Below are 72,089 nucleotides of genomic sequence, written 5' to 3'. Positions count from 1 at the left end.
TGAACATGAATGATTGAGTTCATCATCTGTCTGAAATACACTTTAGTTTCTATTTTTTTCTTTTCTACAAAAGTGTTTGAATTACTTCATGCAGCCTTAAAGGATGAAGAGAGTGGTGAGTTATATTTGTTGTTACTGTCACCGTATTCCACGAAAGACCAAAACCAGCAAATGTTAATTGTTCAGATGTGGCGAATTGTTTTTTTTGGTTTTTTTTGTTGTTGTTAATGAAGATTGAAATCATGCTTGAGTGCTATAGCAAGTTAATGTTGGTTGGTCATTTCCTGGGATTCCTTAACAGTATATAAATATAAACTTTCACCAAATGTATCTTTTTTTTCCTTTAGCCACAAAAAAAATGCAAAATGATCTTTGTTGTAAATTAGATTTAATACCAGAAGTTACTGTGGCGACTGTAACTCAGACATGTTTACTGTCGATATGTTTCGAGTACATTTCTCTGTCCATCAGGATTGAACATCCACCATGTCTCATATTACAAGACACTGAGCTGTTATCACTGTGTGGGAGCTGGCTGACGTCTTCTCAGTCAGCTGTTTTGTGACAGGAAAATCAGGAGTGCCATTTGCAATTTGGTGTTAAGTTGTGTATACCACGGGTGATCAAACAAGGCTGTTTACTGACTCTGGATCAGTATTTGAAAATTAATGGCTCCATATGGAAGTTGGGTATATGCAGGTCAGCCTCAGTATTAAGTTCCTTAGATCCTCATTCCCACCGCCCCACCCCCCGCCCCCCATCAGATCACCAGTGTTGTTCTTGTCCAAGCACCCATCCAGCCTAAGGTTTGGAACACACTACACAGATACTGAGGGGGAAAACAAACTGATGGATGCTCCCCTTCTCTTTTGCTTACTATGTAGGCTTCTAGCTGTGAAGTTTGTCTTGTTTTTAATTGAAAAAAAAAAACATTTGCAGATGGAGTATTTTAAATAAACACTAATCATGTAACAAATGTGGTTTATTGTCTTTTATATTGTGTCTTTATGATCAGCTAAGTTCTAAACATTGTTGAGAATATTGAGCCTGACTTCCCAGAGTTCAGTTTAAACACTGTGTTATAGCCGAATATTAGAAAAACACAACATGCGCCATTCATTAACCTTAGCTGGCATTATGATATCTAAATCAAAAACAGCCCACAGTTGTGAGGGAATCAGAGAATCGCTCCTATTGTAATTCCTTGGTTTTTACAGACATGCAGCTGCACGTCTCTTAACAGGTACTAGAAGCTATGAACACATCACTCCAATTTTAGCCAACTTACATTGGCTCCCTGTTAAATATGTAGATTTTAAAATTCTTTTGTTCACTTTTAAAATTATAAATAATTTGGCGCCCAGCTATCTTTCCGAACTCCTCCATTTGTACAATCCCAATAGAGCACTTAAGATCATCCAATCAGATGCTCCTAGCACAACCTAGGTGTGACCGAGCCTTTGCAACGGTAGCACCCAGACTCTGGAATAACCTCCCTGTTCATATTCGTACTGCTGAGTCTATCCAGTCTTTTAAATCATGTCTTAAAACATATCTTTGTACTTTGGTTTTTGATTCTAACTAGTTGGCTGTTATCTGGCTTGTTCTGCTGTCACCTATGGTTTCCTGCCCTGTTTTCTTATTGTTTTGTTTTAATTGTCTCATGCTTTCACTGACTGTGAAGCACTATGGTCAACTTTGTTGTTTTTAATATGTGCTATATAAATACATTTTGATTTGATTCTAACCGTTACACAGAACGCAAGCAGTCCAAAGTAGAGCTGATACTTCGCACTAGGAGTACACTGAGAAACAGGTGTGGCTACATGGTTGAATTGTAAACCAGTTTAAGCAGTTTATCTACTTTTTTTTTTTAAGGAAGCAGTTCAAATTGTAAACATATATATGAGGCTCTTTTTGTCAGTGGTGAAATTGAAACAAGTTTTTCTTAGTTGAGTTAGATAAATCATTCTGATTGCATAAATATCTAAAGATCATATGAAAGCACTTGTTTTCTGCAAATTTCTGTTAACTGTACTGCAAGTATAGGCAAAAGTTTGTTAAATGCATCTTTTGAATCTATCCTTTGTTGCTTTCAGTGGCATAACAATATACACTCACTTGACACTAAAGAGTACTTTAGTGTCAAGTGTTGGACCCTTTTGTCTTTAGAACTGTCTGAATTCCACATAGCAAAGATTCAACAAGGTGCTGGAAACATTCTTCAGAAATTTTGGTCCATGTTGACATGACAGCATCACAGGGTTGCTGTAGATGTCAGCTGAACATCCATGATGTGAATCTCCTGTACCACCGCATCCCAAAGGTGCTCTGTTGGACTGACATCCAGTGACTGTGGAGGCCATTTGATTACCGTGATGTGATGTTCAACAAACCAGTTCTGAGATTTGATTTTTGTGATGTGGTGTGGGATAAGATGGATTTGCTCATCAGCAATACTCAGATAGGCTGCAGCATTTAAACAATGCTCAGTTGACAGTAAAGGACCCAAAGTGTGCCAAGAAAATACATTTCTCACACTATTACACCACCAGCAGCCTGAACCTCTTATACAAGGCAGGACTGATCCATGCTTTCATGTTTATGTTCTGACCCTACTATCCTAATTTTGCAATTGTCCAATTTTGGTAATCCATATAAATCATAACCTCAGTTTCCTGTTCTTAGCTGACAGCAGTGATACCTGGTGTGGTCTTCTGCCAGTGTAGCCCATCTCCTACAAGGTTGAAAGCTGCTCTTCTGCACACCTTGGCTGTAATGAGCAGTTATGGAAGTTACTGTTGCTTTAAACTGTAGGTGGTCTTGACCATGTCTACATGCCTAAATGCTTTCAGTGTGTGTAACAGGACTGTGTGCATATTGAAAGTGAACAGATAGAATTCATACAATAGTAGATTTATTTATACAATAGCAAGTATCTTGCTTTTAGTCAGCTGATAGCTTCCTGGATTATTTAAAGACAGACATTCCCGTCAACTGTATTGTCTCTAAAGTTATTTTCACCCCCCAAAAAGTACCTGATTATACGTTGAATACTGTTGTAACACTGTATCTAAGCCACATCAAACCACACATGGTTTACTTCCAACACATTGGACTTCATTATTTTTCTGTTAAATTCTAATGTCCCTCAGGTCAAGTGCTGCATTTTCAGCTTGCTATCAGTAACAATTACTCACATACATCTGATATTTACATATGTCTGGCTGAAGGAATGAATGAAGAATGAATAGGTGTCTTGTTGTGACGTTTAACGATGTAGGGTGGTGCTACAATGTGACAACACATTCCAAGAGATCAGCAATCTATTCAAGGAAACCCTCTTGCAAGAAGTAGGTGAGACTTCGTAGAATAGTTGTGTATTTCCACAAATTTGTCATAAACAGGGCAGCAAATGGTTACACATCCACTATACTGCCATTATTAGTGAATGCAAGAACTTCCAAATCAGGTTACTGAACAACTAATTTCTTCCTAGTTGAACTTTGCGCTCTCGTGCGCACTCTTCAGCAGTCAGTTAATGTTTTAGGGCTTCATACACAGTCAAAAAGCAGTGCACAACGTTCAAGATCCAACACTTTTAATTCCACAACATGAATCAAAATCTACAGTATTTTATCAACGTCCTTTGAGGAGGTCTGTCAATGTAAAAACTGAAAAAACCCCAACATGTACTCTTTAATCTACACATCAGTTTTAGGAGCATTTCTTTTTTTTGGCATTCATCATCACTCATACAATCATTTCCTTCACACACATCAGACTAATAAATTAGAGCTATCTAGCATGTGGGACACACGGTAATCTAAACAACACAAATGACCATCAACAATGAATGGAAATATTACAGAACGTCACAGGTCCAGTCAGTTCTGCATTAGCGCTGCAGCACTGCACTGAGACGGATTTCATGTTGTACTCGTCCACCGTCATTCATTTTGTTGTCTTTAGCACTCTCTGTCTCTCTTTCCCATCCCCACCCTCCACACACGCACACTTTTCTGGGTAAACTGTACACCGTGCAGTGAGTGTGACTTCTGAAAGTCAGTTTTTATCAAGTTGTCAAACAGATAACTTACATTAGACCACAGATCCATTCAACATAGGAGGGTTTGGTTCTTACTTACATGAGAAAAACTCAAAATACAGGTACATTCTAAGTTCCTCAGTTAATTAACTATTAAGCAAAAGAGCTTTTAAATTGTGACATTGTTCAAAAAGAAGATTTTTCAAAGTGCTTGTTTTCTTCATCCAGCAGTCCAAATCCCAAACAGAACAAGATAAATAACAACCTGGGAAAATTTAAATTGTTACTTTTTACTTCTATAGATTTAAACTATGGATTAAACTATGTCTTGGTTATTTGTTAAACGTGGCTAGTTCAGTTTTCCAGAGTCTAAGGTGACCTTTACTGTACAGAGTCTAACCCTAACATCTGTTTGTTCTGGCAAAATACTGCTATAAAAATCACTTTGTGGTTCTCAAAGTGAGGTCCAAGGACCTCTAGAGGTCACTGAGCTGAGGTCAGGGCACCACAGAATAATCATTAATTGGTCATTTATGCTATTAATGTTTTTCAACAGCTACGAACAAAATTCAGATGGGTCTGTGGTCTAATGTTCATCTGTTGGGGGTGATGTGGGGGGTGAGCAGGTCCCCTTTGAACCAGCAGATGGGGCTGAAGTTTCATCCTGTATCTTTAACATAAACATTGTGCATTGGTTCACAATACATGAACAAAACTAGATTCCCCCCCACAGAAACTTTAGTGATTTAACGAGACAGTTAAAATGAGAAAAAGACTTTCAAAGAATTTCATCTCTGGTTTTGGGAAAAAGCAACATAATAAGGACCTTTTCCCACCTTCAGTTTGTAACCATACAAAACAATTCACTCAGACACTGACATACTACAGCACATTTATACACGAGTGTATACAGCTCAAATCTGATTTGTTTTTCTGGCGTCTTACACTTACGATTGTGGCAGTGGCATCAGCTGGTTAGAAACTAAATATATGGCATGTTATCTTTTTTTTTTTAAACACCAAATATTTGTACAATATATACATAAATAAATATGTGTTTTTTTCTCTCTCTCTGTCAGTGCTCAGGATGAGGAGAAGCATGTGGGACTCCATTATGGATCCATTTAACTCAAAGGTTAGTTCCCCAGTGACAGTCAAGTTCAGTCAAAGGTTTGAGCTCTACGTCCAAGGAAAGCAGTTCTAGCTCACAGTTCTGATATATGTCCACAATCCCAGTCTGTGTTTGGATACTGGGAGATGTGGCTGTACACGAGTCCTCTTAAAAGCTCATATATGAGGCGGAACAGCTTTATGGTAGATCCCTGATGTCAGCCCAGTTCCAGTATGTCCAGTTAAAGCAGTACTGGCCTCACTGTACATGGAGGGTGGAGCGGTGGCTTTCTGTGGCCAACAGGGACAGCATCGAGCCACAAACCTCCTCCAGGACTCTAAAGTTTTTCCCGACCAAATCCAGACTCCTGAGGTGATGCCCACCACTAAGCACATGAAATATTTGAGCATGAAGACGGCGTAGTCCGGGCCTAGTCCCAAGCGCTGGCGTTCGGACGGGCAGAGGCAGGCCAAAGCTCGCTCCCAGCCAGGCCGGTAGTGCTGCTCATACACCAGGCAGGCCACCACAATAGTGGCGGGGACAGTGTACAGCACCGTAAAGAGCCCGATGCGAATCATCAGCCGCTCCAGTTTGTCCGTCTTGGTGCCACCTTGCTTGATGATGCTCCTGATGCGGAACAGAGAAACAAAGCCGGCGAGTAAGAAAAGCGATCCGGTGAAGAGGTAAACCACAAGAGGTGCGAGCACAAATCCCCTCAGATTCTCCAGACTCTGGTTCCCCACATAGCAGATTCCAGCCACAGGGTCCCCGTCCACAGAGCTGAGAGCCAGCACCACGATGGTCTTGACGCTGGGGATGAGCCAAGCGGCGAGGTGGAAATACTGTGAGTATCCCGCGATGGCCTCGCTGCCCCACTTCATCCCTGCGGCCAGAAACCAGGTGAAGGACAGCACCACCCACCAGATGGAGCTGGCCATGCCGAAGAAGTACACCAGCAAGAAGACGAGGGTGCAGAGAGCGGGGCCGTTGGTGTCATAGAGGATGTGCAGGTGGTCGCCGCTGGCGCCACACGCTACTCGCTCGTGACCTGCCACCAGCCGGATGATGTAACCCAAGGAGACAAAGAGGTAGCAGGCAGCCAGGAAGATGATGGGCCTCTCTGGGTACTTGAAGCGTTCCATGTCAATGAGAAAGGTGGCAACGGTTGTCAAGGTGGAGATGAAGCACAGCACCGACCACAGTCCCACCCAGAAGCTAGTAAAGGCGTGCTCATCTGGCGAGAAGAAAGGCAGGTGGCAGGGCTGGGCGCAGTTGAGCTGTGGGCCAGTCTGGACCCGGCCATACAGGCTGTGAGACTCCCTCATGATGGGGATCAGCGGCTCTCTGCAGCGGCACTCCCTGTCGCACTGCGGGGGGCTCGGCGGTCTAGTCCTGCCCTTAGGGGTGGGCTTGGGGAACGGGGGAGCCAGGGTGGTGGTCTCGCTGCTGTTCTGGTCCATGCACAGGGTCTCGTCCCCTAGCTGTGGCAGCTGCTCACAGCTCATCCTCTCGGGCCACTCAAAGCCATACTGACTCATGAGAGGCGAGCAGCCCCGTTTGGCTCGTTCACACACCGAGCGGCAGGGTGGGAGCGGCTTGCGGTAGTCTGGCAGGCAGATTGGTGTGTACATGCTGCACAGGAAGAAGAGTAAGTCCGGGGAGCAGCGGATCCGGACCAGGGGCCAGAACTGGTGGACCTCCAGGCCCACCTCTTCCTGGGTGTCGTGGTTAAACTGATTGGGCATGTGGGTCAGGTTGTAACCAATGCCCCGACACATGGGCACAGTTATGGGCTCACACACCAGATCCTTAGAAGCACCTAATGTGAAGCCAGGGGAGTGGAGGAGCAGCAGCAGCAGCATTATGAGGGGCCACGGCATGTGTCTCACTGTAGATGCCATAAATAAATATTAAAATTCACAACGATTCATTTGGAGTCATTTAACGAAGAAATCTAATACAAGAGTCCTTTTACTGCATGGTCATCTCAGAAACCTGACTGAGAACTTTCTTCTTCTGGTGAATAAATCTGGACATAAACAGCCTCTTAATGGTTAAAGCATAAGCTGAAGTCTGACGGTAAATCCAGTTGATCCTGCGAGCAGCTGTCAATCATTCACCAGAGCTCCTGCAATCATTACGGAGAAAGTTCATCTCCGGCTGTCACGTTCCACTAAATTTAACATTTTGTTGTTGTTGTCGTTGTTGTTTTTTTGTTTTTGTTTTTACACCGTTTCCTTCCGATAATTCACAGACGCCAGAAAAAGTGGCATCATGAAGTAGAAAATGTCCGTGACAACGTGAACAAACACAGAGCAAAGAGCGGTTCTCCGGTGTACGACAAACGTGTGGCTGTCTCCAGCGCACGAAGCTCGGTGCGTAAAATCCACTTGTCGTGTCCTCTCGGGCTGGTTTATTCCGTCAGCAGCATTATTTTCAAACTTTTAAAAGTGTCCCCTCTGCCGCACCTGTTGCACTTCTCTAGGAGGGAAAACGAAATAAAACACGAGAATAATCCGCAAATGTTCTTCAGGGTAAAAACTTATTAGTGCAGCAGCGCGTGTCAGCCTCGCGCACTGAGCCCGAGGACGGAATAAAGTCCGTTTGAAACTGCTGCACCTCCTCACCGCGCCGAGGGTCTGCTGCATTCAAGGCTGTCGGAAATGTCACAATTTCTCTTTGAACACACCTTTCGAGTTTCTTCTTACTTGAAATGAAACAAAATCGGGTATTTCTGCCAAGCAAAGTCAGTACGGTGTCCGATTTTTATTACAGAAATGTGTTTTCAATTTTTAGACATTTTTATGTGTATAAAGTACTCCATTTAATAAAAACAAATACAAAATGAAAGAAGAAAAATAAAATTAGGTTACAAGGTTACAATTTTTGTGAAGTAGCTGCTACACACTGATTCTCGATATTGAATGGACTATTTTTAAGGGTATTTTTGTCGCCTGTCTATTATTATGCAGTTAAAAAACGTTCTTCTTGGCCAGGTTTTTATAATGAGGCAAAAACCTGTATTTCAGTGCTTTGTTTGGTCTCTAGTAAAACCCTAAAAGCACTCAGTTTTTCTTTTACAAATGAAAACGTTCTTTATATAAAGAAAACGCACACGTTGGCTTTATTTACGTATTTATTTATTAGTAAAATGTGAACTCCTTTATTTGTGTTTCCTTTTGTAGCGCAGCTCAACAAAGCGCCTGTGCGGTTAGAGCGCATGTTTGGGATTGTCCCCAGTATCGAGCAGCACATGAACGCATCAGTGAGTCATATTTATGACTTCCTGCATTAGGGGCTGGAGTTTACCGGGAGAGCTTGAAGGTATCAGATGATGGATAAGGTCTCTCCACCCACTCACACCTCCACCACAGGACCACACACACACACGCACTAAACGGACTTCTCCATTCATTTTCAGTGAAGCAGACACGTGCATTATAATCCACGAGGTTCATGCTTTATTATTATTATTATTATTATTATTATTATTATTATTATTATTATTATTATTATTATTATTGAATGCTCCTCCGTTTTGTTGACTTTGTTGTCATTCATTGCTTGTTTTTTCCTGACAAAACTGTAATTCTTGATATGTTTTTAATAAATATAAGTAAACTTTATATTTATTGTTGCTGTCAGTCACTTCTGTTTAGTCATTCTGTTTCCATTTATCAGAACTCACAGTTACACATATAATGTATTTAATATCATATGGCAATAAGAAAAACAAAACAGACACCAGGTTATAGTCAATAAATGATGAAATTCTCATTAATAGTTTGGCTTTTTGATGGTTTAGCATCCATTAAACTGTTTACACATTTAACTGTTATTGTTTGGAGTTGAGCATGTCATTTTTTTATTTTCATTTTTTGTCTTGTCCTTTGTTACATATAATTATTTTTTGTTGTTCAGGTGTAATAACAGGTCTTTTGTTTACGGCCTGTTGTTCACTCCTTGCTTGGTCTACTTATGCTGAACATGCCATTAACTGTAAATGATGCACCGAAACAAGAACAACAAGAATTTACTGATCATTATTATTATTCATTTATTTTACCATGTTACAATGGACCCATATTTACCTTCCTCCCTGCCGCCATACTAAGGTGAAATTTACCCTAAAAGGACTTTTCAGTCTGCACAGCTTACAATACCCGGCAACAGTGTTTAGTGTAGCAGTGTGTTTCAGTATTTCTTCATTTCTTTCCATTAATCAAAGAACAAAAATCAGTGTATGAGACAGTTTTCAAGGTGTATCTAGGGATGGATGCTTTAATTGCCTCCATACAAAGCTAAAGAAGGTTAGGAGAGTGGAGGTGTCCTCTGCCGTGTGAGTTAAACAAAGTCTGCTTTATTTGGAGTTAATGAAATTAGAAGCCTTTTCTTGTCAAATAGACCAAATTGAATCACTGACCTGTTTAAACTCCAACGCCGACTGATGTTCAGGTCTCCTCACATGGCAGCACTGGGCCTTGATTAGATCTCAGAAATCATGTTGACGGAGATTTGCATGAACCTTGCATCCACGATGCACTGATCAGAGCAGACACATGAAGAATGATGTAAATGGTGCAAGTATAAAGGACACTGTTTGGAAGGAAGAAAAAATAAACACTATTAAAGTTTTTTTTTAAGCTGTTATATTGTTACAGAGTTGTTACAGTATGTTTGGATCTTTTTCAGTCTTTTAATATAAATAACAATTTAATCTATATTTGCTTTATTAAATTAAATATCCTTTTTTAAATTGCCATCAGTTTCACACATGATGCAGTGTATCCACATCATCGCCTCAAGGTCACAATAGTAACATAAAAAATAATAATAATTTTTTAGTGAACCTATTGAAAGAATTTTTGTTCATTCTGCCGCGAAGTAAAATCAGTTCCTCATATTTGAAAGTTAAAACAAAGCAGAGCAGTTTTACTGAAGCTGATAGCAACAATGTAAGTTCTACTTTAAAAGGGGAAAACTCTGTGCGCCTGCTTAAGCAAGATAGTAATTCTAAACTGGGATCGTGGAGTACTGGACAGTTTTTTTGAAACCTGGAGTTATGGACAGGTTTCCTTGGTTATCAGAGCAGCATGCACGTGGGTGTGTAAGGGAGTGTAGGTTGCCAGCTAAGGTCTGAGAAATGCTCGCAATGAACGCACTGATATCTAAATGAAGTGGTAAAAAAAATCAGTTGTGCTCGATAGCAGATCTCCTAACGCTGCTCTCTCTCTGTAGCCACACTGTACAAAGGTCACAGCTCTGGCTGGGGGACAAAGGTTTCCAAAGGTGCGTTTGTGTGTTTTTGTGTGTGTGTGTGTGTGTGTGTGTGTGTGTGTGTGTGTTCAGCATATCAGCTGAGACGAGTCTTTCTGATTTACCCCTCCTCGGCTCACACTGATAGATTAAAGCAAACAATGAGGAGTTCATATGTAAAGCTGGCAAGGCATCAATCTGTCACGTATACCAAAGCACACACACAGACACACAAACATATGCAATGTGATTACTTGTGCCAGTTGTGTTTGCCTAAGATTTAAGGGAGAACACACGGAGACGTGACCTGCATCACTAGATGTTCAGGTAACCACAACACACACACATCTGTACTTGTTTCACCCGCGAGGACTCTCAGTGCTTCCCACAGCCTGCTGAAGAATTTCTGTCCACAAGACAAAATTAATGTCTATTTAAGTGACTGCAATGAGGATCTCTAAGGTTGCTGTTCGATGCCATGCATCCAAAGCAGTACTTCATATGTTGCTTAGCTTGGCTTTGTATTCCTTAACCACAGTTTTCAAAGTAACCAGTGTTTTCCAAAAACATATCTGTATGATGAACAGCTAAAGTGAGGGAAACAATTCTTTGATCATCTGCTTAAAGTTTGCTCCCTTATAAAGAAATTCTCTAATAATCCTCTAATAATAAGTATTTGATTGGCTATGTGCACATGTGGCACACAGATTACAATCAGTCAGTCAGTTGATCAATTGCACATACTCCAGATCAAAATTCTTTTGTGTATAAAACACACCTGTCCACAGAGCCAACTTCTTCCACTGAAGAATCTCTCCACCACCATTGGCAAGATCAGAGAGCTGTCAAAGGATGTCGGGGACAAGATCGTAGACCTGTACAAGGCTGGCATGAGCTACGAGACCATCAGCAAGAAGCTTGATGAGAAAGTGACAACTGTCAGTGGGATTATCGGAAATGGAAGAAATGTAAAATGACCATCAATGCAAGATCTTGGCCCATGGGGTGAGGATGATCATGAGAAAGGTGGTGGTACCACAGTCACCAAGAACACCACCGGTAACACTCTCATTAATGGCACCATCAACTACTAATTCATGTTTTGCTTGGGAATCAAGCAAACATGTAAATCAATTTATATTTTTTATGTAATGAGTTCTTTATGGATGTTTGGTTGATGTTCTCCATTAAAATGAAACAAGCATAAAAACAGGGGGTTCATTTCTTTCTAAGTGTACAAACTTCAGCAGGGGATCAAATTATGATTTTCCCAACTGTATGATCTATACTTGGTGCAGGGACCGAGCCTCAGGTCCCAGGAAATGTGTAATGACAGTGGGTGGGTTAGTGGATGCGAGGTGTGTTCAAGGAAGTATAAAAGGTGTTAAAGCCTTTACACATGTTCTCACTTTCTTCGTCTTCTTTTGTTTAACAACAACTGGATCAGCTGATCATCGCTTGATGTCAACTTTTTTTCTCAATGTGATTTTTCTGAAAACTATCGTTTTTTGTTGCATAAATGCAATGCTTTTGATATATATATATATGTGTGTGTGTGTGTGTGTGTGTGTGTAGATATAGATATATGACAAGTTTCCATCAGAAAAATATGGAATTTCGTGACATTTTTTTTGTAACACAGTTGGCGTGTAAAGGCCTTTAAGCTAAAAACCTATGATAGCTAATCTGTTTTGTTTTTTTTGCTAATTCTTGTCTACAAATGTCACTTGCCAAGGACTGTAGCCATTGTGCATTTAATGATTAATTGTCTGTCTGCCTGTCCATGAATATAACCAACAATCAGTCCAATGTTTTTGTATGAACAGCAACAAGAACAAAATAACACAATCACCAGATTCATGGCGAGCCAGCAAGCAAACTGCTGTTATGTCTCTGTTACACAAGATGCAGATGCATTTTTGACATAATCTTTAATATGTCGACCGTTAATTTGGTTTATATTTGGTTTATTATCTTTAAAGAAAGACAGTCTATTGTTCTGTAAAATCTGCAAGGAGCTTGCACTTCATACCTCATAGACACAATTTTTAAGCTATTTTATCCAACTCGTTGTTTCCCCAAATCTTTAGAATTAGTTGGAAATTGCAAAGCTAGCGAATAATCCACATAACAGACCTTATAGAATAAGTTGCAATCAGCTGGAATTGTCTTTCAAAACCAATTCCCCAACAGTTTGGCAGCTCATGAAACCTCTTCTGCCTGGCTTGTTACTGGTTTGTTGAAGGCGTTCAATAAAAAAAACAACAACAAAAAAACATCTCATTAAGGATTTAAGTAGAAAACAGTGGATCTACCCTTTAACCTTGGTAAAAGCACACTGACAATCAGAGGCCTGCTGAAAGCGTCGATGTGGCCAAACGAGCGTCTGAACAACCAGGTCACTGGGAACACTGGGGCCCTGCCAGCTTTTGTGTAGCGGCTCGATAAATGTCGAGGGGGGGTACTGTGTATGTGTGCGTGTCAAAGCCATGCACTCTCCACTCATGTTGGGAGAGCAGAGGCCCGGTCCTTCCTCCTCTGTGACCGTTGTCCACATTCCCCCTCCTCCTCCTCTCTTTTTCTTTCCTCGTCCTCTTTTCCTCCTTAAACTGTCTTTTGTTTTCATTTTCGTTGGCATTTCTGCTCCGTCGTTGTTCAGTCCACTAAATGAGTCTTGACTGGCTCGCAGGCCACTGGAGAAGCACAAAGGACTTCGTTCTACTCGCTACAGTTGATCCATTGTGGGCGTCCTACAATGCACTAATTGGCGATGACAATTAAGCACGGTCGACACTCAGCTTCAATTTGCCCACTGCTCGACATACATCAGAGGCAAATGAGTCAGCCTCTGAGCTCCCAGCTCTCTCACACAATATCCATGTTCACTCTAGCAGGTTTACATGCACCTTTATTCACATGGATCTTGTTTTCTCTCAGCTCAGCTTGAGGCTGAGCTCATAATCTGATCATCGGCTGCAAACTGACACGTTATCGTTTTTCACCTCAGCAAACTGTGAATTAATTTGGAAATTGTTCACGTCACACGGCGCTTTTCGGCACATGGAGATGATCCACGTGTCACAATCTGTGAATCTTGTGCTCTCATTAAACTATTGCTCTGTAAAAGGAGTTTTATCTCCTGAGACTTTGGATGAAATACTCAAATGTGGTACTAAACTCAGCTGCCAATGCAGTGCGCAGTGTGAGAATACAGGCATCTAACATCTGGTTTAAGTTAAAGTTCAACAAATTAAATAATCCCAGTTTTAGGTTGCATTGTTTTCTACCTTATATGGAGTACAATAAGTCAGCTCAGTGAATCCTCCATTAGTTATGCTGCAATAGACGTAGGCTGCCGGGGATTCCCATGATGCATTGAGTTTTTCCTTTCCAGTCACCTTTCTCACTCACTATGTATTAACAGACCTCTCTGCATTGAATCATATCTGTTATTAACCTCTGTCTCTCTTCCACAGCACGTCTTTTATCCTGTCTTCCTTCTCTCTCCCCAATCGGTCGCAGCAGATGGCCCCGCCCCTCCCTGAGCCTGGTTCTGCCGGAGGTTTCTTCCTGTTAAAAGGGAGTTTTTCCTTCCCACTGTCGCCGAAGTGCTTGCTCATAGGGGGTCATATGATTGTTGGGTTTTTCCTCTGTATCTATGAAGCGCCTTGGGGCGACTTTTGTTGTGATTTGGCGCTATATAAATAAAATTGAAATAAATTGAATTGAATTTCCAGTTTAAATGTTCTGCCCCACAAGATCTCTTTTCCACAAAGTACTGGTTTCCAATCTCTATCCCATCATGTTACCCCTCACACACCCCACACAAAAACAGATTATTGCAGGTTCGCAAAAGCTTTCAGTATCATGGCACCAGAAAAAATTCCTGGCCCAAATTTGGAATCATTCGTCGACAGGGTCTACTGCATGAAATTTGCAATTTCACAGGGAAAAATGTGCAATTATTTCATGATTTTCATTCCGGTAGAAGTTATCCTAACATCTCCTGTGTAACATTTTGTTGTGGGGTATTTCTGAGAAGACAGAACGTAGTCAAGGACTACGTTGGTGCAAAAGACATAGGATAGTCACAAGGTTAATTTGAAGGGTCGTGAGATGGTTATGATATAGAAGTTATGCTATAGACATTCACAGGTCACTTCATCAGTTAGACCCTACTAGTACTGGGTAGGACCAGTTTTACTTTCAAAGCAGTCTTAATTCTTTGTTGCATAAATTCAAAATGCTGGGAAGGTTCCTCTGAGAATTTCTGTCCATGTTGACATGATGATATCACACAGTTGCTGCAGATCTATGATGTAAATCTCCTGTTCGACCACAGTGAAGTCACTGTCATTCTCAAACTGTGACATAGTCATGTCATGTATTTACTCCAAAGTTCATTTTCACTGAAGATATACTAATGCACAGCTTCATTATCCATGGATGTATCTTAACACATTCTGAGAACAACCATATCTTTGTAAAAAATACTGTTAGCAGTTATCTTCAAGTATGACCCTTGAAGCCACACATTGATATTAAAGCCATATTAATGTCTACTGGAGGCAGGTGATGACAGGCATGACTTATGAACACATGATTTCAATCTTGCTGCATAAATACTTAAGGCATATTTGCATTTCATGTAATTTACATATTAGCAAATGTGTTCAGCATGTTTGCACACTGTATATTTATTCAGATGACTAGTAGGATACCTCTCTTTGTTTTAACAAAAAGTGTTTGCCCTCGAATTGTTTCAAGTTCCACTTTTTGTCAGTTTCCAATATTAACATCTTCTCAGACTTGTCTTTCTCCTTTCTAAAGAAAAAAAAAATCAGATTGATGTCAGTAAATCAAAACTTTGCCTTCTTGCAATGAGATGACTGATTAATAAATTACCAAGTAAAAAATCAAGTCTAATGCTGCATATACACATATCTTTCACTTGAATCAGTTGCAGTACGCATGCATCTGACAGGGCAGATATGTTGACATGACAGCATCACACAGCTGCTGCAGATTTGTCAGCTGCACATTCATGATGCGAATCACCTGTTCCAGAAGGTTCTCTTATTGGATTGAAATCTGGAGAGTGTGGAGGCCATTTGAGTGCAGTGAACTCATTGTCGTGTTCAAGAATCCAGTTTATATGATCTGAGCTTTCTGATGTGGCATGTTATCATATGAGGGTACAATGTGGTCATAAAGAGATGGACATGAGCAACATCATGCAGGCTGTGACATTTAAATTGTTCTCAGTTGATAATGAGGTGGCCAAAGTGCCTCAAGAAAATATCCCCTACACCAACAGTGTCAGCAGCATCAGTCTGAACTGTTGATACAAAGCAGGATTGATCCACGCGATCATGCTGTTTATGCTAAATTCTGACTTTACCGTCTGAATGCTTCAACAGAAATCAAGACTTGTCAGACAACAGTTTTTTCCAGTGTTCTGATTTCCGGAGTTATTTTTGTCTTCCTATCAGCAGCAGGGCTGTTACCCCTCTGACCTCAGGTATCCACAAGGCATTTTTCACCCAGAGAACTGCTGATCACTGATTATTTCCTCTTTTTTGAATCACTCTCTGTAACTCTAGTTCTCTGAAGAACCCCAAAGTTCCCCACAATTTTTACTTTTTGTATCATGACTATATTTTAATGCAAAATTAAACTACACATCTGTAGCAAGAGTATTTCTACTACATGGTAATACCAATAAGTTCAATTTAAGCTTAGAGTACTTCTTCCACCCTCAGCTCAGACTCATAATTATCCAGGTTTACAATTAGAAAATATACCTCTTATTCTTGGATGCATCTTAGTACATTCTTTTTTTTTTTTCTTTTTTTTTTTTTCTGGGGGAAAGAAGGGGAGAAAGAAAGAGGGAAAGAGAAACAGCTGAGAAGAGGGACGGGGGAGAAGGGCAAAAGACAAAAACCAACAGAACGGGCAGAGAGAAAAAAATGCATATATCAATCACCTGGATCACCTGCTGAGAAAGAAAAAAGAAAGCAAGCAGAAGAGAACAAGAGTAATAGAATAAACAACATCACAATGATATATGGGAATATGACAGTAAATACTAAATGTTAAACATTATTGTGCAGCACATAAGATCAACAGAACACAGTGTGCTTTGAGGTAGGAGCCAAAAAGGGTGTAGTTTGTGGGTGTGATCACCCGTGTGTACACCTGTGAGCATGGACGCGCTTGTTTTTTGTTTTTTTAAAAGGTTCCTTCATGTAATGATCTGCTAGAGGGTGTGGGGGGGCCACAGCCCCATCCTCCAGGGCGTGAAGCAGGTGTGGAGGAGATCAAAACTCCAGACATCCAGAGGCCCCCAGAACACAAGAGACCAAGGAAGACCAACAGAGGGGCAGCTGCGCCACTGTCCCGGAAAGAGCTGAGGAGAGTCCCAGATGAGGGCTCACTCAGCAGCCGCGGAGCAGAAGCCAGGGGGAGTTGCAGTGACGCGCCCGTGAGCTCCGCCGGCAGCCAGCTGCGCCTGAGTGACCGAGCCCCAGGCCGAGAGGCCGGGGGCACCCCACCTCCGAAGTGGCCCGAGCGAGCCCCAGGCTCCAGGCCCCGATAAGCGGCCGCCAATGAGTGAGCCGGTGTGTACCTGGACGCCCATCCCCGGACACAAAGAACCACCAACGCACCGATGTCTGAGGGGGTCCGCCACTGGCAGGGGAAGTGGTGGTAGGGGGAGATAGGCCTCCAAACCTTGGAGGGCCTGAGATGTAGTACATTCTTACATTTTTACACTGTACTGTACACAAAATATTAGCAATCCTTAATGCAGTGAAACCCAAACAATTTCTCAACATGCACTCAAAACACTTTCACTGTTGAGAAGTTTGTCTTTATTGGCATCAGTGGCTAGCAGACAAACCTGAACAAAATCCAACAGCAGGAAGGGCTGATTAAATAAGACAGAAAAAAAAGTTCAACTCCCTGTATTTGCATCAGAATTTGGATGTGAAAACAAGGATAAACAAGGACAATAAAAAAACTTAAAAGTGCAAAAGATTTTCAGTCCAGCTACTGTGCTTAAATACTGTACAATATATTATTCTCTAAGACCATACTGCAATGATCCCCATGTGCCTGAAACATAAGCAACATTTCAAGTCAAGTACCAAAAAAACAAAACAAAACTTCCTTAAAATTTCAACTTAGGCTTGAGCTGGAGGTTACTAGGATAACACTGCAGTCATGTAAAGAAATAAAAAAGCAGCTGGGACAAAAGACATAAGAGATTTGCAGATGTTGCAATATTGCAGTATTATTTAAAAATCAAATAAACATAGACCTGCACTTCCAGGTTGCAGTGAAACAACAGCATAAAATTAGCAAGTAATTTAATACATTTCTCAAAGTACACAATCAAGTAACTTTAGCTACATAGCGGCAAATTGTTGGGCCCAGCAGGTATTTGTCCTATATGGGTTTTCTTTCCATAAATTAGGTTTCTGCTCTTTAAAAATGCATCATTAGACTGGAGCAACAGAACTAAATGTCCCTTTTACCTTTTAAAAAATAGTTATGGTTGTACTTTCTATTATAGATCAGTAAAAATATGGTAAAAGTGAGGTAACAAGTTGGAAATGAGGAGATAAAAATTATTTATTAATTATATTATAATTATAACACATAATTATCTTGTATCAACAACTATAAAGAGCTGAGTAATATTACACTGACATTTATGCAGATGGGTAATAACAGGCCATATGCCTATGGAGCAAAACCAAAAGCTAATCATAGTAATATGTTGATAAAAAAATAATAACCTGCTAGCAACAAAACAGGAATATCTGTATTCAAATTTTTATACACTGACTTGCAGAAACTGGTAGTAACCTCAAAATAAGGTAATGTTGGTTGATGTTTTATATTTTAGAATACTATTATCATATTACAATACTAGAATTAATTCTGCATTATGTCAGAAACAACAAACAGAAAAACATCTGGGTCTTAATTGATTTTAATGTCACTTTTATCATTTTGTTTGGGGCAGATGAGGACAGGCATGACTTCTGGACAGATTCTAATGTTACTGTTTATGCAAACATGTCTTTTAAGACCTCGTCTGCATTTGCGTCAATTTGCATATTGGCTTATGTCTTCAGGATGTTTGCACACCTCTTGCTGTGTTTTATATATTTATTCAGATGACTTCACTTGTACAAATAGAGAAGCGTGCATCACCCCGAGGCTATACTTGTGCTCTGAGCTATTTAAGATGACAATAACTGATGTTTAGCATGCATAATGTTTACTATCTTTGCAATCTTAGTTCATAGCGTGCATAGTATAGAAATGTTTGATAATTAGGTCTAAACAAGTAACTACACAAATGCATATTCCACCCATATTTCACTCAGATTCACAGATATAGGCTAATGATAGCATTACAGTACCGGTAACATCATAAATATCAGCGTTGATACAAGATAATTACTTTGTAATTAAGTGGTAATAACTTGTAATTGTGCCATTATTAGCTTTTGGGGATAACGCCCCACATTTTTTTTTGCATATTGTGCAAAAATCATAATATCGAGTCTGTACTTTGTGTGTATAACTTTGTCTAAGCTGCCTGTTTCCACACACAGAAAACCTGTAACGCCTTTCACTTCTATAATTTATGCATCACTGGTGCTTTGTGTGCTTATTCAGTTGATAGTTTATGGAATTTAAAAGAAAAAAAGGCTTTCAATCTTTTGCCTTTTGCAGTGTGAAATGTTTTAGTGGCATGAAATCAGATTTTGTGGGTGATGTGTAGACTTGTAAAAATAGCCATAGTCTGAAAACAAACAAACAAACAAACAAACAAACTCTACAATCTGGCAATCTGTAACAGGAATATAATCCCTAAATCGACATATTTTGATCCTCTGAGTTGAAGCTCTTTGTTGGGGCCAGGATGAGGATGAGGTTTGATTATGCTCGTTATGCAACTGGAAACAGATGAGCTAACTTTGTGTGGTGGGCTGGATTTGGACTTGATTACATGTGATTTATTCTCCCTGCAAAACTCTGATCTGTGTGATAAACAGTTAAATAATCTTTGACCTCTGCTGGGCTCCAAAGTACAAAAACAGCATGAGTTCACAGTCAAAAAGTGTAATAATAATAATAAAAAACTTCATTAAACAAAACAAAAACAAAAGGTTTTTATGCAGCAGGCACGATCAATTGACAACTTAAACACTGTTTTTAATATCACCCGACATGACTTCAGTTATGACCATTAAAACAAACAAAAATAAATAAGTAAAATAAATAAAAATGATTTAATTTCAGCTCAAACACCTATTTAGTTTCAACGCGCAGCATCCTGAGTGCTTCACAAACACGTAGAACTGTCACTGATCTCACAAAAACACATATTCCTGAATCAAACCAGAGCTGAAGTTTGTCACATTTCAACATTGATGTAATTTTATGGCTCAAACAAGCTGATGAAGAGGAGGTTAAGAAAGGACAGATGGGAAAAAGTCTGCACTGAGATTTCAGCTTGTTAGGAAGAAAAACAAAAGACAAAAAACAAAACATATTACACATTTTGGCATATTGAACTTTAAAGCTGCAGTCCTTGAGTCTTAAGACGTTGAGAAATCCAATATTTTCTGGTTTGCAATATATTTGAAATCTGATTTTATAGCAGTGCCTAAAAACAAAGAGAGTGCAGCTTTCATCGATCACTACAGGCAGACTTTACTATCTTTTACTGATTGGAGCAGTTTCATATTTTATGTAGAAAAAATAAAAGCTTACTGTATCTAACATTTCACTCTACACCAAACCAGAAAAAAATAGCAGGATTTAATTATTTACTCTTAAACCAGCAAAGAAGACAGAAAATTAATTAGATTAATTTCCTTTCATTATTATATTCTTAAAACTTGATGTAAACACAGCTCGTTCAGCGCTGTAAAGAACATGTTCCCAGACCTTTACACATCAGAGCTGTGGATTATAAAGGCCATCTAGGTTGCATAGAGATACTAAAACGCTAAAGCTGCTATCATGCTTGATAGATTCTGCATGAATAAAGCACAACAGGAAGTAGAATGACACAGGAGGGGGAAAAGGCAACAATAAACAATTAAGTTACAGTTTATATTATTGCCCCTTTTGTTATTTTACAGTCAGAGAGATGGAGGGAAGAAAACGTGCCCAAACACACTGACAGAGTCTGCACTAAAGAAACAGCGATCAAGTGAGTGAGTGAAAATCCACACGTTAAATAACTTATAAGTAGAAGAGAGGGGAAGGATTTTTATACTTTCATACACATTATTTTTTTTGTTTCTTCAGAACAGCAGCAGCTGTGGTCAGTTTGGATTTAGTCAGACTGTAAATGTCACTGCAGACACATTGCCACAGTTTAAAAAAAAACAAACTAAATCACTGCTCATTAAAACAGCCCTGCAGCAGAATCCACTCTGCTGGGTTTATCCACGTGCTCCAAATGCTGTCAGAGTTATCACACACTACAGTAAAAATATTATAAATAATACAAATATTAGCTGATTTAGTAAATTAATACTGTCATTACGAGACAAGCTGAGAACATTTGAGTCCCGCTGAAAAAATAATCTGTCACTTACAGTAACTCTGTTCAGGGACTTTGAGCATCTCGACAACAATTTGTGGCACTATTGTGAAATCTGGTCTTATGATTTTTATGAGCCACTCTGCGTCAGCGCACCTGTGCTTTCAGAGAAGATGTGATTTTAGTAATATTATAGGAAATCTGCTCTTATGTGGGTAAAGCAGCTGATTGTGCTGCAGGACTGTTTTGAGAAGTTTTCCTCCTGGCACTATTTTCATGTAAAAACAGCTTATTTGAATCACGCCTTCCTGTCCTGCACTCGTCATTAAAACACACTTTTCTAAATCCTATTACAAAGGACACCGTTTGTATACTTCATTCACTCTAGCATGTTCTGAAAGTGATCTCAGGTTCAGTCTTGATTGCAGACTGAGGACTGTGGAGTTTTAGACCAAATAGCTTCTGTTAAAATGTTTTTTTTTTCTTATCAGTGGTCAATAAGAACATGGAAAAAAAATACAGCTTATAAAATGTGTTTCACTTTTGACTACCATTATAAAATTAATAAACTGATACCTTACCCTTTAATATTTGACTGCTGACATAAATACATGTCTCTTTCTCTCTGAAAGGAAAAATGGTGAAAAAAGGGTTTGAAGTTTTGAGAGCTCTATCACTTTAACATGAGTTGACGCATTTCCATTACACACAGATGTTTTCAGTTATTCTCTATTTTAGTCTGTAAACAAAGACAAAAACATTGCATGGTCTCGGAGGAGGGGGATTTCAAAATTTGCTTATTTCACCCAAAAGAGAGCAGCAAATTTAATGTTTTTTTACACATCCATTGCCGAGATTGTATACTAGTTTTCTGCCTACTGACTACTCATTTTATTGTTAAACTTAAGCTGGACTTTGAGAGCAGGTGGCTACAATCCACAACATTGTTTTTAAGCTTGAATTCCTCCAGTTGATCAGCTTCGATTATGCAGGTCTAACTCCTGCAGTTGGAAAAATGTAAAAGGTAGGAATGAGGAGTGAGGAGGAGATGGGATAGAGGATAATCAGAGGATAATCGGTTTGTGCTGGACTACAAAATGCAAGTAGTTTGATCTGTAGAGCCTGACTCAGCAGTTCTTCAGTTGGTTTTCTTCTTGCTCTTTACAGCAAACCAAAGGGTGCTCGGCTCAGGCGTGTGCGTTGGCAAGTCCACACACAAAAACACAAACCTGACGCTGCAACAAAGTGCTCCAAGTCCACTCCCTGGTCACTGCTCCCACAAGGTCCATCCTGCAGACACACACAAATCAGAGAAACAGGCCCTTGTTGTCCAGGGTGATGGCTGGGCGGCGGTGCCCTGTTTGTTATGGCTCCTGCGGGTATTTGTCTCAGGTGTCTTGGTAGGGCACGTGGAAACAGCCTGGGCTGTCGTCATCAGGTGACCAGAAGGACGATGGCCTCTTGTGGTGGAGTTCCCGGCGAACGCAGCGAGGACACGGCTGTGCTTTCTGTCGACACTCGGCGTGGAAAACGGCGCCGCAGCTGTCACACCTACAAACACACACATCGGTCAAGTTTCACCAGCTGTACAAGGACACTATCAGAGAGTCAGATTCAGACTCCATACCAACTGCCATGCATCAGGCGTCATTTGGCCCTGCAGGACTGAGTGGCGAATTATGTGAGGAAGGAGTGGATGGTGACTGTGTGGTGAGATTATGAGATTAGGTCTTTATGGTGCATATATGTGGCATGACCTTATGCTTTGGCAGTTCAGGGTAAGGCTAAGTAAACATATTTGAGAATGTATCATTTATATCTACTAAAGCATTGCATGAATCTGACTTCTAAATATATTTATTGTACTCAGATTACTGGTGCAATCCAATTTCATTCCCTTTCTTAAATAAGCCACCTGAGCTGCTCCTCCTACCTTGAAACCAGCTTTCTTCTGATTTGCTAACCCTTGAAAACAGAAGGTTTGAACTGCAGGTGGGTGTGGCTTTTGTGCTCAATGACATCATGCAGAGCTAGGAGTTGAAATTTTTTTTAAATTGAGTGTTTAAGGTAGTCTGAATTTGAAACTTTAACCAAGTTTACTAAGTGTCCAAAACTATAACAGAATTTTTGTAATTAAAAATAATCTTTTTAAAATTAAGCAAATCAGCCGCAAGTGTTTGTTATACCAGTGAAAGTGGCATCAGGGCTCCCACCTAAATTTTGGTTAGAAAGGAAACAACCAAACTTCCAAAGAAGTCTAACACTTTTACTACTAGTGATTAATAAGTGATACTGAGAAGCGCATATAGATTTGATAATGGGTCTTAAGTTACCTGCTGATTACACTGATCTGGTGAGTCAAGAAATACGAGTGTCTGGTTAACCAAAGTGTCCAGGCCAACAAGCTCTTTCCTGTTTCCTTTGGCATTTTAGATGATTTCCCAATGACTTTAAGCTCCAAATAAATCGATAACTATAAACTGATAAAATGTAGTTTCCAAACTGTTAAGTGAAATGCATATTGCAATATTCCATAATATGATTCACTGTTAAAACCACAAAGACTACATTGTAATCTGATAGCAATAGATTGGAACTGTCCATGAAGTAGGATAGGCAATTAACGCCCAGTTATTGCTCATTTCCTGCATCTTCTGAGTATGTGTAACTAAGTCAACAGCTCAGTAAATCTTTACAGCTCTGTTCCAGTAAGGACAGCAGATATGACTGTTATCAGTTAACACTTCTCAAGTCATAAAACACAGCTCAACAAGTAGGGTGTGTGTACGTCCAGAGCTCACAGTCTTTCAACTATTGGTCCTGATCAGCTCTTATCTCTGTGATATCTGTCACTCTGAATTTCAGTGATGGGGACGAGGTTCTGGACACTGTCGTGACAATCCCTGCACCCAAGACAGACAGACAGACACACACACACACACACACACACACACACACACACACACACACACACACACACACACACACACACACACACACACACACACACACACACACACACACACACACACACACACACACACACACACACACACACACACACAGCTCTCATGCCAACCAGTGTTAGTAACAAACAGCAGACTCAGTCTTGGTGCTCAAAAACTCACGTACACGTTAGCACCTCATTTCCAGATAGCAAAGTGTCAGCTCACCCGGCTTTCTCCCATACAAACTGTTTTTAATCAATTTCTGGATTCAAAACAATTACTGAGTCAATAAAGTCTCCTGACTCCACTGAGTCAACTTTAAATACATTTATCTGGAAACTATCAGTTATGTGCGCTGATCTTCCATCTGATCTTCCAAATGTAAAACCAGTCATGTTTAACTTGTAGAAAGGTTATCGAAGGATGTGTACCTCCGGGTGGCGTTCTCCTGGAAGGGATAGATGACCTGCCCGTTTTGGCAGAGTTCACAGATGAAGCCTTTCTCTCGACACAAGCTGCAGCTGAAAACATGTGAGCTGGCAAACTTGATCACCTTGGACAGGAAAGGAGCGAGTTTTCCATCAATCACCTAGAGAATGATAAGAAAGCATGGACGGGTGTGAGGGATAAAAAAGATGAGCAGCAGGAGACATAAGAAATACATGAAATGAAACAATAAGTGTGACAGTTGCTATGTTTCTTCTTCTGATTTCTTTCATTATCTTTTTTAAGCCCACTAACTCCTCCTTTGTCTGTTTTTATCTTTTCCTTTTTAAGTTTTTTCTTACAAGTTGAAAATCTTTAGGGTGGCCAATAAAGTATTAGTCACACGCACCGAGGTAAAAACTAAATTAAAAGTACTAAAGCATGCATCATAGCTCAACATATACATTTAATGTTTAAACAAAATTCCTAATGAGTGTGTTTGATAACATTTAACTTAATATAACTAATTCAGAAAGCAATTTTATAATAAGCAGCTTAAACTATAATATTTTGACAATCAAGTCAAGTCAGCTTTATTTGTATAGCACATTTAAGAGACATCAAGTGTCAGCCAAAGTGCTGAACAGAGGGACAATGTAATCAAATAAAACAGGGGTGTCAAACTCAAATACACAGTGGGCCAAAATTCAAAACTGGAACAAAGTCGCGGACTAACATTAATATTTATTGAAAAATATTTATTCCTCCAGATATAAGAATGAATCTTTTCTTATGGACTCAAACACGTTTTGCTGAAAAACTGAATATGGAACAAGCTAAGCTTAATACTAAACAATATATATATTAGCTGTATAATACCAGTAGGCCAGCTCTAATAATAATTTGGTATGGCTTCGCGAGCCAAATGTAATTAGGCTGCGGGCCAAATTTGGCCCGCGGGCCAGAGTTTGACACCTATGAAATAAAACATGACATTGAAGGCTTTATTATTATTATTATTATTATTATTATAGCAGTTTTATTAAGTCAGTCTACCAACAGAGAAGCATCATCCTCTTTACTGGAATGTTTGAAGGTTGCCAATATATGTGTCTTTACATGTCTGACTGACAAAGACATTTCATATCCTTGCTATGCAGATGACAAACAGCTGTACTTCTCTGCTAATGTGCCAGGAGCTAGCACTGTAGCTCATGCAGATTTGGTTGCTGAAAGGCAGGGGCATTTCTATGATCTAACCTTTAGGGGGCTCAGGCCCCCATCATAATATCATGCGTGCAGATGAATAATCACAGATTTCAGTATAATACACCAGTTTTATACTAGTGAACTCTTTAGTTATTAAACCAGAGGCAAAGGATCAGCTATGTTGACCAGACACTGTTTCAGTCTCCTAATCACATGCAGTAGAGACAATAGTAGAGCAGGGCGATATGACCAAAAATATTTATCACGATATACATTTGAAAATTTGCGATAACGATATAACTGACGATATAATCGTAAGACAAAACACTTTACAACTCCTCAACTTTATTAGTGCAAAAAACCAAAACATCAATGTATTTTCACTTAAACAAGCAGCTGTTTTTTATGTGCATTAAAGTTATATAAAAATTTAACAGTGCAAATGCAAATTCCTCGCTGACAGTTTAACCAAAAGGCATTTCCAGTGGAAACTGGCCGACATATCCTCAGCATAACCATGTATAATATCCACAAAACTTAAAAAGAGGTTATACACACACAATACGGTAATATTATGTTGAAGCACAGTACGTATCACTCCGCGAGGCTCCTGCCTACAATAGCCCTAATGCTCCATCAAGCGGTGCGGGTTCGTAGCTTAGCAAAGTCGTACTGAAACATTTGACAGATTTTCGAGCGCCGTGCACATAAAATCGTTTCAAGGTCAGTAAACACAACCAGAATTCATACATAAGGCACACGGGATTATAAGGGGCTCTGTCGACTTTCAGAAAAATCAAAGGATTGATTTTAAGTGTGCCGTATTTTCCAAACAACACGGTAATAACGACGACCCGCTAGCATGCGCTACCAAAAATAGTGCTTTGTTGTGTATCTGAGGGACAAAAGCTAAACCAGTTCCACACCACTGAAGCTGCAGCATTTTTACAAACCAGTTCTGGTTCATCTGTTTCATTCAACGATCCGCTTTTGCTCTTCTCATTCTGCGTCGCCGCCATGTGCGTATGTACCTAGCAGTACTTTCTTAAAATGGTCCCTTCAAATGTTTCAAGATCATCTTGGGGCAAGGATGTGTTGGCTTCCCCCAAGATTGTTTAGCAAATTCAGCTGAGTTTTAGAAAGTGCAGTTGATCTGGGGCAAAGACATGTCTGAAAGTAATATGGGGGAATGGAGGGAAATGACAAATGAGGAAACTAATGCGACGCCACATTCAAAAAGGACCAAAACAAAGTTGAATGCTTGGTGAAAAGGCAGCAAAACAAGACAGGAAACTAAAGGAAGTAAGGCAAACAGTGTATGAGGTGAACAACTTTTGATGGCAACGCTTGGCAAGTTCCTTAAAGAACTGAGGGATGGGGGGCTTAGCAGTGGGGGGCTCGAGTTGTGGAGTCGTGAATAGACGATGAGAGACTGCACAGAAAGGGTGTACAGACTCTTAACAGATATAACAACTCAACATGGCTTCAAGCTTTGCTGTACCTTGTTAACAGTGCAGACAGTGCTATAAGCTTAATAACCCAGGATATGTAAGACAGAGGGAGAAATTTAATCGAAAAAAACAGAGTAGAAAGTAAGAGAAAGAGTAGCAGATTCAATATACAAGAGAGATCTTGAGAGAGGGCGAGAGCCTGTATTCAGATACAAGTGGTTCCACCTGGCAGAGCTCTGGACCTGCCAATTATAACCTCCTTCATGCTGTTTGTTAGACGATGAGGACGAGAGGATGAGAGACGTAGAGAGGAGGAAGAAACCACACTTACACAGAGGAAACCCAGCACACTGAGGTACAGTGATTCCCTCTGCACTGAGTCACAGGACCAAAGCAAAGACTGCTACACTTTCATTAAGTTGAATGGATTTAAAAACCTATAGGGTACCTTTACAAACATAAAGAAAATACAAAATGATTAGTCTTTGGATGAAATCGAGCCTGATGCCTTGGACCAATATTTAACTAACAACAGGATTCATTCTAGTAATTTTACCATCTTAAAAAAAGGTCGAGAGGTAACCTCCAGGCCTGAAAAATGCCACCAAAAACTTTACTGGCCACTTCAAGTTATGACCAGTTGAAGAAAACTTCAAAACTTTAGAGCAGAAATAAACATCTTTATGCATGCCTTTTTCTCTTGTTGAATGTTTGACTGTATTAAAGAACAATATATGATTACAAAGCTCTAAAGGGTTTGAAGCTCCAGCAACACTTCTGGTATGAAAAACAGTTTTACTTGATCAACATGGTACTTAAAAAAAAACAAGACAAAACAAAAAACCCACCAAAAATCATGTTGATCAAATAATACACTATTATTTGTGGAGCTTCAGCCTATTTAGACCCTTGTTCATCTCTGCCACACCAGAAGTAGCTGAAGTAGTGCAAGAAGTCTCCATTTTGTTTCCACCAGCTGATAACCACCCAGCTCTACCATCCAAATATGTTCACATCTGGTTTTAAAAAACACAGAAATGCTAATTGTGAGGCTTGAAAATTGTAGCTTACAAAACCTGTGGGTGAGTTCACTGTGGCTTTGTCCATCGTTTAAATACAGTCCATGGGAAAGAGAACAAAATGTGGGTTATATGCAGGTGCTCGGCTTTTTGAAGCCATCTTAGAAAAACAAGTACGAGACTGGTGATATAATTTTTTGTGACCAGTAGACTCAACGGGGAGAACTTTAGATGTGGAAAAGGGAAAGAAAGAATTTAAGCTAAGCAGCACGAGAGGAGTCAAAGAATATTACATCCAAGTAAAAAAAAAAAATGTAAACATTAGGAAAATTAATAACTAATTTAAATACACTTTACATTATGACGATATCGACATGATTTTTAAAAAATGTTAAGAGTACCAAAACGGTGGAACCAAAATGCAGCCTAAGTTAATGTTAGGGAGAACGTAACAACAGTCAGAAAATAAAAATGTTTCCAGACGGACAGACGAGCGGACAGGTACCGAGAGTGGCACACAGATTTGTGTGTCCCTCTCCCCCCACACCAAACCTAAGTAGGCCTGCTCAGTCCGGTCCAGCCCAGTCCACATGACAAATGGCTCTCCTGATGGAGGCTGACAAGCTCAGTAATTAAGGCCCACTATAATTGCACTGGGCAGAATCAAACGACTGGCAGCACAGCTCTGGTGACTGGCTGGTTCTCTTGGGGGATGATGGGAAAAGAGGAAGGCACAGAAAGATGGATGGATGTAGAGTGAGAAATAAATATGCAAGAAGAAGAATATAAAGGCAACGTAAAGAAAACAAGGAAATCCATTTCTATTTCTTGCCCATAGTTTCTTCATTTAAAACGATTACTGTTTCAAATGAATTACAGCAAACTGGTTTCTCAGTGACTTTAATCACATTTAGGTCCCTGCTGTCAAAGCCTTCCAGAAATATACAGCGACACTTCTATTAGTTATAACGGAAGCCCTGAGACCAGCAAGGTCACTGTGGGGTAATTATTTAGACTAGAACTTCCAACTTGGGCAGAACAACAATGAAGCCAAATATTGACGACCGTCCAGAGTGTGTGGGTGAACCAGTAGAGCTGTCTTTAATGGTCGCTTAGGGACCGACCAACTTCTGTCTCAATATACAAAAAATATACTGCAGAGCAAAACAAACTGGGAAATTATTGGGATTATTAAAAAGAACATAAAGTACAGTACATTCAGTTATCTTCAAATCAAAATTCTCTAGTTTCCCTTTTCACCTCCTTACAAAAGAAACTAGTTCCTGAGTTTAGTTTCAATAAATAAACCTGGAACCATTCAGTTAAAAGTGCTGTCTAAAAATTGGAATTTGAGCATAATTCATACTTAAGGTAAGTGACATTAATAGCTTGAACTGCCAACTAGAACAATGAGACTGAATGGCAGCTCACAAGCTGCTAGTCCATCCCCCAGCAAGCCAGTCACCATGAACGTCTACACCAGTGAATGTGCAAAGGTCCTCATGATTATAGTTAACAAAAAAAACAACATGAAGCACTATCAGAATTCATTTCAGCATACAGAGCAATGCTGTAGAAGTATTCACCTATTTAACCCTCATTCCCTCCAAAAAACCCTCCCAGAAAACACACACACTTTTCACCTCCTCTCCCTCCATCCCTCCTCTTAAACTCCTCCCCCTCCAGTTGAACCTCTTTCTCTGCTCCATGCAGAGTCTTTGTGCTCCAAAACCTCCTAATCCCCTAAAACTGCTGTTAAACAGCCGTTCGCCTGCCCTCCTCTCTCACTCGCCCTCACACACACACACACACACACACACACACACACACACACACACACACACACACACACACACACACTACCGCAGCTCCATTGAGACACTAGAAAGCCAGCTGGGATTACATGGCTGGAAAGACCAGAGTGAGATCTGTTTGGATAGCACCCTCTCTCCTCTCTCTGTGTCACACACACAGAAAACCTGACGTATGTTGGATGTCAGTGTATGGATGGTAGAGTCTGTCTTCTCAGGAGATTCCCCTAAAATCCCCAGACTTCCAAGTAATCTTCTGGCTGAGCAGATGTAAGAAACGTGTTTCTCTGATGCTTTTATTTCTTTTTAGTTTAAAAATCCAACCTTAATGGCACAATAGAATACTTTACTCTTTAGTGACATCATTCTATTTATTTTCTACTAAGGCACACAGCGATAGTAGAAAAAAGATGATTTAGCCTCTTAAAGGATTAAAAATTAACCAAGCTACTTGATTTGCTCGTAGGAAACACACCTTGGCTTGCTGCGGGGACAAAGCCTCGAGCCCTTGACGTCATGAGAGGCACTAGACTGATCTTGCTGCCTTTGACAGCTTCGAAGACAAAAACAAGATCTGTGATCCCTCACAATCATCTGCTGTCTTGAAAGCAACTTTGGTGCATCAAGGCGACAATAAGACAGAATGAGTCTGCAACCAGTTTGTGACTGAATGTCTCAATCTGTTTGTGATTCATATGAATTACTTAGATTAAGAATCCAGCTACAAATTCATAGAACTGAAACAGAAATTCAGAAATTCCTCCAGCAATAGTCAGGTAGTTGGTGCGGGACAGCCATTTAACTGCAAAATGGCACAGGTGCTTCACAACTTTGCTTTTAAATAGGAATATGACCACAATACAAACAGTGGACAACCAAGTGAGATTGGATCTCATTGCTCCAAAGAGACCTCATGAGTGCAGACTCACACAGATTGCCAACATGTTGCACTCAATCTGTCTGCGTTTATAAGCTAGATGACAATTACTCACAAATCTAAAACTAAGCGTGACTGCAGTCAGCCAAGCAAGACCATTATTGTTTGTGACAGGTTGCCTCCTAACTGTGAACTGCCTTGCAATCTGGGCAACCAGTTGGTTGAGCAGGCAGCACCCTCAGCTACTTGCTGTCGGTCTGTCCCCCCCGTGATTGCATTGATAGTTGTGATCATGTGGCAGCTACCAATTCTAGTTGCAAGGAGGTTGCTGTCCTAATTTTACTCTAGTGTGGCTCTAGAGTGCCACTCGCACCGAGACAGACACCCCCTTACTTGACATGACTGACAGTAACCATGGACTATACGAAAAAAATAAATACAAAGACTTCCCCAATGTTGATGTGCAGGCCAGCATTAGCTACAGGTTATATTTCTGCTACACAACACACAGACGTCTAATGAAGTAACAAACATCATGGCAATCAATCATGGCTTAAAAACCAACAGTTTTACATACTGCATCTTCAAACGTATGCACACCATAAGTGATGATTGTTAAAGGGAAATCGCAACAGAGACAACAGAAGCCTTTAAAAATCTACATTTGTAGAAATTGTAATGGATCACAGTTTCTAAATTACCGCTAACCTTTTTTATTAGGAGTGTTTGGGACAACAAAAGCCAGATTTACCATGACAAGGGATTAATACAACTGCAGGTCTCTATGAAATAGGCTTTGATTGACATTTTAATCTCACAAGGAACAGCTAGATAGCAGCTGTGTTTTAATTACATACATTTTATCAACCTGCCCCATGGCATTGCCACTCAAAAACCTCCACAGACATCATAAATCGTCACATATAGTCTAAGAAACTGTATAGCGACCAGTATTAGCATTGTGCAATCTCTTAACAAAAATAGCTCTTATTATGTGGATTGCTTGAATATTTGAGGTTAAAGCTCCCCTTACAATTAAAGGCATGAGGAGAAATCTTCCGGAGAACATATAGCACTTCCTCAAGAGGCCTCTGTGTGCCTGGACAAGTGTGAGTGGAGAGGCATGCCTGGCATACAGGGAATGCCAGGGTGTCACTGTGGGAAGCCTGCTGTCTGCGTACACACAAGCATTTTTCTTTCCTAGAAACCATCCTTAAAGCAAGCAGAGGGATGGTGCAGAGCATCCTTAGACAAACACATATGGCTTCTACAAAACCAATGGGCCTCTAATAGGGGATATGGGTGGAGGCTATTTGTTGGGAGGTTTAAAAAAAAAAAAAAGACTGGTGTGTCCCGGGCTTTAGCCAGGGGAGTTGAGCCTTCACTGACCTCTGGGGTGGAACAAAAAAAGCCACGTTGATTAAGAGTGTCATTTTATTCAGGAGGCGAATCAAAAGAAACAAGCTTGTTAATATGGAAAACCAATTAAGAGGCAGAGTGCTCAAGAATCTGTGGGAGGAAGGGTGAGAGAGGGGGAGAGGGAGCAGTGCACTCTCTCCCAAAGACACACATTGTTGAAATTAATTCAAAATCCCCAGTTTAGAGTTTATGACAGAAAATCAGAGTTTAAGCAGGAAAAAGACACACAGACACACACACACACTCAACACATGTGTGCTGAGCGTGTGTGAGGCCAAGGCGATGTTTAGAAGAATGGAAGGATGTCACGCTTTGTTTTTCTGCCTGTTGATTCTGAATGTGACCAATTAGTGAAGCAGAGAGACACAGAGTGTGGGAGTGGAGGAGGAGGTGGTGGAGATGGAGGTGGAGGCGGAGGGGGGGCTCCAATCTCTTTCACTGTGAGAGTCTGTGGCCAAGCTCTGAGTAGAGCAGGATGAAAGAAAAAAAATGGGGCAGGGTACAACATAATGAACATAATGACAAACAAAAGAACTTTTCAGTCATTTGTGGTCGCTTTCCTCTGACCCCCCCCAACTCAGTCCGGCAACTCTGTGCTAAAAAAGGCCGCAATAAAGAAAAAAATAAGAATCTATGCAAATCTCTTTAAAATCTCCTCATTGATAATTTCAAAAAGACATGACGACTTTTAAACTCATTCACAGATATAAGCGTTTGTAATTTAATGAGAAAATCTGGTGATTCACTAAAATGCCAAAGTCTCTTTGTTACTGCAGAGTAATAATGCAGAGTCATGAGGATAAGATGCCAGACCATTTTTTCTCAATCTGGATACTTAAAGTCTCCAAATGAGGCTGCTGGAGGATATCACCCTTTCTTATCACTGTTATGACACGGACACTCGCCAAAGAAACAAAGGAAAGGTTGTGTTTACTTAAACGCAACACAACCTTTTGGCAAATCAGACGAAAAGAGGAAAACACCAATGTGTTAGTCACGTCCCTGTTTGCTGCTCTCAGCTGCAGTTCATCGACTCTTGCTGAGGTCTATTTTTAGTAGTGGATTAATACATATTTGCTGCTCTAGTAAATAGCTCCTGCGTTGGGAATTCAGTGTATGACTTTGGTAATGAATGAAACCCATCTCTGAGCCGAGTCGTATGAGCGGTGAACATGTGCAGACTTGATCGCTAAATGAGCTCCTTTTCACAGCTTCTATCTGCTATGACATTAAAATTTGCAAATGTTTGTGTGCTCTTGATAATAAAGGAACATACCTTCCAATGACTAATGAAACAATGAATGAAGCATAAAAAAATAGTTTTTTCAAACACTGGTCACCATATTACGATTGACACAGACTGAAAATGTCATTTTTAGCATCATAATCTGTTTCTCTAACAGACACTGACAAACCAAATGCTGCTTTACTTGTTTATTTAAGTTTATTCAAGCCTATAATCTATGCTTTATGCCTTATTCTACGTTAAACCTTCAATTTGTATTCAAACACGAAAATACATAATTTAAAAACGTGGCAAGCAGCTCAGTTCAGCGCTGACATTTTAGGTGGCCTGTTGATGGACTGTATGCTTTCTTCTACTCAATTTTAAGTCTATTACAAACATTGTGGTTTAGTCAAATATACCACTATTGAACACAATCCAGAGTTTTAACAAAATATTAATGGGTGCTGAAATGATTTTGTAGCTTCCAGCTTCAAGAACACATTCTGAGTTTATCATATATCTGCAGCAGCAGAATCTATCGGCGAGCAGGAGAGCTGCGTGCATTTCCACAGATGGCACATGAGTGGTAGCTTTTTTTGATTATTATTAGAGATACTTGACACAGAAACAGGACTGATCCAAGTCAAAGAGCAATGCTGTCACACAGAGTCACAGTTTATGCATCCTATTCTGTGTGCATGTAGCTCTGGATGTGTGCATGTACCTGCTGCAGGTCAGCCAGGGAGTACAGGTGGATGTGCTGTAGGAGGTATTCCCGGGGGAAAATCCTGTTGAAAGAACAACAACAAAAAACCATTTGTCCCTCACTTTCTATACAAACAGTTTATCAGGTTTAAACAGTCAGTGATGCTGATACTCCAACTCTTCTCTTTTGACCACGGAAAAAAGAGAAAATCTGGATTTAAAAAATGTTTGCTTTGTGATGAATCTCACAAAGATCATCCCACAGCAAGGTAGAGCCTGATGTTGTTTACACCGTGCATGAGAGATTTATGATACTTACATGCTACAATATACAAAACTGAGACGGGGTACCAGCGATTATACTGCTGACCCTTCAAAGTATTTAATATTAGTCATGTAGCATTTTGATGAATTATAAGATGCATGAATAAAACACACAGTATGCTTTGCACTGGAGACACTTAGAATCCTGCAGCATCATAAAAAAGCCACTGCCATGACATTAACCAACTATTGTTTATGTCATGGCAACAATTACTAGCATTACTGCACACAAACTGAATTCAAGTTAAATCTTAAACTGGCTTCTAATAAAACCATGCGAGGGAGTTTTACTGCAATACACTCAGTCATCTAAGTGTATAAATAAGAACAGAATGATCAAGCTCTGTGGGCCCATTATGAGCACATTTAATGTTTAACCACCAGCCATTCAGTGCAGTGATTGCTAAACAAAGTAATAATATTAATCTAGAGGCAAAAGCTTTCTCATTTCCTTCAGTAGTGTTTGACGAAACAGACGGCAGAGGTGTGTGTGTGTGTGTGTGTGTGTGAGTGAGTGTGTGAGAGAGAGAGAGAGAGTTTCTATGAATGCTGATGTGGTAACCATTGGTAATGTTCCAAACAGAGCAGTTTATCAGTGGTGCCTATCACCATGAGGCGTCTACTTCACCCATGCACTCAACCTTATGTTTTAATGACACTCAGCACAGCTTTAGACATGATTTAAGGTGGTGCCATCCTTCTTAGAGGTCTGAGAGGAGGCCTCATAGCACACTCGTGTGTTTTTCCTGATTCGTGAGGACATTTGTTGGCATAATCCCTCTGTAGCCCCCCACAGTAACCTTGAACATTGCAGCTAAATGTCTTATGTTCTCACTAAACACAACCTAATTCTAATCTTAAAGATTTCACATTTCCTCATCCAGCAACTTTAAACTAAAACAAACCAAAATAAATTGTTGGACCAAACACACACACACACACACACACACACACACCACACCTCTGCCGTCTGTTTCGTCAAACACTACTGAAGGAAATGAGAAAGCTTTTGCCTCTAGATTAATATTATTACTTTGTTTAGCAATCACTGCACTGAATGGCTGGTGGTTAAACATTAAATGTGCTCATAATGGGCCCACAGAGCTAGGGTTAGGGGTTTGTGTCGTCCATGTGCGGATGAACACACCCTCAAAGTGTGTGCTGATCTTGATAAAAAGACTTGAGAACTAATATGTTTTAGATTAGCAAGAGCACACACAAATTCATGTACACATATGTACACACATGCCAACAACTGACAGTATTTGTGCAAGACCTGATAGGATCTAATTCTATATTTTATTTCGATATCCTCTGGGCTATTTCCACTCCGACTGACACACCTTTTATTAAATTCTGTTATCCCTCAGTGATTATTATTGTGTACTGAAGGTGGGTCTGACCTGAGTAGGTCTGTGTACAGATGTAGGAAGAAGTTGTGCAAACGAGTATGTTCCTATGTGTAAGTAGTGGACAAACCAACAAATTACAACATGGAGCAAACAAAGCAGCATCTCGAGGCAAAAACAAGCTTATCTTTTAAACCTCTGGATGTCTTTTTATGTTGACAAAGTGTCAGGGAAGTGCTGATACAACTTACGTGAAGCTTTACATTTTTGTCCATCACACAGCCTCCTGAGTTACTAACGCAAGAACAGCAACCTGCACGTAACTCCATGACATCCCCACTGAAGTCAGGAAGGACATCACAATGTTGTATGTACAGACGGGAATTAAAGCACTTCTCAGACAAGCGTACTATCGATATGTTGATACGATAATGCCAGGCATTAGGATACAGAGATTCTATGTTACTTGATACAATGAAGGAAAATTATCTGTGTAACCAAAGATAAGCATAAGCTTTCACCTGTGGTCTGCATTTTACCCCTGTGAGTTTCTTCTTCTTCACCACAACTTGTTTAACTTTACATCACTCTTCACTGATAAGTGGCAGCACAAGGAATCATGAAATAGTGACTGGAACATCAAATCTATACGTGTTCTGCCATTTTGAGTTTATTTCAATGATTAACATATTTTAAGAGCAAACAATACCATTAGTTTTCCTAATCGTGTACAGACATTGGAAAAAGAACACACTGTCCTGTCCACATGCAGTCCTGTGGAAAAAGTAAGCACACCCTTACTGCTTGCATACTTTATACTTTTATGACTGTTTATGTCTAAATTTTATCTACCATGTTTGCTATATATACATTTTTCTTATGTTTTTTATGGTATTGTTTACATGTTACTGTAAGGTGACCTTGAGGGTCTGAAAGGCGCCTATAAATAAAATGTATTATTATCAAAAGAATACGTAGCAGCCAAGTGGTGCTAATCAAATGCATTTCATTAACTGATCATCAGAAAGTGTGATGATCTCTATAAAAGTAGTTTTGGCAGTTTGCCGGTCTGGAGCATTCAAGTGTGTTCAATCCCACAATCTTCTCAGGAGTGGACGTCCTAACAAATTCACCCCAGGGTAAGATCAGGCAACGCTCAGAGAAAATACAAAAGCAAGCTACATCTCAGAATTAATAAAATTAATTCTATTCAGTTTTATCAATATACTGTGCCAAATCATAACAGCAGTCGGAAGTCACTTTATGTTAGTAAACCACAGACCCTATAACAATACAGCAAAACCCAACAATCAGATCCCCCCCATGAGCAAGTACATGGTGACAGTGGTAAGGAAAAAAAACCCTTTTAATAGGAAGAAACTTCTGGCAGAGCAAGAAGGGAGGGGCAGACATGACCAACAATTTAAAAAAAAGACTGTTTGGAAGGGTTGCCAGAAGAGAGCTGCTCTCGGAAAGCTTTGCTTTGGATCGCAAACTTGCATCTGAAGAGATGAAAGCAAAGTGGAGATGTTTGCTCATAATGCACAGCACCACATTTAGTGAAAATCAAACACAGCATATGAGCACAAACAACTCATACCAACTGTCAAGTACTGTGGTGAAGGGGTGATGATTTGGGCTTGTTTTGAAGCCACAGGACCTGGGCACCTTGCAGTCATGGATTCCACCATGAATACCTCTGTATACCAACGTAGTCTAGAGCAGCGGTCCCCAACCCCTGGGCCTCAGACCGGTACCGGTCCGTGAGTCGTTTGGTAAGTAGTTGAGGCTCAGGTGTGAAATGTATGGTTTTCAGGGTTTTTATCGGTTTTCAGCGTTATTTTGTTATCGTTTTTATCGTTAACTCTGTTTTCCTGGGTCTTTTCACGTGTGTTATTAATAAATCTTCTTTTTTCGGTACCGGTACTAGTTGTATTTTGTTGTATTTATCCGCGACACCTTAATTAAAGGCCGGTCCGTAAAATTATTGTCGGGCATAAACCGGTCGGTGGCACAAAAAAGGTTGGGGACCGCTGGTCTAGAGTCAAATGTGAGGCCATCTGTCTGACAGTTAAAGCTTGGCCAAACTGGGTCCTACAACAAGACAATAATCCAAAGCACAGACGCAAATCTTCAACAGAATCTCAGAAATAAAAAAATTAAAAAAAAATACAAATTGAAGAGTCCCAGTGGTCCAGTCAAAGTCCTTAGTTAGATCTTTACCTGACTTAAATGCTGTGTTGGGCTCTTAAGAGGATTGTGCATAAACAAATGAACCGGCAACTCAATATACTCAAGGCAACGCTATAAAGAGGAAATTAAGTGGGCCAAAGATTCTGGACTTCTTTAAGTTGCTTGAAGACGTTTCACCTCTCATCCGAGAAGCTTCTTCAGTTCTAAGGTCAAATGGTGGAGAGTCCCAGATTTAAACCTAGTGGGAGTATCCCCCCACAGAGGGACAAAAGGACCCCCTGGTGATCCTCTAATTGCCTGAGCCAAGGTGTGAAACTGGGTGTGGGTCCCAATCAGCCAGAGTTTCGGGTGTGTTCATTGTGAAACCTGGCCCCACCTTATCATGCGAATTCCTGAGGTCAGATGGCCCAGGATGTGAGTGGGCGTTAAGGCGTCTGGGGAGGGAACTCAAAACTGGATTATAGATGGCAGAGAGTTGGGGTCGTAAACCATCGCCTCTGTTCAAAGATGGTCGCTCACAGTGGACATAGATGGCTTTTCTTTCCAAGCTCCTTTGACTACAATGACCTGGATGACTGAGAACCTTAACAGACATGGGCCAAAGATTCCTGTGCAAACCTCTCATAGTGTCCGAGAACCACTGCACAGGGCCACAAACACAGCTTTGAGGGCCCCGTGTGGTTCCTTGTGTGATTGTGTTTCCATAGCATATCTCTTCAGATCCCCTGAAATAAACTAATGACTACGGAAAGGTTTTAGCGCCATGGCCCTCATCAATCCTGCAGTGTTTGGAAGTGACGGGGCACTGGCCGGCACAAGCTAATGGGACAGAAGTAAACACAGAGCGCCACGATGCTGCTCGGCTTGACTACTACGGCATGACTGAAATGCTTTTTTTTTTTTTTTTTTTTTTTGGAAGTTGAGTTTGTGATCCCGATTTCCTATTTTAAAATGTTATAAACAGATTTATATGAATGTTAGGCTTACATTGCATTATGGTGACTGTAGCATCCATCAAATCTAGTTTCTGCTCTAAATAATCAGCTAGGAAACTATAAGAAAACGCAGACTTGGGTTGATCACTATTTAAATTGCCCTATTAAAATATAAGTCATATTACAATTTCCTCTTGATTTTAAATGCAAAACTATTTATAGCTCACTTAATCAATGATCCGAATGCATATTTCAGTGTTTTTCTGCCCACTAACCAACTGATGAATCATGCATTTCATCTCCACATGTAAATATTTTTATAGACTTTCATCTTATTTGTTGCCAACATTAAAGTATGACAAATCTATGTGCTGCTTCTCCATTAGGAATGCTCTGTTAGTGAACCAGACCGGGGCAAGGAGCATCCATCACTGCACAGACAAGGCTTTCAGTGTGTGATCCCACTCACATAAACAGTCGTCCCCCCTGACCATCACACACATCGACATATACACACACAGACACATGTCTTTAATGTATAAACAGTCTATACACACACAAAGGAATGCATGCAGATAAAAGTTATGATAATATATACATATGGACTCAGACACACACATATGAGCATGTGCACGTCACGCAAGGAGAAAATAACAGTCAGTCATAAAGCATTATTAAGGTTTCTGATGTGGAACATTTATTTTTAAATAATCTCTGCATATTCATCTGAGCAGAGCTTCCTTAAAGGATCGTGTTTTGTCTCATGTTTTCCTCCTTCCTTTACATTTAGCCATATAACTTGATAAGCTTCTCGGTTAGTTCAAACAACTTAGCTCTTTCCTCCATAAACATGACATTTGACCACCTCCCCAGTTCTCATAATGATGAGTTTTGACAACTCAGGATATATTACATTAGAGTAGTTTCCAGGCTTTTCCGGGGAGAGACCACCCTCACTAACTTCTGATTCACAGCCAGTCATTTTTTTCTATAAGCTGGCCTTAAAAATGACAGAAACCACTCAGTTCAGAAAAAGGCTTCAAGGCTTTCTCTTAGTCGGCTTTCAAGGGGTGAAGAGTTAAGGCTGGGTCGGGGTATCGGCTTGTACTTGCATTTAAGAGACATTACATGAATTTAATTTTCTTGCAAAATTCTTCAGGTCAATCAGCACGAGACATTTCAATTTGTAAAATATTTGCGTACCTCCTCATTACTGCTCACATAAAGTAAATAACTGCTGGGCTACAGAAATGCATCTCAGTCCCACAGTGTTCATACCTTCGTCTGAGGTCCTCAGCAACGGTTGCTCGGCAGCTGAACAGGTAGGCCCGCAGTGACTGGAGCTGCTGACGGAGACGCAGGACTGTGCTCAGAGGCTCACAGTGTTCATACAGACAGGGGTTAAGCTGCTGGATGTCCAGCAGTGGCTCTTCATACACAAACTCCAGGAACTCCTTGGCCTGTTTGGACACCTGGAAAAGTTTACATTAAAATGACTGCATCAAAGACCACTGACATATGAGGGATAATCCTGAGCTCAGACTTTAATGCTTGACAAGATAGAACAAGATAAAACCTGGGTGGCTAATTTTATTTACCCCCCGCCCAGAGCTACAGTAGCCATTTTCTGCTTTTTCTATTAATTGCTAATAATGTGGGGGGCTGGAGTCAGTAAAAGAAGTATGGTTGGCTAGTTGAAAAATAATCCCATATTGAACACAAATCTAAGACCACGCTTTCTGGCAGTAGCTTAATATTTAGCGTACAGATGTGATAGGATCAATTTTTCTCCAGTACTTACTGGAAACCTGCAGATCTTTAACAGTAGTCTTACAGTATACTATAAGCTAAAACATGACAAGGCTTTTTAAGCCCCAAAGCCCCTCCTCTAATGATTCTGCATTAAAAATTTGTTTTTTCTTTCATATTTCTGTGTGTATGCTTTCATACCTTGTGCTTGCTGGTGTCCCAGTTGTGCAGCAGGCGTGCTGGGATGAGGAAAGAGTTGTCCTGATGGCAGCTTTGGCAGTAGTACCAGCCACTATAGTAACAAACCTTCGCCTTTCCTCTGGACAGACCAATGGGACGCTGACAACCTGAGGAGGAAGTCATTGATGAGTATATGTGTGCCTTCAAATTTGGTACTTTAGTGTGTCTGAATGCTATCAGGACAACTCAAAGTCACACAATTTGCTTTTCAGTCCCAAAACATTTTAATCCAAAAGTGTTTTTTTAATTGTCTCTGACTCACATATCATCAAATTGCAGCTTCACTAAAGAGATCCATATCTGTAGCTGTATTTGTTATCATGGGCTAATTAGTATTGCACACACTTGGTGTTAAAAGTGCACTGAAGCAGACAAAGACGAGCCCTGAGAGAGAGCACAAAGGCTGTAATGCAAATTGGTTGGTGTTAATATGTATCGGTTTATTGCCCCACACTAAATGCCATGCTAATCCAGCCAAGTAAACCTGTAGATAATAAACAAGATAGCCTCTATTTGACAAGATGCTCTGACCCCGATAAGGTAATCCATTGGATCAGGAAACACAGATAATCAAACTTAAATTATCACCTTGCAGGTTTTATACCTCTGACAACCAGGCAGGCTTATATCCATGCCTGTTCACTCATAGTATATGTAGTGAATACCTTGAAAGCAATTAATGGGTGAGGACCAAAGATCAGTGTCACTCGGTTTAACCAAATGTGAAATATGGTCACAATCTCTTATCCATCCCTGAATTATGGTTACATAATGGTCAAATGTTTTTCTTGCAAAATAATAAATAATATGATGTCACAGTGAAGTGGACCTTAGACACAGTTCATGAACTTGTCGTTCCTTTTTTATGTTTTTTATTCTGACATTTTGATGTTGTGATGTTTTGAGGTTGTGTTATCTTGACAAACCAAAGCCACTCTGAAGACAACAGCTGCCTGCGAGTGATCGCAGACCTGGCCCTCGGCTTCAAACCAATCGTTCAAAAGGCATCCAGATCAGAAGCTGATTGCACACCGTCATTATAACTTGGGTCGTGCTGTGGTCCACAACCACCGTTTTCTTTAGTGTGACTAGGGCATAACAAAGTGGGTGTGTGTGTGTAGCTGTGTGTGTGGACAGACATTGTAGGGTGGGGCTAGCAAAACTGAAATAGTTGTTCATGCAAAGTTCATGCAGTGCCTGTGTTTGGAGGTACGCAAATAAACAAGCTCTTGAGCCAGACTTTCACTCTTTCACTCATTACACAACCGTTTGTCACATTTTGAATAAACACTGCGAGCAGCTTCCAGAGAGACTGCCTCCATATTTATGCCACAGTGGGTATAATGGGTGCTTTTTATCATGCTTTCCAGTGACTTTTCAAAACAAGTATAAAGCCACTGATGGTGTTCACAAATGTGTGTGGAATGATGATGAAAACTTCTTCTCTGTATGTTTGCTCAGCTTTGTAAAAACTTCATACACACTAGTTTGGTTCCTGTGCCTTTTACTGCTTTTAATAGAAGAATTTCATCTTGAAACGTTTAATACATTTGGTATTTTAAACTATATTTACGTTGTAGTGAAATATCTTTAAGCGTATCCACAGAGCCTAATGTAGTATGCACTACAGCAACAATATCCCTCTTGTTTTTGGCTGAGGGAGCCTGTGCTGATCTCCACTGCAACACAGAAACTCCTGAAACCACACATGCATTCTTCAGAAAGATGATCCTGATAGTTCCCATTTAGTGCATCTTCTATCCAAAATCTTCACCTCACTGATTTGAGGTAATCCCTAGATAACAGAATCCTGGTTCTCCCAGTAGCCACAACACAGCAGACTCCATTTACAAGGAGCTCTGCAGACCTAAAAGACCAACAGATTCTCTGCTCTATTCAGCCTGATAGCTTCCACACTCTGCTTTGTCTTCCAGGCTCTTTAAAGTTCATTCTTCACCCAAACACCCGGCCCTGCTCTCTGATCACGCGCACCCAAACAGTTGAGCGCTGAAGCAGTTCAACAGGTGTCTCTTATCGCACCATCTTAGCGGACACAGAGCCTGGAGGAAAACAGCAAATGAGGAGAGGCACAGAAGAAAAGATCCTGAAGATTGTTATCTAGGAAAACACAGGCTTAGGAAGCTACGGAAAAAAGAAAAGGAAAAACAGTGGAAGAGGGACATGTGTCAGCGTGTTTGTCAGCTCTGCTTTAACACAAGAAGCGCAGGCTGAATGAGAGGAAAACAGGAAAACTAAGACATAATAAGTAAAAAGCTATTGAGAGATGAGAGGAAAGAAGGGACTGCGTGAAAGAGAAGAGTAAGATCAAACAAGCGCAGATGATGGCAGACAATAAAGACAACTATCACAGACAATAATCTGAAAAAAGGCAGACAATGGTTCAATCAGCATTCAGAGCTGAGCTCCTTCTTTATCTAACCAAAATAAAAAACATATTAATTTGGGAGCTTCACTCACAAAAAGAATGGAAAACCAGGCCCAGCTAGTACTCCACTAGAAGCTTTGATTCTGAGATCAAAATAATCTTTTTTTTAAAATATATTTTACTATTCAGTTCATTTATTGCTTAAGTTTTCTTCTCCCTACCTTTAAGCCAGCTTTCTTCTGATTGGCTATTATTTAAAGAGCAAGTCAGAGAAGAGGATATCCACTCTCTCTGACATCACACAGAGCCAAACATAAAAAAACAAAACCGTCTGAAACCCAGTGTTTAGAGCAAGTCTGAGACCTGGGTTATTGCTCAGTGGGATTAATTACACATATGCCGACCTCAATATTTAAAAATTCTTGCCATATGTAATATGTAAGTGTATATATGACAGATAAGAAGAATAATGCGGCCTGACGGTAGGTGGAAAGTTCTAACATTTTCAAATTCTTAATTTTTTTATGCTTTGAATGTGATGAAATGCTAAACTTTGTCACTGTGAATCAAAGAGATTAGTAACGGATAAAAGAGAATCGTGAACAACTCTGTACAACGCTGTATCCTGTGGGACGATGTACCAAAGCTCACAAAGATCTGAACTACGGAAGAAAAGCTTCCTATAAGTGAGCCTATAAGCGAGTGGCCAGTGCAGTCCCTGGATGTCAATCCTTTTGCCTTTAATTAAAAATGTGAGTAAACCTTACAAAGTGATTTTCCATCTGTCACATGTATGACCTCAACATGAGTCAAAGCACCGTCAGACGTGATTTGCCTGTCTTACTTCCTGTCCGCTGTGTCTCTAATTCATATCTCTAATTCTAAATCAGCATCCATTTTTAAGAATTTATAAAGTTTAAACAATGTGCATTTGTTTTTCTTTAATCAAAACCACTGTGCAAGGATACAATCCTCGACAAAAGACAACGATAAAGTCTTATCTTACTGAAGGGCTAACAATTGAATACATATGTGTAACTCACTTCTAGTTAGGCTTATTACAGCAATGAGCTCATGCTGCTGTTTTGGTCAATGCGCTTTCCAAAAAACCACAATCCGCTGGTTGGCAGCCAGCAGGCTGAGGGGATGGTTAACAATCAGAGAAACACTATGTCACTTCGAGGAAACGGCTGACCACCAGATCAGCTTTCTGGCCAACTGTGGTCTCAAATTTGGTGTGCTGCTGTTGGGACCAGAGGAACAAAGACAGATATGTATGTAGCCTGAAAACATTTGCAAACCGAATAACAACCTTTAACCTAACCTCAAATTCTATATCATGAGTAAAAGAAGAGAACACACCCACGCTGACTGGTCACACGGTGGCGAAAGGACCTCTACAGCAGCGGGGGCACTCTGTAGTGTCCTTTGCTCAATAAAACAAAAAGCAAAGTCAACAGCAAAGGCAATGTGGACTACAGAAGATGACAAATATCAAATAACACCATCCGTATAAATCTGATGCTGATCTGTGCCTCTTCCAAACCTCGAAACTGCAGCAAGACAACTGCAAAACATACACACTGCAGGAATTCTTACCAAAGAGCAGAGAGATCAAAGTAAGGACAGGTGGCACTTCTGTGTTCTGGGAGCAATGAGAAATATGTATGCTTTACGTCACATTACTCACTCAAACTAAGGTTGGACTTTTAGGAAGTTGTGTTTTTAAGAATATTTACTGTCATAAAAAGTAAATCAAGTCTAAGCAAGTATTTATATATAGATATACCTGCGATTCTTATCCAAGCCAATACAAAGTGGACACTTAGTGAATGTAAAGTATAGACACTGTGGGTTTAGAAGTATATATCATGTAAATAAACTGTAATAACACACTAGTGACTATACATAAATATGTAAGGACTTTATAAAAGTAATTATATAAATTACAATTTCAATACATAGAAATAGCAGCACTATTTCATCCTTGACAGTCAACTCATTCTCCCATTAGGCACTTTTGTCAGCAGTTTCAGTGGGCAGATTGGAGCATGATTGTGGTCAATATCTTTAACAAGGATGCATATTTTCATCACTGTGAAGCATCTAAATCCAGGCCGAACGAATACCACCCAGCGGCACAACTGCAGCTTCTTTTTATAGCTACTGTTTGTGTGTGTTTGAAGTGTTTGTACATTACAAAGCTGCAAAATCTCAGCTAATTTCCACCCAAACTACAAAGTACATTTGTACTTTTTGGTTATTATGAAGAAGAAAGAAGGGTGATCCCAAACAAACTGTCCACCTAGGATGGTTATGTGGAAGAGTTTCATGTAGACCAGAGCGATAACAGTTTGAAAGACTTTACAACCATCCAACCGGTGTAGGTAAGTGTGTTTCTATTTCACTTAGAAATAGAAATTTGTTAAAATACCTGCAGCGAGTGTATGTGTTAAAAACCTGCAACTTTTGTTGCCTGCAGGACACAAGAAAAAGTTCAACCCCACCACACCCAAACCATTTTATCCATCCTTAATGGAAAAAAGCATTTAGTGAAATAAAGGTCCGCATGACTCCATCTGCAAACTTGTTTGTTTACTTTCTCTACATTAATAGCGTTCATCCAGCTTAGTTTCACTCTATATTTTTCCTCTGGCAGTGGCTCTATGCCCACCAGCCGGGTCCGGCTCACAGTTTGAGAACCAGGTGGTGTAGCTAGCAGGTGGCAGATGAAACAGAGACTGCAGCGTGTTGTGCGCTCTGCTGAGAAGGTGATTGGCTGCAGACTCCCATCTCTGCAGGACCTGTACACCTCCAGGACACTGCGGCGTGCAGCTCGGATCTCAGCTGACCCTTCTCACCCTGGACACAGTCTGTTTGACCTGCTCCCCTCAGGCAGGAGGCTCCGGTCCATTCGCACCAGAACCTCTCGCCACAAGAACAGTTTCTTCCCCTCTGCTGTTGGACACATGAACAATAACCACATGATTGTCCCCGCCACTAACACATGACCCTACGCTGTGTCACTGCATCATTTCATGTTTGGCACTGATCACCACCTGCACTCATGTATATATCTTTCTACGTAGCACTCATAATTCTTATTCTCATGTATATATCTCATGTATATCTCATGCACATATCTTTCTTTCTACATAGCACTTTAATTCTTATTGTCTGCACTGAAGCACCGCAGCAATTTCCTAATGTTGTAAACCTCAACATCTGGCAATAAACCCATTCTGATTCTGATTCTGATTCTGAAAAGACACTAATTATGCTTATTTTAACTGAAGTATTAAAAAACAAAATCTCTAGTGGAATAACTGATTACTTAGTAAAAAATAAAATTCATATTGATTTGAGGTTTTAATTAGCCTCTCTAGCATGGGGATTTGCATCTTTCCTCTCTTGTATTATTACAAATTTAATCCATTTATAGGTGCTGTTGAACAAAATAGGCAATAGGCGAAACAACAGTCTGGGCTCATAGCAGGGGTGTAGCCAATTAGTGGCCCCCTCCGACCCACCCCGCACAACCTATACTCACAGAAACAGAGTTGCATCCACTAACTTTTATAAGTTCAACAAATACCGTTGTTTCAGATGCATTTAACATCACAACCACCCATTTATACTGAATTTATCTTATAGGTCTATTAAAAATAAACAAAAAAAATGACATTGGCAAATATTCTATATTTTATTATTTGAAGGTACAAGAAAAAAATCATAATCATGTGAAAAAGAAAGTGAAATCATGTGAAAAAGGCTGTTGCTGATGATTTACATTTACTTACCAACTTAATTCCTATGGAAGTAGAAATTGTGCACACCTCTAATAAAAGCAGAGGTTTTATTAGTTTGCTGATTTGGCATTCAGGCATACAAGTGTGTGTTAACCCACAATTTTCCCAGGAGTAGAAGCAAATTCACCCCATGTTCAGACTGTGCAATGCTCAGAGAAACTGGAAAAAAACCCCAACAGATACTAACTGAGGCCTGTAGAGTCTAAGATGTATGTTAAAGTTCATGACAGCATAATAAGACCAAAAGACCAAACAAGTATGGCTTGTTTGGAAGAGTTGCCAGGAGGAAGCCTCTTCTCTCTAAAAAAAAAAAAAAAAGAAAAAAAAAAAGAAAAAAAAAAGAAAGAAAGGAAGAGCATGGCAGCACCGCTTAGGCTTGCAAAGTTACATCTGAACAAACCACTTCTGGAACAATGCCCTTTGGAAAGATGAGACCAAAGTTTGACCATAATGCACAGCACAATATCTGGTAAAAACCAAACAAAGCATAGCATCACAAAAACCTCATTGGACAGATGTGAGGTAATCTGCCTGACAGCTACAGCCTGGCCCAAACTGGGTCATCAAAGAGGCCAATGATCCCATGCGCATTACCAAATCTAAAAGCAATTCAAAAGTCCCTCCACAATAATGTGAGAGACTGATAAGATCATACAAAAAACTATTAAGCATATTATGCTAGACGTTACATTTCTCAGCTGTTTAGCCTATTTCTTTTCCACAATAGCAGAAATACTGTAATCCTCTCAAAGGCTACTTTTAAAAAAATGTCCAGAGTAACTATTAATAGTTTCAGCTGCTAACTACTTCCTTCATTATCAGCAGAGCAACAACCTCGTTTTATTCGCGTCTCTGATCTTTTATGCGTCTTTTTGGGATGCAGAGAATGAGAGACAGAGGGAAAGATGAATGGGAATTCAAACATAGCTCAAAGGTCTACCGTGTACTGCGGCTCTCTGTAGTGAGAGAGGGGCACTTTGACCTGCTAGCAGTGAGAGAGAGAGAGAGGAAGAGACACAGAGCTACAGAGAGAGCGAGAGAGAGAGTGATGACATCAGGGAAAAAAGGGGGCTCATGCTTTCATCTGCCCGCCAGTGGTTCAAACAACCACACCTCTGACAGGACACCCGTGTGTGTGTGTGTGTGTGTGTGTGGTGTGTGTGTGTGTGTGTGTGGTGTGTTATGTACATGTGTGAATTAAAACTCAAAAGACGAGAGAAGCCTGAGCTTTGATGTGTCCCATTCACACCAACCAAACACTCCAATGAAAATGTGGACAAATGGAGAGTACTATGAGTAAGATGGCGTGTGTGTGTGTGTGCGTGTATGAGAGAGAGAGAGAGCGCAAGAGAGAGAAACTGTTTGTCTTTTGATGTGAACCCACCTCCTACTTCCTCACTTCTCTCATATCTACTGATTCCCACTTCACCCAAAGCCCCCCTGTCCCACAGATTCACATGGTCTGTGGGGGCCTGAGAATGTGCTCCAGCGCAAAAACAGGGGTCATCTAACCTGAGAGCACACTCTGCACAATGTGTGTGTGCGTCTGCACACTCATGCGTGTGCGGCGAGGGGTTATGGGGTGATGGAGAGTCACAGCCTTCAAACGAACACTAACCATTTCCTTCAAAAGGAATCTAAAATGCAGCAGTTCCCATATGTAATTAGCTGAATATATTTTACATTTTAAACAACGATTCACTCGATATGTTTATAAGGAAGCAGCCTGCATATGCAAAGAGAAGACTTGAAACAAGTTCAAAGGGAAAACGGTGAAAGCTGAGGTAGCATACCGAACATGAGGTACTTATTACCGTCTTGTAGTCGCACGCTAAACGATTCTCCAAACCTACTTTCAGCTAAAAATGTAAAGGTCAATGTCTTTTGAAAAGATGGAGGTTTGATGCACATTTGCACAGCGGATGGCTGGATTCATTAATAAATAAATTTTCTATTTGCACCTAAAGTGCAAATGCATGCATCCAATTGTTGTCTGCTTTTGATCCATATATACAAGTATCATCTGAAGATACTATGAGCAAGTGCTTAGCCACAGTGAAAAGGAAGAACTTGCTAACAGGGTGTTTGACAGAAGATGGATGGACGAATGAATGGACAAATACTGTTTTGAGTGAAAGAGTGACGCTGCCAGGAAGAAGCTTGATAATGAGGACCCACACTTGAAACCACCAGCTGATGAACTGTGTTCCTTGTTATTGTCTTATCGCTTTCCTTGTTTTCCCTTGACAGCGTCATATCTAATAAAACAAGTCAAACTTAAAATGTAAACAAAAGAGGCCCAGAGTATAAGATCTTTGGTGACGTCTGATCATGTGCCAGGGGAACAACTTCGCTGGATGTCTGCTGGAGCAGTGAGCAGCTTTCTTCTCAAAGCTATACCACTATTTGGAGTTTGATGGTGATGGAGAGTGTTGGAAATCTATCCAGCTCACGCCAACGTTTGTTGATTTGTAACTTTCTATCCTCTGCTGCTTCTCTTCAATGTGGCGTCCACAGGGTTCAGTTTTACGCCCCCCTTGGATCTATCTTCAGGAAACATGGGATTTCTTTCCATTGTTATGCCAATGAGTCCCAGATTTATTTTCCTCTTAAAAAGATAAATGGTTTAACAGCAGACTCCCTGTTCAGATGTCTTGGTGAAATAAAGGTCTGGGTGGCTTTGATGAGCAAAAAATAGAAGTGAGGATTTTCGGTGACACTTCTGAGACACTACTATGGATCTTGGTTCTTTGGCGCAGTATGTTCAACTGAACATTACTAATCTGGGAGTTAAAATTGATGCGGATCTTAAACTTGAAAGCCAGGTCAGGGCTGTTGTAAGATGTAGCCTTTTTCATTTGAGGCAGTTAGCCAAAATAAAACCTATTTTATCAAGGCTGCTTTTTGACACGGTAATCCATGCCTTTGTTACATCTAGGCTGGATTACTGTAACGCACTTTATTGGGGTGTTAGTGATGTGTCCATTAGGCATCTGCAGGTTGTGCAAAATGCTGCAGAGCGTCTTTTAACTGGCACAAAAAAGTCTGAGCACATTATCCCCATTTTATTTCACTCCACCGGCTACCTGTACATTTTAGGATAATTTTGAAGTTATTTTATTTGTTTTTAAATCTCTTAATGACTCTACTTTTTCCTAATTCTCTATTTTTAACATGTTTGATTTTATTTTCTGTTTATGGTATTTGTATATGTACAGCACTGTGTGAACTAGGGCTGGGCCATATCACACCATTCACAGTAATACCGGTATAATGTTGGGCAACGATAAGAAAATGAAATATTGCGATAGAATATGGGTAAAACGCGCACGCACAGTGCCTTTGTTTACATACGCACATGGCGGAAAAAGCATGGCGGCGACGGAGAATAAGAAGGGCGAAAGTGGATCGTTGAATGAAACAGATGAACCAGAACTGGTTTGCTGCAACTTCAGTGGTGTGGAACTGGTTTAGCTTTCGTCCCTCAGATACACAACAAAGCACATTTTTGGTAGAGCATGCTAGCGGGCCGTCGTTATTACCGTGTTGTTTGGAAAATACGGCACACTTAAAATCAATCCTTTGATTTTTCTGAAAATCAACAGAGCCCCTTATAATCCCGTGTGCCTTATGTATGAATTCTGGTTGTGTTTACTGACCTCGAAACGATTTTATGTACACGGCACTCGAAAATCTGTCAAATGTTTCAGTATGACTTTGCTAAGCTACGAAGCCGCACCGCTTGATGGATTGTCGGAGCATTACAGCTATCGTAGGCGGAGCCTCGTGGAGTGATACGTACTGTGCTTCAACATAATATTACCGTATTGTGTGTGCTTAACCTCTTTTTAAGTTTTGTGGATATTCTACATGGTCATGCTGAGGATATGTCGGCCAATTTCCACTGGAAATGCCTTTTGGTTAAACTGTCAGCAAGGAATTTGCATTTGCACTGTTAAATTTTTATATAACTTTAATGCAAAAAACAGCCGCTTGTTTAAGTAAAAATACATTGATTTTTTTTTTTTTTGCACTAATAAAGTTGTGGAGTTGTAAAGTATTTTGTCTCGTGTCAATTATATCGTTATCGCAAATTTTCAAATGTATATCGTGATAAATACTTTTGGTCATATTGCCCTGCTCTAGCGTGAACCCTGGTTTATTTTAAAGTGCCTTATAAATAAAGGTGGTATGGTATTAACAGAGAAAATGTCAAACTGAAACCTGTATAACATCCCAAAACCTACTTCGATAATTGACTGTATAGGGAAGAAGACGAAGAAGACGAAGAAGAAGTGAAGACTGAAAACATTTACATCCATAGAAATCAGGATTCCCACTTTAAGGGAAGGGAGGGAAATTTTAAGACCAATTTCCACAAAAGAAAATCTTGAAAATGAAAGCTAAAAACCTGTGAGAAGACATAAGACCTCTATAACAAGGCCTTGAATTCAATGGTTGTAAAAGACTTCAGGGCTTCTAACACTGTAGGAGACCAAGAAGGGATACAGTCAAATAAATGAGGCGGTGACAGCAGGAGAAAAGGGAGACAAAAAGAGGGAAAGGCTACGAGTGTGAAAGAACTGGTGAGCGGAAAAGTAAAGAAAGGGAGGACAGGAGGGAAGTGAATGGATCGAGAGAGCAGAGGTGTGCTCTGTATAGAAAAATGGACGTATCCAGCTGTCCCGTCCTACCCAAAAACCCTTCAAACAAACAACTACAATCAGGGCTGACCACTGTAGCATCCCCAGGCTGCTTTTATTCCCTCTCATTCATTCATTCATTCATCCATTTTTCCTCTCCTCCGGTGCTTTAAGCCTACCAATTATCATCAGTTGCCCCCAGACGGCCTCTGTCCTTGTTCCTGTTTCAGCTGGCTTTTCAAACAGCTCTGCATTAATAAGCCAGTTGTTACAAATAAAAAGGGAGGTGAGCGGTGATTATTCAAAGCCCTGCTAAGAGACAGAAAGAAAGAGAGAGAGCGAAAGCCCATGTTTTACACCTAGGGTGAGTAAATGCAATTTATATGAATTGGTATGAAGAGTGATAAAAAAAATAACAATAAAGGAGAAGAAGGCTGCGATAGACCTGGAAATGAAAAATCATTCCTGCTAAATACTGAAAAACATCCGGTGATCCTGACAGAAGAGTTAGAATCATCACAGAAGACATCATCTACAGTGCAGCTAAAGAAAATAAACTACTATGAACACCAGCTTGGGAAAAAATAAGAATGAATGATGAACATGTAGCTATATGAAGGTCACAGCAGATAGCTACAAGCAAACAGTTAATCCGAGCCGGACATCTGCAGCTCACAGCCTACATGATGAACATGGAGTTTTAAGCCACTTAAAAAAAAATAATAATAAAAATAAAATAAAAAATCGCATTTTGTAGTTTTGAAACCATCAGCTAATACCAGCTGGCATAATAAGGTGCATTTATAGGCATCCATACAGATACCTAGAAGATAGTGCTAACATACATCTGCAACAGTGTTAAACTATTTATACAAAACAATCAAAAACAAGACCAAAAAGTTTTTCGAGCCATCCTAATGGATCTTTTTTATATGACTGTCCTGCAAATAACGTAACAACAAGCCCTTTTCTACCTGACCCACTGTTCATATTTTATTCAGTAATAAGTGCGCCATTTAAAATGATTTACGTCTCTGTATTATATCATTTTATTCTCTAATGAGCATATATTGGGTCAGTGGGCATCATATGCATTTTCAACTTCAAGAGCCCCAGCTGACCGTGTACCTTTCTTGCCTCTTCTGTTTACATTAAAGCCGGGTCCAGTCGAGTTTCCTGAGAACTGCAATAATCAGTCACACTTTGTTGATGAGAAGACTAAACAAGCAGGCCGTGAATAAGAACAAGGCTGAAAGCAGGCCAATGGGGGTGAAAGGGTGAAGGGAAGATATTTCTGTATACCTACAATAATGTCTTGGGAGCCAATTAGGCAAAGTTACTTGTAATTGTAGAGATTGTTGTTGGGACTGAAGAGGAAAATGTGCAAAAAGCCTAATTAAACAAGAAATGAAAAATAAAGAAAATCACAAAATCACAACTAACAGTTGTGATTAACTAACAGTGTATATTAATCACCAAATTAATATACACTTTCCTGTGCTTTGCATCATCACAGGAAAGTGTATATTAATTTGGTGATTTCACCTCTAATTACGATACAGGAAATAAAAATTTAATGATCCAGCTTAAGAGCTAGCTCATATGTTCCCCAGAAAATAATTTATACTTAAAACACATGCCGTAAATACAAAAATGGTCAAAATGTGGCACTTGCAAATGACTTAACACCAAAACTCTGCACATAACCTGCTCCAGACCAGGTTATGTGTTTAGCCTAAGATGCCACAGTGATTTAACCAGGTAAAATAAAGAGCCACTTTTAAGACACAGAAAACTCAGCCTTCAGGATGGTAATTTTCTTCAACTTGTCTGTGTTTGTAAAAACCACTCACCTGCACACCTGAAGCTCTGAGCAGTGAGCCCCTTCTCCACAGCCAGACAGGTGAGAATACTGAGGAAACTGGTGGTGACCGACTGTCGCTTTGCTCTCTGTGCGTCCCTGTGCCTCCTGTCCCTGGATGGATTTGATCTCAATAGCACCCCTTGGAGACCAGGAGGTCCTACTCCTGGTTCTGTCCCTTCTTGTGCAGGCCTCTGTGTTCTAACTGCCTCCCGCAAGGTCTCCACCCACTCCTGGGCCTTGAGGTGACCATCAGCACGAAGTTTGAGTACCTCTGTTGGGAAAACAGCCTGAAAAAATTCCCCTTTCCCCGTCCATGGCTCTCCATTCTCTAACTCATGATCATGATGAACAGCAATGCAGGACGCCAGCGAGTACTGGAGAACAGGTTGGGACACAGACCCACGGCCTTCTGTAGGGAAGGCCTGGAGAACAGATCTGGTGAGGACAAAAGTGAAAGCCCGCCAGTTGTTCTGATCCGTCAGCTGGTACAGTAGACCGACTCTGAGAACGTCCTGGCACGACTGCGTGAACAAAGGCAGGGTGGTGGGTCTGCTCAGGACAACAGAATTAGGTGGAAGACAGAGCGATGCCTCTGCTGAAGTCGGGGTGTCGCTTTCGCCATCAGGCCTGGTGTCGAGCCCAGAAGGAGAAGGCGAAGACGAAGGTGACATGGGTGCAGGAAACTTCACGACATGATGATTTTCTACTCCGCTTTTATGCTGACGATTCTCCTGCCTCATGGGTCTGGCTGCCTGCACCTTCTCCCAAATCAGCCGTCTCCACTCCATGGCTTCCCATTGGCTGGCCGTCCTCAGCTGAAGACGTGTGCTGTTGAAGAAGACAGCCTGGATCGTGCGTTGGTCTGCGGGCTGGGTGATCTGGCCGGGCTGGCTGCAGGGTGCTGGAGAGATGACGCTCTGGCAGTGTGACAGTGAGTAGGCAGTGCCCAGCTGGCGGTTGGCACTGCTGTCCAGAGCGTACAGGCGGAGCTCGCAAGGCGTCAGCTCAACATGGCAGGGTGTCCAGCGGCCTCGCGGCCCCTCACGCTGCTCCATCTCACACTGCTTCACCACACTGCTACTGCTGCTTTTATCAGCTGGACAGGCACAGAAGAAGAGCAGGGGAAAAAGGTAGAAATGAAACAAATGAATAATATATATGTTCAGAACAAGCAGTTGTTTTAACAAGGGCCTTTCCGTTGGCAATTTACAACCATAACCATCCAAGTTTTAAATGGGGATCAAAAATGTATGTTTTTAACAATCCCCTCACCATCTGAGGCATGTGACTTTAAGAAGTAAACATCAACCTAGAGGTTCCTGGCTGTCAAGGAACTCTTGACAGCCAGATGTTAAGTATAGATACTTAACATCTGGCTGTCAAGAGTTCCTTTTGTGGGTGTTGGCAGCAGTATTGTTTGCATGGTTCAAGTTTAGCTTTTCATGCACATAAAAACTTAACATTTTTCATGCCCTACTTCAAGATTAGTAATTTAGTTTCTAATATTTTCTTTTATGTTCACGTTATGTTCCTTAGTTACTTTTTAACTACCCAATTCGACACTGGTTAAAACCAGTCAAGTGAAAATTATTTACATGGGAAACATCTCATGCAATAAGCTACTTAAACTACAATAAAGTTTTGCAAAAAAAATTCTGTAATGTGTGTTTCAATACCATTTGATAATCTTTTGATAATCCACTGACATTTGATCATGTTTAGGACTAATTAATAAAACAGAGCTCAACAATGCTATCTCTAACACAGCATGACAAGGTGATCACAGAAATAGTGTGTTGAGGCGTGCTGTTGAGAAAGTGAGTGGCGGGAACATATGGATCGACGCCAGAGGAGGCAATTGAGTCCACTGTAACTGCTATGAAGTCAGCTACATGCACACTTTAAAGACTAAAGGTTGGGAGAGATACTGAAAGTGGATTCTTTGTGGTTCTCCAAAAAGTTGATTCTGTTCATCTGGACGTAGCGTTTTGTGGGAGAAACATTTCATCACTCATCCAAGTGACTTCTTCAGTCTCAGCTGACTGCAGGTTTCAATCTTATAAACAGTACATTTGCAATGACTGAAACCAGCCCACTAAAGGAACAATGGACTGGGAGGTCAGTTCCTTAATCTTAATTATGCAAATTCTCATGACCATTGATCAACAACCACTGATCAAAACCCACTGATCAAAGACCACTGATCAATGGTCATGAGTACCATTCACAGAGAGTTGGGGAATGGCTGCAATCACAGCATTGTAAGATGGTGACAGATGTACCCCCTTAGGCCCCCTCCTCGATTCAGAGATGGTCTTTCCCTTTTTACGTAAATGGCCTCCTTGACTTCGCGCTCAAACCAGCGTTCCTCCCTGTCCAGGATGTTACATCCTCCACATTGAAAGAGTGTCCACTGGCCTGTAGGTGTAAATAGACTGCAGAGTCCTGGCCTGACGAGGTAGCTCTTCTGTGTTGTGCCATCCGCTTTGCCAGAGGTTGTTTGGTTTCCCCGATGTATAAATCCTGGCAATCCTCCTGCCACTTAACAGCGCACACAACATTACTCTGTTTGTGTCGGGGGACCCGATCCTTGGGGTGGACCAGTTTTTGGCGCAGCGTGTTTTGGGGTTTAAAAGCCACAGAGACCCGGTGTTTAGAAAAAATGTGTCTCAGCTGCTCCGATACTCCTGACACATATGGGATCAGTACAGGTTTTCGCTTGGGCAGTGGTTGTCCTTCTCTCCTGGATCGGCTGGAGCTTTCTTTAGGTGCCTTTCCAACTTTGTCAAAAGTCCAGCTGGGATAACCACATTTACTCAGGGCCTTCTTGATGTGCCGTTCTTCTGCCTCCCTTGCCGCTGTGTCAGTGGGGATGGTGAAACGCTACGTCCAGATGAACAGAATCAACTTTTTGGAGATTTACTTTCCTGGATGATTGAGAATGCATCAAGACAATTCTTTGTGGTGTTTTCCTTTTATGGACAGCATCTATAGTGTGAACTCATACTGATAAAAGACCCGGGAGTCTTCAAAGCACTTAAAGAGACGTGAAAACTCCAAGCCTAATTCCAAGCCAATGACCTACCTCCTACCTTGACTTGCTTATGCAGCTTTTTCCTGCCACATTTGTTACAAGTCTAATTGACCACTGGACATATAATCAGGGCCGGTCAGTTTCCTGAAGGAGGTCGCTTATCATAGCCTGACTGCTCAGACCCGAGCTTTTGTATTTTGGTCAGAGATAGCTATCCACAGGTGCTCCTCTGGAAACGTTTCTTGTAACGAAGGCAGGAAGAAACAGTATTGTTAAAGAGGCCAGTGGGCAGTCTGCCCCACTTTCCTAATCTGAAGGCTGGAGCCCACATTTTCTCTCAGATAATCCACTGTCTGTTCCTCAGAAAGTTGGTTTCACACTCGTTTTCCTTTTCTCTTTTTTCTCTTTCAGTCTTGCCCTGTGATTATCGTTAACTTTCTCATTGATTAAGGAGGGTTCAGATTAAGGCAGATTTCAGGGACCACAACATCTGCTTGGAAAATGCACTTGACCACAATTGTAGGGACTTACAGCAGATATATGGAGCGCTGTAGTGACAATAATGTTCTTGTCCAGACTTTGCCCTTATATCCAATTTCATTTCTCTAACTGTTTATAACCCAGTGTTAAAACTAAACTAGACTTTAAGCAAAGTGCTGCAAACTGGCATCTACACTATAAAAACAAACTCCAATCCTTTCACATCATTAAAAGAAGCCAACATCAAGGTGAAAAAAAAAGCATATATATTTAGTTTTTTTAAACCTACACCCACTTGTCCTCCACTAAAAGAGGAACAGAAAGAACCACTTGCTATACCGAAACTGGTGACAAAGAGGTGAACTTTCAATGAGGCAGAAAAGATTGAGGACTGAAAAAACAATGATTTTATACTGCACCTGTGATTATTTGATATATTATTACAAAATCCATACTGGCTGTGCCTCAGGAACTGAAGCAGGTTATCCACTAATTAGAAGGTTCGTGGTTTAATCCCTGGGTGCTCCAGTCTGCGTGTCAAAGTGTGATTGGGCAAGATACTGAACTCCAAGTTGCTCCCAATGCGTTCATTGCAGTATAAATGTAGAAAAAGTGCTTGTGTGAATAAGTCATGTTGTATAAAGTATTTTGAGTGCTCAAGTGGAATACAAAAGTACTATATGAAAACCAGTCCATTTACCTTGGTTACATTTGCATAGAAAGTACTTCTTGTCCTTAGCCATTAAGATGTGGTCGGGACCTGCTTCACATCAAAATTAATTACACTCTTGCAACAATGGTTACTTACACACGTTAAAACTGACTATTTTCCAAGTGGAACATGCTGAAAACTCAATTTAAACATTGATGTACTCATGCTTTTTGACCTGACACACTTTAACTCGGTAAAGTGTGAAAGACAAGTTTTCTAAATAAATCTGACAAATTGATTTAATTGCTAACCCCCGCCACAAGCAGTCTAATTGGTGCATACTGCATTTTGGTTGAAAAAAAGCTAATTCTCTTAGAGCCCCTGTTAACTTAAGGGTGGCAAGTCCAGTGCCTCATCAATCTTATCAAAACAGCAGCTGACAGTGTCACTCTAGGTCTCTGACTTTGCATGTTAACAAACCTTTTTTGCTAAGGGAACAAATGAATATGCAAATGAAATCAGGTCTGGCTGATTGGCAGTCTTCACGCTTGGGAGGCTCGAGATGAGAATTAGGCATTGTGGTGAGGAAAGCTGCTCTGTTCAATTAGCCTTCATCTCTACCTGGTGGGTTTTGACATCACACACAATAATAGTCTAGCGTACACATTCAAGCCTTCAACCATAATTAACATTTCACTCTGTTGTTAAGTAACACTACTGCCTTTATGTTCATCGAGGTACAAACTCCTGCTTAAAACTACGTGCTGTTTCCAAGTTTCCGGCTATAAGTGAAGACCTATCCTACAAATGTACAAAGGTATACCCTTGACCTATTTTCTAGATCATAGAGCTTATCCTCATTGAGCCAGTACTAGCCTGGAGAGCACTTCAGCTATCGTTAGCCTCTTCCTTTAACCTGGATTTAATGCTTTTCTTGGACGTTCAAGTTCAAACTCCCTAGATTGAGAAAGGGCAGAATTTCACTCGTGTGTCAAAACTAATTGACATTTATAACAGGAACTGAAACACAGAAAGCATGAATGTACACAGTCAGCAGAAGGCCCAACTAAAAGTAAACACAAGTAGGAATCCAAAGGCTGTGGCTCAAATGGCCAATCTTGTAATCTGTAGGGATTGTCATAATTTCTCAGTACTCTAATAGTCCTTAAAGTAGAAAGGATTAAAAAAACAAAAACAAAAATGAGGTCTGCTGCAAACTCTGCAGGGTAAACCTAGCATGTCACAAGTCTGCCATGACTTTGTGCAGACATTTGAGTGTGAATCATTTGTTTGTGCCAATGAGTTACCACTAGAGATGCACCAATCCATAATAATAGATAACGGACAACAGTCCAGGGTTGACTCTAAAAGCTGGATCAGGTATCAGCAACAATCAGCCAGTCTATTTAACTCAGTTCTATGTTGATCTGTTTTTACAATGCCACACGTCAGAAGCACTGCACAGGCTGCTAGGGGGGGGGAGAGTCAACATAGCATGGAGGAATCCGTTTCCAAAGAAACTAACACAACCAAAAGGGGCTCCTAAGACAATACAGTCTCTGTTGTTTCAGTGCTTGAGTCCTGTCAGCTCCACTGTTTGTGTGTGTATATAGAAGTGCACTCATAGTAAGCTGCCATAAACAGGGAAAGTTCAGTTTTATTTATTTAGCACCAAATCACAACAACAGTCACCTCACATATGTATCTTATATTCTAAGTTTAAGACCCTGTTAGAGAGAAAACCCCAACAATTAGAAGACCCCATATGAGCAAGCAATTGGCAACAGTGGGAAAGAAAAACTCCCTTTTAATAGGAAGAGGGGAGAAAGTCAGGACAAAGACATGCTGTGCAAGAGAGCCAGGGATGAATAATAACTAATGATTAAATGCAGAGCAACGTATTAACACAGAGTTAGTGAAAAGAGGTGAGTGAAGAAGAAACACTCCCAGCGGCCTAGGCGTGCTGCACCGTAAGCAACCTTAAGTACCCCTGACATGTTAGGTGTACAGGCCGGGGTAACTCAAGGTCTTACCCATTTCTAAAGCTCTTTTGCGTGGTTGTTTTTTTTTACTATTACTGCTGCATTTCCTGTTAAATATTGGTGACTTAGTATGAATGTGTTTATTATTTTAAAAAGCATACAGCATAAAAAATACACCTGTTGCCAATGTTTGTTTGTTTTTGTTTTTTTTTTAAATCAATGCAGCTTTTCTAGTTAAACACAATAGAACTTAAATAGAAGCAAAGCCTATGTGGTTACATATGCATGTATATTGTGTACATAAAAAGGCGATAATCATATCCATTTAGCACCTAAACATCCCCAGCTGTCACTAATGGAAAAGCCAACAGGCTACTTTTCTTTTTTAATGTGAATGAAGACACATAGCAAGGCGAGCTAAATCACTGTGCCTTGTGCTTATTACCGTCCTTTTCCTCCTCCTCTCTTTTCAATACACATCGAGCCAAACTAAATAGCCTGATGTCTTTTCACACATATGCTAATACTAAATAATCCTGCCAGTATCAGGGCCTGGGTAATTGGGTTGCCTCTTCTCTTGCCTCATTTGAGTCCATTTGCTGACAGGATTACAGGCTATTATCCCTCAGGATCCCTTAGGATCTCCTTAGTCCTTTAGATAGCCAAAACACACAAACAAATGCTGTGTGTGTGTGTGTGTGTGTGTGTGTGTGTGTGTGTGTGTTGGGCTCTCTGCCTGAGTAAGGACTGTCATAGCACAGCTGTGTCATTTCAAGTTATCATCATCTTCTGTCATTATTGCTTTCTCTGAGGATGCTTCAGCCTAAGTACAGCACACGCCCCGATCCGCAGCACAAATAGTGCAGGACTTCTGTCCTCCCAAAGCCTCTCAAAGGCTGAGAAAGCTTTTCAGTGAATGGACGGTCGATAGGAGCAGAGGAGGAGGAGGTGTGCATATTTCTGGCAGGTTCAATGAGTTGGTCACCAGAGGCCATGACATCATCTTCAATGAGTCAAAGCAACTCTCCATGCCACAAACGCCCAATTAGGCAAATTCAATCTGATTAAAGGGTCAGTTAACTCAAATTAGAAAACACACACAGATGAGAAAAACGGTGTAACCACTGACTGAAGTGAATAATATTGATTACCTCGTAACAATTATGGGCAGACGTCTGGGTCAGAGAATCTGACAGCTCGAGTTTCATGGCGAGTGGCACGAGCACAGATAAATAACGAAAGCTGGGTTTTCAGGTACCTGCGACAGTTTCAACTCACAACTTTATCATTTCTGCTAACCTCTCTGACACGAGGTGGTTTAGAAGCTACTCCTCAGCAGGGCGAGGCATGTAAAGGGTCAACACTGTATTAGGCAAGAGTGTTTGTAACGTTTTCACTTGCAGCTACACATCTCCTCACTTACGTCAGCTTGACTCAATAGCATGAAGTTAATTTCTGGATGTAAGTGATGGTATGACTTTTCAGATGATCTCCTCAACACAGTAAAGGCGGATCTATTTATTTATGCTGCTGAAAATCAGTAAAATGTACATTTAGAAATCTGAACTATAGTCTTTCCAGAAAGAATGTCCTTGTTATTCTGCACAACTCGTAATGCTCTTCCAACCTGTGTCCATGTTTACTCTTGATGAATACAGTCTCAAGTCTCAAGTCTGTGTCAAAACGTATTCTTGATTCTAAAGACATGGTTAAGTTATATCCACCATAGGAAAAATGCTTTTGAAAATCTGTGACCTTGGTAACACATGAAGCGAAATAAATAACTTTGCGTATCAAATTTATTAGGTTTCATAAAAACAAGAAAACATGTATTTAGAAATCTGTCAAAAAAGTTGTTTAAAACTAAAAATTATTGAACCATCACAGTGGAATTTCTGTTTAGGAATGCTAGTAAATAACTGTAATTTGGCATCTTAATCCAAAAATAAAAATGTATTTTACTACTTTTTTCTAATTTTTTTTTTTAAACAGTACGTTTAAAAATTCATGGATGGATAACACTAATTATATTTTATATTATATTTTAGTTATTTTAGGTCAGCTGTGGCATAAATCTTACATTGGTTGGTGATGTAAAAACTACTGGTGATTTAATAGGAAAGCATATACCTGTTGGCTCCAACACTTCATGTACAAGTACGTCACACTGAACTGTAGAACTACAGTTTAAAGTTTGGGTTCACCTGGAACTTTTCCACTAATCCACCACATAGTTAAAGAAAGCACCAACCCCTGAACAATCATGATATCAGATCATGCATATCAACATGTACCAGATTATGAATAAACTTCATTTGCACGTGAAAGACACATTTAAAAAGTTTACTTGTTATAATATTAACAAGTAAACTTTGCAAATATTTTTGCAAATATTAACAAAAATATTTGCTACATATTTTTACATAAGGCAAAGGTTAAAATATCAATACTACAATCTAAATATCAGGAGAGCAAATCAATATGCTTTCAGATGTGTGGCTACATGTTGGTGACCTTTTCCTGGATTCTTTCCCCGGGCTCTCTGTCCTGGTCGTTGTGTTCTTGGGCAACACACTTTACCCTACTGGTGATGGCCAGAGAGGTCGATGGCGCGTTATGGCAGCCTCGCTTCTGTCAGTCTGCCCCAGGGCAGCTGTGGCTACAACTGTAGCTGCCTCCACCAGTGTGTGAATGTGAGAGTGAATGAATAGTGGTATTGTAAAGCGCTATAAGATAACCTTTATTAGTCCCACACGTGGGAAATTTGTTAATGTATGTAATATGTAGCAAATATTTTTTTAAATTGCTGTTCAAAATCCATTCTGTCAATTAACTTATGAGCAGTGACTCACCTTTTCAGCTCTGCCATGGAGCTGGACTAAGCTGTTCACATTAGCATATATATTATATTATCCACAGTGTGAACATGAACTCACCCTCCTGCTGGTGGTTGAGGATCATGTTCTTCAGGGTGTTGCAGTCCACTGTGGGCAGACCATTGTCGGTGCAGGCAGACGGACGGTAGTGGACATCTGACCTGGACCGGCTGTGTCCCTTCTTAAACGCAGAGTTAGATGAGGAGTTGGTGGTGTTGTTGGTACACTCGTTGGTATGGGCAGCCAAGTCATTGGTGGAACGCGCTCGGCTTCTCTTGCCGTGCCTCAAACCCACTCCTAGCCCCAAAACACTGACGTTATCGGCCCAAGCTAGGCCTAGAGGCCCCACCTCCGGCTGCTCTCCAGCTAGCAGGTTCCACACGCCACTGGAGCTCAGCTTGCCCAGCGCTGCATTAGATACCTCCTGCAGCTGCTTCGACTGTCTGGCAGGCTGAAGGTTCCCTGTTTGAGCCTGGCTTGTACCTTGGCCTTGTATCCTATCCATGCAGTGGATGAAATCCTCTGTGGCCTCCAAAGCTGGGCTGATATCACCCACCATGTCCAGCTGCTCAAGACCCTCCATGTCTGTACCAGGACAGGCTTTCCCTGAGCTGGAAATCTTACAACTAGACAGCTATCCAAAAAGGGTTTAAAATCCCTGTTAGCAGAATCTGCATGGCCAATAAACAAAAATCAGCTGTCAGTTGGACAAACGCAGGTGTTTTAGGTATGCTGACAAGCTAGTAACAAAACAAATCCCACGCAGTTCACAAACTTCAAAAACTGCTGCCTTAAGCTGCGATCTGCCCTCTGCATGAAGACAGTACCCTCATCCAGGCTACAGTCTTCTATTTTTTAATGATGCTCCACTAGCTCTGCTAGGTGAGTCAGTATATTCTCCGGGGAGCTACTGCGGTTTCATGCCAGGACTGGCAGGAGCTGGGACTTTCCAATCCAATCTGGGTGGCAAACTACCTTACGCAGCCAGATACACTCACATTTGGGCGCAAAAAGCAGCAAAGTCCTTCTCCTTTGTCTCAATTGCTGAGGGACTAGAGTCAAAATCATACATCAGCTGATTTACACTCTTCCGGCCAATCGGGTGACGGCTGGGGCATCAGCTGGATGGTGTTTGTGGCTTGACTGTAACAGAAGGGAAGAAAGAAAGAGGAACTTGTAAAAGAGGAAGTATGCAAAATAAGCACGAAGACTGGAAAGACAGCTGACAGTAAGAAAACTTGCTGCTCATTCCAGGTGCTTTTGTGAAATTTAAATAGAGTCTCTGTCAAGACTAAAATTATGAAAGAGGGTAATAAAGCATCTAGTTACAGTTTAAACATCAAACCACCTACCCACCTACAGGATCTTCATCACACTTAGGCCAAAAAAAAAACCCAACTTCAGATTCCGTCTCGGCAAACAGAAACAATCATCATTCCTCGTACTGGAATAATACTTGACTTCCTCCTCAGCAGATTATCTCTGGACTGAGCGGACAGAGAGGAAACAGACCTGGGTGGGGTTCCCATCCATCTGCTTGACTGCTTGTCTCTTCTGATTGTCTCCACTCCTCTGTCTCTCGCTCCCTCTCTCTCCATATATACACACTTCTTTCTTTCTCGTTTGTGCTCTCTCACTCTCATTGATTTTCCCCTCCTCCACAGCTCAGCCTCTTTTACTTTTGTCCACTTATGAATTATTTAATGGCCATTGCATCATTGAAACTCATTTTCATGGAGCAATTTGCCGGTGATAATTTGTTGAAAATAAAAAAAACCCAGAACATTATCATGGGAGGGAAAATGTCAGGGATTTTCTTAGCTTTGCATTTTTACGTAAGATTTATTATATGTAGCACATGTAAGCGAGACTATACAGTCGACTATCACAAAGTCCTAGAACATTTGCTGCTGGTAAACACTACATTGCACAGAAATGGCTGAGCCCTGGATTTTCTTGATTACTTTTAAAAATTATTATTAACTATCTAATCTGACTTAAAAGTTTTCTCACAAGAAAGAGAAAATGCTTTAAAAAACTACATTAATAAGTTGATGACATTTTGCCTTTAGGTGAGGTAATGTCAAAATCACCATTAATATTCCTTGCGATGCAGTGATAAACACACTGGGATCAAACATTCATATTTGTAATAAAACGTGTAGTCGCTCTAAACCAATTCTCCAACACATTTGAAATCATCATAATTTTAAGACTATGGGTGGCAAAGTGAACACAGTTAACCAACTTCCAGTGAACAATTTCACTGGAAGAAAAAGGTGGTCAAAAATCTAATCAGAGAAGCTCGAAATATGAGTCTCACTGATTTATTGGTGGGGCAATATTAGCTATTTGCTGATTTATCAGTGTTGGCATTTATAACTGCAAATAAGTAACAATTTAAAAAGAAATGGGAGAAACATCCTTCCTCCATCCTACAAGTGTTGGCTTTGCCTATTTTGTCCATCAGAGGGCTCTCTGCAATGTTTGAAACGCCACAAACACAACACCCAGTTGATTCAAGCAAACCCAAGCACAGTAAATAAAGAACTACCCATAGCAAATGCTATGACAATCTGTTTAGGTTGTGTTTTTGAAAGAAAAAAAGCTATAAAAAAAAAACAACAACAACAAAAAATGGATAGATAGAATTTAATGATCGAAGTTGGATTGCACCAAGAATTCACTGCTGTGTACATCTAGCGAGCACTGACCACCTTGTAATCCATTTAATTGGCAACACTATGTATCATCTCTTATGAACATATTTACCATGACATCATCTGCTTGCAGATATAGCTGTGAGCTAATACTGCATCGTCATCAAGGTTGATTACTCATCGAGCTTCCCACTGAACTCCTGTTGACTCACACATGCTGACATAGCCCTACAATCAGCTTAGTACAATGCCAAGAAAGCAAAAAGTAAAAACCAACCTTTCTTTAATGGTGGACGGACTTTGGTAGTGACACTGTTGGAGATGTATGATGAATTCTAATCAGCAGAGTAACATAATTCTTCAGTGACCCAACATCCCTTCAGGTTCGAGTTCAGTTGGGGGAACACCATCTGCTTTACGGGAGGATAAAAATCTAAAAACACACCTCCAGGCTCTGTAAGAGTTGTCTCACCGAGATACAAACTGATGGAGTGCTGCAGCACATGGCCTCACATCAACAATCACCTGACCTCAACCCAGCTGAGGCGGTTTGGGATATGTTACACTGCAGAGTGTGGAAAAAGCACTCTCTGTGGCACCTCCTTTAAGACAGCTGGATCGTTTCCAGATGAAAACATCATGAACCTGACGGAGAAACAGCCATGAGTGTACAAAGCCGTTTGCACAGAAACAAAAATGAAAATCGTACTTTTTTAAACTGGCAAGCGGTTACATTTTCATATCTGCCAGAGATGAGGTGCACATCAGGTTCCCCTGGGCTCACTTTTGTCACATCTTTAATGTTATACTGAGCTTTTATTTCGATTGAGGCTGCAGATTTAAACATTCACAACTGTAAAACCAACCTAGGGATCCAATTACACAAAAACATGAGTACTGTGTGAATGACTGCTTTATTGCTGAGTGTCAATCCTTCCTCTCAAGATTTCATATACGAGTTCTAAATTATTTTATATAGAACTCCCATATCCATATTTTAGACCAACGGACTTGAACACACCAGCATATTTAACTTTTTAATTAAAAAAAAACGCAAAGCATTTCATAGATGCTTGAATGCATCACATCTATAAGGATATTAGCTCCTCGTTTTAAGCAGCTTTCGACAATAATTATGCTGACATTTAACTGGGATAGCAGGTACAGATGAAAAACTATCAGCCTCAGCCCTGTGCACTTCAGTTCACAAACACACAGTCAGCATCACTCAGCTGGAAACACTGACAAAGGTGAAGCCACAGTTAGACATTCCGACACTTACATGAATTTGCTGCCCATGTCAGCTCCCCTAACGCGTCTAGTTCATCGTCTAAATTCTTTCGAAATAAATGTATGCAGAAAGTCGATGGAACACTCCTAAAGCTGACTGAAAAAGGCCCGTGCTCATCCCCAGCTAAAGTGATGTGAGCCGGGGCTAGTTAGCTCCCAGCTAACGCTAGCCTCTCTCCATCCTTGATCAATGTCATTTAAAAACGAGATAAAACGGCTCACTTTTTCAAATGTGCACCATCGCATGGCGCTAGTGCTTTACTGGTGTTTTCAGATGGAGGAACTGGTGCCCTGCACAAGCTATATCACATAATTCTTGACTCACCTTACTGTGTTTACCATTATGTCATCTGACAGTCCGTCAACGAAACACTCCTCTGGGTGCAACTCGGGTTAGCGGGATAAAGGTTCCGTGTAATATTTGACTATTGTACGCAGCATGCGCCACAAATACACACATACAGATACACAATGTAAACATTAGTGAAAATATAATATGAAAAAAAAATTATTGAAAGAATTTGAAGAATTTATTACATAGTGAAATCAGCAACAAATTTAAATCCAACCTCTTACTATTAAGTTATAAGTTATATGCAAAACCAGGTAAGTGTCTCTTTTGATCAACATTTATTTAACCCCTGAAAAACAAGCAAACCAATAAACAGAAACTTCTTCATAGTAAGTAGAATAAAAAAGCAAATACATATTTTAAAAACATTTCCCTGAAAAAATATACACATACACCAAAAACAACTTCAGCAACAACAACAATGATAAGTGCTATGAATTGCAAAAGGCTCTGAGCAGCAATTTCAAACCGAACAATATGAACAATATTTCCAAATGCTTTCCTTTTTACTTTTTCACACCTTGGCTTGCGTGATTGGGTAGAGGATCAATAGGGGGTCCATGTCCCTCTTGGGGGGACACTCCACCTTAGAGTGGAGCTTAGAACTGAAGAAACTTCTCGGTCTTCAAGCACCTTAAAGAAGTCCAGACACTTTTCTTTCCAAGCTCCTTAGACTATGACCTGGATGAATGAGAACCTTCACAGACATATTTTTCCTTTTTCCCATTATTTTGACATTTATTTAACCAGATAACACCATCGACAGAACAAAGAAAGAAGAAAAAGCACAGAAATATATTACAAAGATGTGCTAAAAAAAAGAAAGAAGAAGAAGCCACAAGGCAGTGTACTCCTGTTCATCCCAAGCCCGGATAAATGAGTAGGGTTGTGTCAGGAAAAGCAAAAGGTATACAATCTTTGCTAAACAGAACATGCAGATAATAAACAGGGGAAAAAAAAATGTGGGCCTATGTTAGTGCCATTGGCTAACGGGTTGCAAGTGGAATCTACGCTACTGTTGGCTGAGGGCAAAGGAAGAGGAAAGGAGAAGAAGAGCGCCCAGAGAGGTGGAGGTATGCTCTGGAGAGAAGAGGAATGAAAGTCAGTAGAAGCAAAACAAAACGTGTTTGAATGAGAGGGACACAGGTGTAACACTGCAAGGAGCAGTGACAGTGAACACAGATGAGTTTAAGTATCTGAGGTCAACCTTCCAAAATTTGGACAGTGCACAAGAGAGGTAAAAAAGAGAACGGAGGCAGGATGGAGTGGGTGGAGATGAGTGGCAGGGGTGAAAGATAGCATATGAAAGATAACATCAAATTGAAGGTTTACAAGATGGTAGTGAGACCTGCTGTGATGTATGATGATGGTGACAAGAAGACAGGAAGTGGAGCTGGAGGTAACAGAGCTGAAGATGTTAAGCTTTTCATTGGGAGTGACCAAGATGCACAAGATCAGAAAGGAGTTCATCAGAGGGACAGCTCTGATTAAGCAGTTTGGAGACAAAGTTTGAGAGGAAAGGCTGAGATGGTTTGGCCATGTGTAGAGGAGGGATGGTGGAAAAGAGGAAGACCTCAGAGAAGATGTAGCGAAGAAGGACATGCAAAGTGCTGGTGTGACAGAGGAGGATGATTGGAAGAAGGTCAGACGGAGGCAGATGATCCTGTATGGTGACCCCTAAAAGGAGCGTCCAGAAGAAGAAGACAATGCTGAAGATTAAAACCATAATAATCACGATCATCGTCATCATCCGGTCGTTAAGTCTGACGTCACTAGCCGTGCCTGGGCCTAAACTCCACTGCAGGTCCATATATCAAACGATCACTATGGCATTACTGAGAGTTGAAAAACTGTCTAAACTCTTTGATCTTTAATAAAATGATCAGCGTTCTGCTCTACCAGGTGTAACAGTTGAGTTTAACATCCAGGCATCCATGAAAATGGAATTTATGACATTTAACGGCGTTAGAAGTTAGCAGGAAGTTAGCTTGCTAGCTTCTATCTAAATACAATATAGCATGTCCTGACTGCGGGGTTTTGGAAACAAATTAAAACATACAGCTCTGTTATCACTTCCAACATAAATGAAGACAGAAAACTAAACAGCAGTGACGTTTGTAGGGTTACTGAAGTTTGGCTAGCTGGTATATAATGATGTGCTACGTGACCGCTAGCGACACAGCTATGTTAGCATAATATAAACAAGCTAACTTTTTTTCCACTCGATAAAAGTTAACGTGAGTGTTCTCGGTGGTCAGGAACAAATGTAATCGCATGGCAGGATGCTGTAAAAGGACCAAACTTCAGCCAGGAGAACTGAGATAATCCATCCACAATATGAGGTTAGTCATTCATATACTGCTGCATGGGCTGGGCTGTAGTTACATGCTAAGGTTTTAAAAACTGAGCTTAAATAAATGATTAGCGGTAATAAAAGCCGAGGGAGGTTAACAGTGATCACTGACTGTTTTAGGAGCTTTTTGAGATTAAATAGAAGAAAATACAAAACATTAAACATGTTAACAACACAAAAGCCATATTAAACGCAGACTACCTGTTGTACAGTGTCCTTGGGTGCTTTGAAAGGCGCTATTTTTAAATAAAATGTATTATTATTATTATTATTATTACTACTTTAGGCCCGGAAGTAGGATTCGTCACGTCATCGCTTAACGACCGGATTAAAACACTAGAATTACTTTGCATTTTCTAACATAAAAGTTTCATAACATTTCTTTAAAAAAAAAAACTCTTTTCCTCATTTCGTTGCTATTTGTAGGTTTTTGAGATTTCCCCAGCAGCCATTCTCCATCTTTCAGTGACGTGTTCTGCATTAAACCAATTCTGTTGCACACAGGGCACTTCCATTATTTTCATTATCATGAAATGGGATAAAAATCCATAATAGGTGTGATCAATACCACACTTAGTAGCAGAAGGTAGTGCATTTACTTAGTCTTACAAAGAAAAGTTCATGACATGCGTCTACACACACAAATCTGACCAAGATGGGGAGAGGACCAACAGGACAAAGAAGAGGTGGAGAATGGTTTCCAGCTAATGGGGTGCTTGAAGCTGACCCAGCACCCAAAGTGTCAGTCCAACAGAGAGAAGCACAGTAATTCTCCTCCAACCCATGTTTCACAGGGGCTGAATTGATGTATGGGGCCAACACAAGATGCTTTATTACAGACACATTGAATTAATATTGTCCCTTTCCAAAACCATTGACATGTAGTTTCATGTATATTGTTTGGGGGAATAACTGACACTCTGGCTATATGAATACTTTGACTAATGGTGTGTAAAACACAAAGATAGGTAAGAGGTTCAAATAAATGCTTATAGAGCGACAGACAGAATCATAACTGTACAAGGATTCAGGGACCTTTGGGTTATGCAGGTAAAAAATTTGTTAATTTTGCCTTTTCAGTGCTGGTTGATGATTTGTTTGTTAACCTAAATTAAATTACCTTGAATAAGTTTGGGCTCTTATTTTGAAATAAAGGCGAACAGTATGAAATATGTGGAGTTAATAAACCATGTTTAGTATCCGTATGACTGGTTTAATACTGGTTGTCATAAGGAAAGAACCCAGCATGCTCTGGGGCAATTGACTCAGCTGAGTGTGTTTCTGCATTTTCATTGGTTACTTTCTTCACAGTGTTACTTTGATATCTGTTGAAAATTTTTTTTTTTATCACCAATGAATATTACATACAGTGTATCCTAATGCTGGTGCATAATAAGTTTAGCTGCATAAAAAACTGATATCGTGTTTTTATTATGCCATTTTCCTACTTCTGTTTGTTTAGAATGTGGAAGGAACCACCCTCTTCAGATGTTATCAGTCCACTCAATGGACTTTATTACCTCTAATAACATCCACTGGATGATAACATCCGAAGGGAAGGGGAAAACATACATGCTAAAAAGAAATTGTGTTGGGGTTTTTTAAGCATGTTTCAAACATATATTCAGCTGTTAGATGGAAAGCTGTTTCTAATACATTGCAAAACCCAGTCACACTTGGGCAGCACCAATAGTTAAAACCTATAACACATTTATTTAAATTTACATCAGTAATCAAAGGATTCTATCAACCAAATATTTACTTTTATCAGTCATGTTTCTGCTTGTGTAACATCAACATCTCAACAAGTTTACACCAAAACTTTTTGCAGAATTTCTGATTTGCTTCTGGAACATATTCTTGAAATTATGGCCCCATCAGATAAATAAACTACAGGTTCTAGTGTTCAAAATTGTTTTGAATTTCATCATGAATGTTTATAGGTAACTCTGGAACTTAAATAATTATTTTGCAGAAACAGTCACAATCTTCTTTCTTTTTTCACCTTCAAAATAGTCAGTAGACACACTTCTATTAAAAACTCATAAAAGGAAGTTATTTGGTTCTAGATGGGGGAGGGCAGGTTTACTCAGGGTACTCAGGTTTCCTCACACAGTCCAAAGACATGCAGGGTTAAATGGTGATTCTATACTGACCGTGGATGTGAGGTCGATAAAGTGATTGATGTGCATGGAATAAACAACTATTGCTGAAATGAGACTTGCACTCTAAAGTTCTTTGAGTGGTCAGCAGGTTTAGTAAAGTTCTCCTAATGCAAGTACTTTATCTTAGACACTCTACTGAGCTTGTGCAAAATGTAAAATAATGAAAATAGGATGTTAATATTTAATACAGCTGCAGTTGTGTTAAACACTATTATGGACATAAGGCAAGCTTTCAAATTTCCCATTTGAGAAAAAAACCCAGTCAGACTGCTTCTCTTCATTTTTGCTCCAAAATGCTTCCTGTATAAGTTGTGAGGAAGGGGATCAGGACTAGGAATGGTCTATTCTAGAAATTATTGCAAAAACAAAACAAACAAACAAACAAACAAACAAACAAAAAACCTTCATCTCAAGTTTTAATTAAAGTTTTTGACATTCTGGTTTAGAAGCCTCTTCATGGACAGATCGTTTTCTGCCTTAAATGTCAACACTAATAATTCAGATGTGAATATGACACTTCTGCTTTTGCTATATTTCAACTGAGCAGCTGTAATTCCATTTGTAATACCAATAATAGTAATATAATTATAGTAATAAGATAATAGTAATAATTTTGCATTTCCTAAATGGATGATTAGGCATCGTTATTCACACCTAAGTCATCTGTGT

General features: G+C 40.3%; 2 protein-coding genes across 2 annotated transcripts; both read right to left on the bottom strand.

Moving 5' to 3' along the window:
* Positions 1-4,263: 4,263 nt before the first annotated feature.
* Positions 4,264-7,738, bottom strand: fzd5 (frizzled class receptor 5). Its single transcript, XM_085375095.1, has one exon. The coding sequence runs from the start codon at positions 7,058-7,060 to the stop codon at positions 5,336-5,338; it is 1,725 nt and encodes a 574-aa protein (XP_085231221.1). The 5' UTR covers positions 7,061-7,738; the 3' UTR covers positions 4,264-5,335.
* Positions 7,739-21,921: 14,183 nt separating this feature from the next.
* Positions 21,922-63,260, bottom strand: plekhm3 (pleckstrin homology domain containing M3). Its single transcript, XM_085374509.1, has 7 exons — positions 62,661-63,260; positions 53,566-54,672; positions 40,836-40,981; positions 40,164-40,357; positions 34,104-34,167; positions 24,371-24,528; positions 21,922-22,542 (listed from the first exon to the last, which is right to left on the bottom strand). Exons 1-7 carry the CDS (start codon positions 63,181-63,183, stop codon positions 22,380-22,382), a joined length of 2,355 nt encoding a protein of 784 aa, XP_085230635.1. The 5' UTR covers positions 63,184-63,260; the 3' UTR covers positions 21,922-22,379.
* Between the last annotated feature and the right edge of the window lie 8,829 nt (positions 63,261-72,089).

The sequence above is a fragment of the Diplotaxodon limnothrissa genome, linkage group LG16 (genome assembly GCF_057381915.1).
Source record: "Diplotaxodon limnothrissa isolate DT_005_m linkage group LG16, D_limnothrissa_male_GT1.1, whole genome shotgun sequence".
NCBI classification, from domain to species: domain Eukaryota; kingdom Metazoa; phylum Chordata; class Actinopteri; order Cichliformes; family Cichlidae; genus Diplotaxodon; species Diplotaxodon limnothrissa.
Note: the sequence above shows the minus strand (reverse complement) of the source record. Positions and strands in the feature narration are given on the sequence as shown.

Bases quoted from the DNA above. Each gene is read 5' to 3' on its own strand.
- fzd5 (XM_085375095.1), bottom strand. From the start codon at position 7,060: ATGGCATCTACAGTGAGACACATGCCGTGGCCCCTCATAATGCTGCTG.
- plekhm3 (XM_085374509.1), bottom strand. From the start codon at position 63,183: ATGGAGGGTCTTGAGCAGCTGGACATGGTGGGTGATATCAGCCCAGCT. The intron at 40,982-53,565 runs GTGAGTGGTTTT...CTTCCTCCTCAG, and splicing joins TCAGAGCTTCAGGTGTGCAG to GTTGTCAGCGTCCCATTGGT. The intron at 34,168-40,163 runs GTATGAACACTG...TTCTTTCAACAG, and splicing joins GCTGAGGACCTCAGACGAAG to GATTTTCCCCCGGGAATACC.